The following is a 71,488-nucleotide window of genomic DNA, read 5'->3' on the forward strand; positions in this document are numbered from 1 at the left end:
ATACTATGGGAAAGGAAGGAAAAATTTCCTCCGTTTACTTTTTCTATAAGCTACCCATTCTTCCTTCTGTCTCAGTCCCATTTTTCGAGCTTTGCCATTTCTAGCCATGTCAATGGATAGTCTTCATCTGAAGTCTGCTCAGCGCACCTTAAACCTCACTTAGGGCAATCTTGTCTCGTCCCCACTGCTCTATGAACACAGCTAGTTAGACAAGTGTGCATAATTGCATAAATTAATAACAAAGGAGCTGGGGAGTTTATGTGAGCGGTTGTCCTCCCTTGGGCAAGAGGTGCTCTGGGCACACTAGGAAGTGACAAGGTACATTGTATCAACACGTCTTGTCTGTAAGTGTAGTTATAATTAATTTTGTCTGAGGCTGGTGTAGCCTTCCTGTGAGCCAAACTGTGAGGGGTTTCTGTGTGCTGATAACAGAGCTTTCTAGTTAATACCTTCGAATTCCTCAAGAGTCTTTCTTTCCATACTTAATAACACCTAAGCCATGAAAAAAGAAATCCAAGTGGGTTTTTAGAGTTTTGTCAATACACAACACACTGTCGTCTCAGTTTCAAGGCCATTGCTCAGAAAGCTAGTACAAAGCACTGCCGGTAAATCTAGGGTTGCCAGGTCCCTCTTCGCTACTGGTGGGAGGTTTTTGGAGTTGAGCCTAAGGAGGGCAGGGTTTGGGGAAGGGAGGGACTTCAATGCCATAGAGTCCAATTGCCAAAGTGGCCATTTTCTCCAGGTGAACTGATCTCTATCAGCTGGAGATCAGTTGTAATAGCAGGAGATCTCCAGCTAGTACCTGGAGGTTGGCAACTTTAGGTAAATCTCAGTTTACTTCAGGCCAATCAGGGCAACCCAAATGTCCCTGTCTTGGCCATCACATCCCTTGTGGGGTTTGCCACACTGTATGTGCTGACATAGGGTTGCCAACCTCCAGGTACTAGCTGGAGATCTCCCACTATTGCAACTGATCAGCCGATAGAGATCAGTTCACCTGGAAAAAATGGCTGCTTTGGCAATTGGCCTCTATGGCATTGAAGTCCCTCCCCTCCCCAAACCCTGCCCTCCTCAGGCTCCGCCCCAAAAATCACGTATTTCCCAACCTGGAGATGGCAACCCTATGCTTACTGGAAGACAATTGCAGAATCATCCTAGCTTGGTTTTTGTCAGAAGGTTGGCTCTTTGAAACAGGGCTTGCCGGATGGAGGCCTGGCTTTGTGTCTTCACTGGTTTTGAAGGAATCTTCCTCTGGCCACTTTAGGTTGCAGCTACTCCCACATATTCATAAATGGGAGAGAAAGGCTGGGCAAGTCAATGGAAATAGATAACCCGTGCACACGCACACAGGTGAACACCTTTCTGTTTATTTGGAAGGATGTCCAAAACCAGAGTTGGTGCCCCACCTTAGTGGCTTGCAGTGCAGTCCTAAGCAGACTTACCTCCTGCTTAGAGTCCCATAAATGGATTTAGAAGACGTAAGTCTGCTTAGGTTAACGGTTAAAATGTTGGACTAGTATCTGGGAGACCGTGGTTTGAATTCGGATTGCCATGGAAGCTTGCTGGGTGACCTTGGGACAGTCAGTCTCATTCAGCCTAACCTATCTCACAGGGTTGTTGTTATGATGATAAAACATAATAACCAAGGAAGAATGATGGAAGCCATTTTGGGTTCCCATTAGGGGAGAATAATGGGATTTAAGTATCTAAATAAATGCGCAAATATAAAAATAGTGTTGTTCTGGGAGTTGGAAGAGTCAATAACATTATTTGATCAGTGCATGTAGGGTTGATTGGAGCACATTTTTGCCTCCAGATGGAGTCAACGGTTGTATAATAGCATGTGCTTCTCCTATTGTGTTTTTCTTTGAATATAAGGTACTATCAGTCTTTTTTTTCTGCACTTATTTCATTGACTGAGCACTATGGACTGTTTTGAATCATATTCAGGAAGAAGTCATTTCTGCCTTTGTATTAATGGTGTGTGCTTTTGTTGCTATTGTGGCACCTTTTGATCAAGGACATCCAGAGAAATCTGAAGCCATTTCAGAACATTAACACAGCAAGTATGCATGCGGATGATCCAAATGCTTATAGTTTAGATTTTGAGTTTGACTTCAAGGTGACCCTTCATGACAAACATAGAACCCAGTCCCAAGCCTGTTTATTTAGAAAGCCCATTGATTTCAGTGGGACTTGCTTTGGAGTAAATGTGCTGCAACATGACATGCAGGAGGTTTAAAATATAAAATAATGAAAAATACATGGATGGTTTGTGAAATCCCATGTGAGAAAAGACTGTGTATGTCAATGAGGAGAGATGGAGGATGTCTCCAGCGGTCAGTGTATAATTTCACATAAGAGGGCAAAAATGGTGTCTGACTGGGCCCCAAAACCAGTCTAATGAAACACCATATGTAGAAAAGGGCAAGAGTCCAGTAGCACCTGAAAGACTGACAAAAATATTTTCTGGTAGGGTATGAGCTTTCGTGAGCCACAGCTCACTTCTTCAGATATCTGTGGCTGTGGATCACGAAAGCCTACCCTACCAGAAAATATTTTTGTTAGTCTTTAAGGTGCTACTGGACTCTTGCCCTTTTCTACTACTGCAGACAGACTAACACGGCGACCCACTGTGAAACACCATATGCATATGTAATTGGAAGTAAGTCCTCCTAATTTCAATAGGAGTTACTCCCAAGAAAGAGTGCATAGGATTGCAGCCTAAATTGCATGTTATTTGACTGGTAACATCAAAGTGATAATCTTAACTCTCATTTTGCTCCAGATATGGGCCTAGCCCTGTGAACTGCCTAGAAAACATTGAGAATAGGACTCCAGAAGAAAATAAAAACAAATTAAGGTTGTCCTAAGTTTATAATTTTTAGAATGTTTTCCATTGTAACGACTGAGAGGAACAAACGATTTTAAGCCAGCCGTGAGATTCAGTTAGTGTGCACTTGCAGCTTGATACGGCGTATGGTTACTTGGCAGTAAATCCTTGTTGCGTCCAGTGGGATTTGTGATGAGAAAATGTGCATGGATGCCACATTGCATAGGATCTCCTATGGCACTACATATAGGGCCAGTGTTAAGGAATATGAACCTGTACTGCTCTACCCCATGTCTACTTGTCCAAAATGTGTAAAACATTACTCTTCTAATCTGGAAGTGTTTAATATCTACTTTTCATTTCATCTACAAAAATATCGTAAAAATAATGCATCATCAGCAACAAAAACATCGCACCGTGCATGCGGGATTTATTTAAATGTCTCGAGCAGCGCAACCCCAGCCTATGCACGCTTCCTCGGAAATCAATAGCACTGAGTTCAGCAGCACTTACTCCTGGGTAAGCATGCACAGCATCACATGCTTTTGCAGCCTTTATCCGAACAATGGGAACATCGCTTATGTGTCTGACCCATCTTTCACAAAGCCCTTTCCCTGACCGTTCTGGATCCTTGTATGTGTTTGTTGCGCACTGCTACAACACATGTGGGGCGCTGGAAAGCGTTGGTGTTTACAATACTGTGTTGGCAGACCTTGGAGGGGGGTGAAGGCGGAGGGGGGGAGAGCGGAGGGTCTCCAGCGTGTGTTGATCCGCTTGTTTTTGGCGCGGGTGCGCACGAAGCAACCGAAGGCGAGCGAAAATAACAAAGCGCTGTCCCTTTAAACCCCGGAGGGAGGGCCCAGGGCTTTGTAGGATGACATCAGTGGGTTTGGCCCCTGACACTCAATGGAAACTCAATGAGCGAGAGCCTGGGCTGTACACACACACGCGTGCGCGCGCACTGCGAGGCTGAAGAGGAAGGAGGGAGGCAGTTGAGCAGAGGAGGAGGAGGAGGAAGCGGAGCGCTTGGAGCTGGGGACGGCCGCGGCAGCCCTTTCCCAATCCTCCGTCATCCTTCCCTCGCCGGCTTCTCCCCGCCCTGACAGCCCCCGGAGCAGAAGCGGGAGAGAGGCTCCTTCCAGGCGGGGTCAGTATTGGGGGGATCCGGGCCGGTCTTGGGGGGCAAATCCGGGGGGAAAGGCGGCCCCTCCGCCTCTTTGTTTTTGTGTGTGTGCCGAGAGAGGAGGATGAGGGAGGGGGCGGGGGGGGGGCTCCCTCGGCTCACGCGCAAGGGGGATTAGGCGACTAGGACGGACCCAAAGAGGGGAGGACAAAAGGTTTTTTTGGGGGGGGGTTGTTTTTGAAAGGGAGACAAAGGATCCCGCAGCAGCCCTCCCCGCCTAAATTTCAGAGGGACAGTTTAGGGGAGCCCCCCCCCAAAATACGTTCCTTTGGCGGCTTTGCTGCCTTAAATGTCGAATTGGCTTCAGTGGTCCTTTCCTATGGGGTGGGGGGGATGTTGCCTCTGCAACGTCCCCGTTTTTCCGGGGGTCCGCCGGGCTTCTCTCCCTCCTCCCTTCTTCCGCTTCCCTGACTTAGCATCTGTGTGTAATTTTCAAACAATCAGCTGTAACGGATGCGGCCCCCCCCCGCACCCTTCGTCTCTTCGCCCCCGAACTGTTTAATTGGGGGTGGGGGGGGTGCGCGTAATAGTCATCCTTGGATCTGTATGTGTGAAAGTGTAACCTCTCACAAGCAGGGTGTGCGTAAGGGGAGGGAGGGGATGTTATTGTAAATCTCTTGTCTCCTTTTGTGCACCGGGAAGGTTGGGGTATTGTTGTGTGGGGACTGGGGGGGGGCTGTTTTATTTTTTTTTAATCATTTTATTTTTTATTTTATCATTTGTTCTGAGATGTTGCTTCCTTCTCCGAGGCCGGAGCTCTGTGACCCGAATAGTATGGGAAATAGAAGTTTTGTGCCATTCCTAATGGATTCCCTGCCTAATTCTTTTGCAACATAATATGATTTTTTTCCCAAAGACGTTTCCATCTTTTGGCTGAGGGCGGCTTAATTTTAAGTGAGGCTTGTGGCTGAGTGATAAAAATGACCTTATCAATTTTGATCTCTTTCTCTTCTGAACGTCTGCGTTTGTTGTGTGCCTTCAGCTCCTCTTCTTCTTTTTTTAGGGTAACGGTTCAAAAGGGAAGGGGGGGAGAGGAAACAAATCTGATCTTGCATGCTGCTTTTTAAAAAATTAAAATATTTTAAAGCACCATATCTCCCCCACCAGACAGTGAATTAAATGCCCCTTTCCTCCTCTTTTCTTCTCTCCCCTCCCCCCCTACCTGCAATCCAGCAGCATCCATTATATAGCTGGTCATCTCTCATTCAGTCTGGCCTACAATAGCCCTAAGTACGTTCTTGGTTCCTAGCAGATCAAGCAAGACTAGCAAAGCCCTCTTATTTACTCTGATTGTTTGGTTGGAGGGGTGAGTTGGTTTGTTGCCTGTCCTGTCCACTCTGAAATCTTGGTGTGTGTGAAAGGCTACTGTTTGTATACATGTTTATATAATGGGATTGTACATATTTATATAATGTATAGTAGGTCGGGTGTGTGTAAGCATGCATATGGAGTTGGCTGGGTTATAGCTTTCTAGTGTTGTGTGTAGAGGGAATATTAATATATTATAAGCATCCGCTCATGCAGAGTGTATGCATTAGGTTGATGTGTGGGACCTCTTTTTGGAAAACCGGTGATCTTGGCTGTCATCTTGACTCCCTGGTGTTCTGGCTTGGGGAATACACCTGGAATCTGTTTTCCCCTGCTTTCTGTCTTTGGGAGGTAGAGGCTAAGGCCTGAGGTTGGAGAGTGTGTGTGGATGCAGGGAGGAAGCTAGTTTTCCCTCTGACATGGAAGCAGTTCATGAGGAGACTGGCTGCTTGGCTGTTTTCTCTTTGCCATAAGCTGGTCTTTCTGCTACCTTCTGTGAACCCATCTGTATGCCCAAGGCTTTACTTGGTTATTAATGCTTCATCCTGTCCATGCTTACTAGGCAGTATGTCCCATTGAACAGAATAATTTTTGGGCTCATGCTTTGCTTGTACGTATATGTTTAAAGCAGGAGTGTGTGTATGGATCTCCTATTAACTACTCCTCTGATTTTTCACTGCCCTCTCACTTACTTTATAACCTGAGCAACATCTGCACTTTTCAAAAAGAGTTTTTGGGGCAGTTGGCTGGAGGCGTTTCAAAGCTGTCCGGAGTACCCCAGGACCAATCCACGGGTACGTGTGCAGGAACCAAAAGGTCACTTACTAACTAGAAAAAAAACGCTCTGAACAGCTGGGGCCCCTGGAGGCTGAGCCTGCAGCTCTCGCCTTGGACAGGTTATTAGCTGTTCAGCCCTTCCCTTGCTGTTTGGTCAGGCTGTTGAGCAGCGCTGACAGAGAAACCGAGGAAACTCCTAACCTTTAGGGATCTAGCGTCTGCAGAGTAACTTCTGAAAAATTCTGCCTATAGCCAGTTTTTGTGTAGTTAATTATATAGCATGAAGGAATATATAACTTTGGTTTAGATGTTGGGTTGGGCCAAACACGTGAGCAATTCTGCCCTCTGATTTATGGTTTTGACCTCTTCGGTCAGGTGTACTGTTTTGTTCTAGGTTTGGTTTCTAGGCCGGTACTTCCATTGTATGCTCTGCTGGAGTCTTTTGTTTTTTTAACTGTGGGGGAATGGTTTTGGGGTCTCTTTCAAATTGGTTTGTGAGCTTTAAGTGAACATGACCTCTTTCTCTGGGGTTTGGATGTGTAGAGCTGTGTCAGGCTTGTGATAAGCATTCAGGGAACATCTCAATGTGTGACTGTCATCTGTTTCTCTTGCTGCAGTTTGGTGGTGAGTGGCAAATATGGGTTTGGGGTAAGCCTAGAACATCACTTAGTGGGCTTATTCTAGCATTCTAGCTTCTCCTGCAATGTGCCCTCTTTTAAGTGAAAACATCCTCGTGTCAGTCTTTATCCATTCTTCCAAACAGTCCACCCCCTCGGGAGCAGAGCCTGCATACAGTGCTTTGACAAATGTGCATTATGTACATTAACCATACAGTGGCATCCTCTAAAAGGAACCTCCCTTCCTCCAGATAGACCATCATTATTTGAATCGGGAAGGGAAAGCCCAAGATGATGACCACCCAGGGGATATTGTTGGGAAACCTGCAGAACTCCTGTTGATAAAGGCATATGCAAAAATATTGCTAGTGCTGTGCACCTCAGAGGTGGTAAGGTTCAGATTTGGCTGGATCTCTTGTGGGAATGAGTGCATGTTGTCCATGTATGTGTGGGGATGTGGCAAGCCTACTGCCAAATATAGAAGCCTGCAGGTGAGTGACTTGCAGGGTAGCCTTTAGCAGAATTACACCTGTTGAAGTTGATGGCCTTAGAAGGGTGTAACTCTGTTAAGGTCTGCACTGTAAGAGCCTGAGAAGTAACAATGAACAATGTGAAAATATTATTGGAGATATTCAATATTGTATAAAGTAGTGCAACAAGTGATTAGCAGTGTTAGGAATTGTATGTTTTTGTTCAGATCTATGTTTGTGACTCTTAGTTCTTCCCATGTTTCTCTTTTGGCCTTTTATGAACTGTGGGAATGGAGGAGTCTCTGGCCTGAGCTGACTGAAAAAAGCACACCAGCTTTTTAGATTTCTTGGGCAGCTTCTGGGATGAATTAGCTTCTTCCATCATAAGGTTCTCTGATTCAGTTTTTATGTTTACAACATCCTGTTATTAAGCTTGTTTAGTTGTTAACAATCCCACCGATTTCAGTGAGACTCGCTTCTGGGTAAGTATGCTTTAGTATCTTGTGCTAGATGACTTTGGATTTATGGTTTGTTATGGTAGTGCTAATTTGATCGTTCTGCTTACCTTGGTCACTTCTCCCCATTTTTGTTTCTAACCCCGCGGTTGAAAAAAATATCAGAGTACAGTATGCTAAACCAAAAGAGTTGGTTATCGTGTGGGCTCTAGAAAAGAAGACGGAGCTCATATTTCTTACTGGGGCAGTTAGGGATCCACAGGCAAACACTGTGTCTGGTAAGAAAAACTTCTCATTGGAAGGGGGGAGTCTAGGGATAAATCTTGCCATCCTCACTTGGTAGCTGAGTGCAGTTTCTAACTTTACTCTGTATGTCCTCTGTTTAATCCCCCAGAGCAACTGAACCATGGAGCTCCGAGTAGGGAACAAATATCGGCTGGGACGAAAAATTGGTAGCGGTTCCTTTGGAGATATTTACTTGGGTGAGTTTCTCTTAGCTATAAGCATGTGTCTTCTGACTTCTGTATCATCACAAGCTAGTGGGTTAGGGATGGTGAATTCATTATTTCCGCTTTGTGTTCTCCTGTGACCCATAAGAGGCCGGAGTGTCAAGACAGCCTCACTAGACTTGGTGGAGGCAAAGCACCTCTTTCCAATATTGACAGTCGTCGTCCTAGAATGGTAATGGCCTACAAAGCCTGGCTCCTGAAGCAGCTTTTCTGATCCCTGTTGGGGCCAGCAGTTTTATCTTATAAAAGTGGCATTGTGGGGGTTTGCCCGCTTTATTTTTAAGGAAAAATGCTTTCAAATTGTGAGGCTCTTTACTGCAACGCTGAGGCTTTGAATGATATATACATATCTGGATTCAAGTACCACAAGGACATATATCCCATGACTGAGAAGCTCTTTCTTGCACCATGGAACACTGGAGAGTAGCGTGCTTCTAGAAAACACAAATTGGCCATTTTTGGTATAAAATATGCTGGCTAAATTGTGATGTAGAAGATGGCTTGTGGGGAGCGGGTGCGATGACGGTCGTTTGTCAAAGGAGTAAGCTTGTGGAAATTGCTGGCTGCAAATGGTTTAGGAGCTGTTGCTTACGCATCTGTTCCATGTAGCCAGGATAGGAAAGTCACTGTGAAAACCTGCTTGTCTGTTGAAATAGGAATTAGATATTGGACCTCTAGCTGGGGCTGTTGAAGGTTAGGGGCACTGGAAAAACTCATAGCTATAAAACGTACTAACCTTCTGTATTGTACTGATTGGGAAGGGAGAATGTGTCACGCCTTCAGGGCCCTTCAGAATGTAAATTGTGGACTACCAGTGAAGCACTGCTTCTTGGGAAACATCCTTAGCGCTTTGAGGACTGTCTGAACATATGTAAGTGGCTTGATGTCCATTTTGTCAAAACTCTGGCACTCTTGGTCTTCCTTGTGTAACCTATGACTTTATTCCTCCTAATTCATCTGAATTTCCTCTGTTGTTCTTTGTGTCACTTTTGTGTTGTCTGCTTAAAGGTGTGCCCAGAAGCAAGTAGAATCTTCTAAGTGTGGCCTTCCAGCCCAGTGCTGCATTGAAAAAGGGCTACCCTCTGAGTGTTCTGTAACATGAGGCCTCTGAGTACACGGCCTCCCTCCCATGTAGCTGGCTTTCCCCAACATCCAGGCCTGTATCGCATTGCAAATGCCATCTCCAGTTCGCAGTCTGGCATCACTACAAGATTTGCCAACTTCACTGTTCCCCAGATTCCTCTTCTGGTATACAGAGACTTCATTTCCTTGCTGTCCTGCCGCAGCATTTCAATCTGAATCTTTTCTTTCTGCTTGGGTTGTAATCTCATCTTTTTTGAATCCCGATGGGAGTGTATTAAGTTAATATTTTCCTTACCCAGGGCAGGTAAATCCAGACTTTCTCTCTCTAGCACCATGGATGCAGCATTTGGTGTGGTTGTATCCTTTCATGTTGAGCATAACCCACACATGCCACCTTTTTCTCCCCCTTATGCCACCATTTTTTTCTTTCGCTCTCCTATCTCCAAGTTTCTGGTGTAGACCTCTCAAAGCCTCTCTACAGATTAGATCTTTATGCTGTCTCACCTTTTTGTATCTTCTTCCCTCATCTGTCTGTAGCTCTTAGAATTGTATCTCCCCCTTATTCAAAGATTCAGGGCAGTTTTATGTGAAATTTCCCCATTTTATCCTCAGCTGTGTGGGGTGAGGTAGCCTGAGAGTGATTACCCTAACCCAAGTGAATTTAATGGCTGAACAGGAATTGGGGCCTTCTCAGTGGCTGCCCAAAGAAGCCCACCTGACCTCATTAGAGTTTCCAAAACGTTACTGAGACATGGCTTTTTAGACAGGTTCTTCTGGAGTAAATTTACAAATTTACATCAGATAATGGTTTTGTTTTACACATTTAATTGTAACTTTGTATTGATTGATATCAATTGCTTAAAGGTCAACTTGGGGCTATAAAACTAGATGTAAATGTTAAAGTTAGTGTAAATTTGAATCCAGATGTCTTGGTCCAATGTTCTGTCTGCTGTACAAAACTGGATTTGGTTTTGTCTGTTAGGTCTCTTCATTTCTCAGATTGCCTCAGCACAGTTGGTTCTGTTTCATCTTTACTCCACACGCTGCCTTTCTCCCCAACTACTTTTCTATCCCATCTGTACTAGTCCTCCATCAATTCCTGTCTTTGCCCATATATTTTACTTTGTAAACCCTTGGCGTGTGCTATGTTATCACCTGTTTGTGCTCTGTCCTACAATGCTTAGGATATTGCTGCTAAAGTCTTTGGTTGTATATATTGGCTTGGATCCTAAACAGAGGTGTGCTTGAGGAAGGCAACTCTCCCCCCCAACCTTCTGTGCCCTCTGAAATCGTGTTCCTGTTGGTCAGGAACAGTGGGGGGGGGCACTGTGGGACTCTGCAGCAGGAAGGGGCAATGGGCAAAAATTACCATCCCTTTCTCTGCAAGCGTGGTTCCATGGGAGAAGCTGCTGTTGTGCCAATGAAACAGCCTCTTAGGATCCAGGTCATAGTTAGTAGTGATTTAATGGACTGTGATAATTTGCTGGTATTTTTCAATTACAGCGTTGTTGTGAGCTATATGTATTTTTTCCCTGCTGTTCTCAAGCTGGAGTTATATCTAGGGAACTGGAATAAAAACAGTAAGTGGGCTTTTTTTTTAATTAAAGAAGACAGTTCTTGGAGGTTTTAAGCTCAGATGGTCATCACTGATGTACATGCATATGTACAGAGGCATTGTACATGCATAATGGATGTGTTGTCTCTTCCACAAAGGAGCTGGTAGATGTATAGGCACTGTTTAAATCAGAAATGTAATAAGGGTGCAGTATTTCCTCCAGAAACCAAGGTGGCAGTACTACCCATTCCGTTCCATAGCAACTGGGGAAAGTAACTCTAGGCAAAGGTGGGCAGGTTCAAGACAAGTAGCTCAAATAGCTAGAGTAATCTTTCATCTTGTACTATATGTCATAAAATGGGATTTAAATTTATTTTTTAAAAGCAACCGCTTAATTTTTATTTTACTTCATTTACACCCCTCCTTTCTCCCCCAATGGGGATCCAAAGTGGCTCACAACATTTCTCCCTTCACTTTTTCCTTACAACAACCCTGCAGGGTAGATAATAGAATCATAGAGTTGGAAGGGACCACCAGGGTCATCTAGTCCAACCCTGAACAATGCAGGAAATTCATAACTACCTCCACCCCCAGTGACCCCCACTAAATGCCCAGAAGATGACGAAGATGCGTTCCCTCTCATCTGCTTAAGGTTATAGAATCAGCATTGCTGACAGATGGCCATCTGACCTCTGAGTGTGTGTGACTGGCCCCAGGTCACCCAGCAAGCTCCCATGGCAGAGTGAGGATTTGAACCCAGGTCTCCCTGATACTTATCTGACACTTTAACCACTACACCATGCTTAAAATTTTTATCTTTCAACTGATGTCACCTGGCTCTGCTTTCTCCCAGCACCCCCTCCCCTTCAGTGCCGGAGTGCTCCTGCCTCTCCTTTCTCCTCCCTTCTAGCCAGCCATTTTTCTTCACTTAGCTTCCTCACTCCATACCAACCTCTTCCAAGAGCCTACAAGTTCTCCACCGTGTTCTTTTCTGCTCTTTCATACCTGTTGCTTTTTCCTCCTCTCTTTCTTGCTCCTCTCGTGCTGAATTCTCCTAGGCCCTTAGAACCCTCCGCTGCTCTGTGGAGCCATGTCTTTCCAGGCTTGGTCTCTCTCAGGCCTCCTCTGGTCAGGTTCACCCTAGGTGTGTGGCAGATGGCTCATCTCCCAGCATGGGAGCACCCAGGGGCCACACCCATGGCCCAGCCAGCCAGAAGGCCGCTAGGCCTGGGCATGCTGACAGTTCTCTGTCAGCACTCCTTGGCTGTTGAAAGGGTAGTCTGTGTGGCTTTCTCCCTTGAGTCAGGGCCTGGGAGCTGCGGCTGGGACGTTGGCCTGGGCAGGCAGCTCCACCTGCATTACCAGAGGGTGATGTCGGTTCCAGAGTGCTGGTATTGCAGCTGCAATTTTAATTGGGCTGCTGCAGTACCAGCGAAGAGGGACGCCGTGGAGCTGACATTGCACTCTGGCAACGCAAGTTATCACAGTGTTTGGTGACTGCGTTTCTAGGATAGGAAGCACACACAGCCTTGAAGATTGTGTGCAAGAGAGCAATGCCCGCTTGCGAAATAATTTTGCGAGGCTTGTTCAAACTTTTACTGCCAATATGTAAACAACTCTTTATAAGACTTTGTTTTGGTTTTGGTTTTCCTTAAAAAAAAATGTTTTGTTAATTAACAGATATAAATACAGTTCACAAGCACAGGAACACATAAATACTTAAAACAAACAAAACAACAACAAAACAGCCAAAACTATTATTACAGCACTAATGGTTGAGGGCTTAGCATCTGTTACAAATTCTTGTAAATTTATATGTACATACACGCACACCTATATATATATATATATATATATATATATATATATATATATATATATGGGTCATTATAACTTTAATTTATTTCCCATAATCTTTGAAATGGTTTAGATGCATGTTGAATTTCTTTCTGGTTTGTATATGAGATGAAATCATGCCATATTTCATAAAAATCCAATATATTATCCTTGCCTTTAATAACTCTTAAGTTGATGTGTCAATGTTTCTGCCATAGCTATTTGCCACAGTTCAGAATACCAGGAGTGTAATGTTAAGTTAATTCTGCCGTTTTCCAATATCTTGCTGTAACCCTCTGAGTGGCCATTCATATAAACACTATTAATCCTTTAGATGTTGCTTTTTGGATAGTCTCCTCTCATATTGATAGTGGAGCCAATGCAGGTGTGGCACAAATGTTTTGATGCATGATATTTGAAATTTCTGCAAAGACACCCCCCCCCCAAACAGGTTTTCCTGTTTTGAGTTTGGGGCCACCGAAACTCAACTTATTGGGTACCTTAATTTAGCAATCTTTAAAAAATCAGCGTTGGATGAACTGAAGTGTTCCTGGACCTTCTGAAGATCAAGGTTCTCAACTCACCCAGTTGTCATCTCCCATTCACCCAGGTCTCAACATGGGGTGTTTGAAAGTGATTCATGTGACTTAGTTCTTCCTGTCTGCCTGCGTCCTTCCTCTGTCCTTTGTAGGTGTGCTCGGTTTCATTTCCTTGGGCTGGTAAATACCATGTAAAATGCATTTTTGAACTGCATGTTTCCTTTAAAGATGTGGAAGGTGGGAGCAAATACTTACCTTTACTGCTCCTCCGCTAAACTACTGCAAGTAGGCTGCTGGGCGAAGCAGTTAGCCGGCTGGCTGGCTTAGTCCATGCCCTCTACTGCCTGTGTTTATTGAACCGATTTTCTCAGAATGGCAATTGGATTGTGTGTATTGGACTGGAGAGACTTAATCTCTGAGAGTGGCCACTGTTGCTTGGCAAGATCTGAGATTGGAAATTAGTGCTGGAGATCAGGCCTGGATTGGGGTGGTGAAAGACTGAGACTAGACTGGACTCCCCCCCCCCTTTTTTTTGTTGCTTTCTTTGGTTCTGCAATTCAGTAGGTCTTGCAAACACATATCTGGAATGTGGAGGCTTTTCTGTGTGAAGGTTGTTTAGTTTAGGAGGCTCAGCTGAGCAACAGTAGCTGAACTGGAATGGGGGGGTGATAGGAGAGGGGGGTGCTTTGAGGCTCAGACGCTGGAGCCGCTGCAAATTAAGAGATGTGGTAGCAGACCAAAGACTTTAGCAGCGGGAGCTGCTGCTGCAGGCTGGGATTGAGATGTCTTGGATTGTTGGGGTGGGGGGAATGGCTGCAGTGAATATGGATCGCAAGCCAAAGGTTGTTTGTCTTGCAGAGCATGTTGGGAAACTGGTGATATCTGCTTGGACAGTTCCTGGTTGCATGCCCCTCCCTCAGAGGGAGGGAGATGCATTCTCTTTGTTTCCCAGTCTGTTAACTCTCTCTCTTCCTGCCTGACTTCACCCATCTGTTCAATTCCATTTTTTGTTTCTCTTTGCCCACTTAATAACAAAAATGAAAAGCAGGGAGAAGGAAGAAAGGGATGGTGTTGCTGTGCTGTTGAATGTGAACAGATACCGGGGGGCGGTGTTAACAGGTCTGTAACTTAAAATTTCTAAGACTCCCTTGTGAAAAGTGCCGTTTTCACTAAGGCTGAAAAACGTTAATCAGTTTGTAAGACTCTTCCCCCCCCCTCATATGAGCAGTTTGAAACAAATGGATTCTGAAACTTGCAGCCCACACAATTGAGTGAGACAAGGGTGGGGGAATGCTGCGTAGGATTGTTGATTTCCAGATCTCTCAGATCACTGAAGCATAAGGTCTCTGTAGCTTTTACATCATTATGAAATGTCACAAAGAATGAGATTGCTTCTTGGGACTCTTCAGAGTCTGCATTACTGCATAATCTTATTTGCAGTGAAGGCTACTTTCCTTTAATTCTATGTGAGGCGACGAAATGTGGATTCTTAAGAGTTTAAGTCTGTGATGAGGTGGTGTATCCCTAATATGTTCTGCCCAGGAGTATTCTGTTCTTTCTCTCTCAAATATCAATCAGACATCCACCGGGGTGGATTTGGATTTGGTGGTGATTTGGGAAGGGGCTGGCAGAGGAACTGTGTTGAGGAAAATGGAAGGAAGCTTTATGAACTTTTACCTGTCCTGCATAAATCCTTATTGCAAAAAATTCCAAGGTGGGTTGTATACAATCAGTAGTAAAATCATAATTAAAACCGCCAGTAAAAAATCAATAGCAAGCAACAAGCTGCGGCAAATTGTAACATCATCAGTTAGTAAAAGCCAATGACCAGCGGAAAAATTAGTCAATTATAAATAGGAGGGCTACATGCGTATGTGAAGCAAGACTTCCAACTTGACATAATCAACCCAAAAACCTGATTGAGCAACCAAGCTTCCAGTGCCAAAAAACTAGCAGAGCTGTGTGCCAGGTGAGTATTGGTGGGGAGGAAGTTTCAAAGGCCAGGTGTCCCTGCAACTAGGGCTCCATCTCTTATATCTCCCTGACTTTCACCTGAAGCTGAGTAGCACACAGGGAAGGGCCGCTGCAGAAGCTCTTAACTGTGGGGCAGGCTTCTTTGAGAGCCAGAGGTTCTTTAAGCATCCTGGTCCCAGCCCAGCACTATGAATTGTGCCCAGAGGCAAATAGGCAGCCATTGCAGGTCTTTCAAGATTGGCAAGAGGTTCCCAATAGTTTGGTGCCACTTCATTTTTGCACTACTTGACTTCTGAACCGTCTTCAAATATTGCTGCGTAGAGACCATGATGAGAGAGTGCCCTGTTGATGTGATCAGGTCCTAGATGATCCAGTAACGCCTGTCAAGGAAAGGTTGCTGCCAGCAGGCGAACTTAATTTGGGCAAATGCACTGTATGCTTCAGAGGGGATCTGAGCCTCCGTTGTGGATGGGGAGCTAGTAGTATCCCTCACCTCTGAATAGTGATGAAGTCTTCGCAGTTAGAGAAAGCAACACAGAAGTAGTCCTGGAGGCGGAAATGGGTAGGGACAAAGGTTTAGAGTTGTATGTTTGTGGAGATGCTGTTGGCATTTGATGGTTGAAATTTCTATGGTCTTTGCTCCAGCGTTGTCACCTGCAATCTTGTTTTAATACTGCATGCACAGTCAGCCTGCGGCACAGTTGCCACAAATACCTCCTGTAGCAGGGACATGTGGCAAGATTTGAAAGGCACATGAGGGGTTGCAGTTTTGTGTGGTCTCGTTATGGAAAGGTAGGGGTGTGACCTGCTTATTTCTCCCACGCTGTGCTGCTGCCTGTTCGTTGGCCCAGGAGACTGGAGGGAAAAACACCCCAAGGCATGTAGGTTTTTTAGATACTGCACTGCTAGGTTGACACATCTCCCATGGCAGATTGGACAGTGATGTACCTGCCCCCAAAAGCTTGGCCACTATCTTCCTACTCATACATCCCTACTATCTGCCTCTTGCTCACATCTGTCCTGTTAACCTAACTGGCTGTCTCTGAAAAATCTCATAGGTGACCAAAGTCCTCAAATAAAGGTATTCAGAAGAGTGTACTGATTTAAGTATGCAGTATAAGCAGGTTTGCATAATTGGAGGCTAAGGTCTCCTTGGAACCGAATTAGGGATTTTGTATGCTATTTTTATGAACAGTAACCTCTTTGTAGCCATTAGGCCTTCATTTTGAAGGACAGATGGTTTCCCCTGTTCAATCGTTGTATCACTTGTAGGATTGTAGACCTTCTGCTCACCAAAATACCTTGTACGGGGCCACTGATGTTATAAATGGATTCCGTTTTTCCTGAGTCTGCAGACGACAAACCTGAACCAGTGACTCAGATGCCAGCTCCTGTGTGCTCTCGGTCTCCCTAACTCCCGACTAATCTCGTTGGGATTGCCGCTCTAAAGCTGAGTGACAACACTCCTTAAATGTCAGCATTAACTTTGGTTTGCTGATCTTTTTAGCAGATTGAATGAGAATCAGCCCCTTGGGAGAGGTGGGGAAGAGGACAAGGAGTTCCTAACAGAGAAAGAAACGCACTGGAGAGAAAGAAGGGACTGTGAAGATAGAGGGAAACCAGAAGGAGCCTGAGGGATGTGTAGATTGTGTAATACCAGTCCTAAGGGGGAGGTCTCTCTCCCAATGCGTAATGCAGGACGGTGATAAGATAATGGCTGGGTATTTAATAATCGAAACGTGCATTATGTAAGGTCCATGCTCCGTCTGTCTTGCCCAAGCAGAGGTGTTCTTTTGTGTACTGAGTTGGAGTATCATTGCCTTGAATGTACACCTAGCCTCAAGGGCTACTACAACTAGAATGGAATACCGCAGCTTTGCCTTAACAAAATTCACAGGCAGAGTGGTGATGCCTGTGTGTGTGTGTGTTCTCCTCTGAGGCAAGGGCATCTTGATCAGTGGGTTGTTTTCCCTCTACATCCGGGTAGGCAGGACCAATTTTTTAAATTTCCTGTCTCCCTTTGGCGGGAAAACAGCCTGCAGGAAGCCAGTTTCCGTCCTGCCTCTTCGGGTAGAGCAGGCATCTTCGCACAGCTCTGTTTCTTAGGAATAGATTAGGAGAATCCTGTCAGTGTTCGTTGCTGTCTTGTGAGTCCTATCCTTTGTGAGTCCTGTTCTTTGTGGTTTCCTTACCTCCCACCCCTCCTTCCCCCTCCTCTTGTGTCTTCTTACCAAGGCACAAAGCTAAGCTCTTAAAATGGCGGACGCCATTTCAGTTAGGGAGGATGACCTCCTCTCTGAGAAGGACTACCACAGAGGGCTGGTCAATCCGCCCGTATAGAAGCCGGCTCTCCCAACGGCCGCGATTGTGGACCCTTAGGGAGCTCTATTCAGCCCGCGGAGCTTCTAGCCCCTGAGGAAACATCCCTAGTGCAGCTGAAAGTTAAAAAGGCGCGAAAAGCTGCGCCGGCACACTAGGCAAACAAGAAAAAGAAAGGCTCCCTGCGAACCCACTCGCGTGGCGGCAAGAGCTTCGCAGCCCTGAAAGCCGCCCCGAAAGCTGGGCGAAGGACGCCCGACTATTCCCCAGACGCCCCGATATTGGCCCCCAGCGCTCAGGTGGCTTCGGCGAAGGCTGCGGCATTCCTCCCAGCGGGAACCGGTAATTTGGCGGCGGCTCTGTTTCCCCCGGCGGGAATTGGTAACCCCCCTCCCTCCTTCTCGGCGGCAGTGGGCGGCCATTTTCCGGCGGCGGCTCTGTTTCCCCCGATGGGAGTTGGTAACCCCCCTCCCTCCTTACTGGCAGCAGCGGGCGGCCATTTTAAATCATGGGAACAGGCAGATGATTTAGTTAACTCGGCCCTTCGAAGGCAGTGGCAGGCATTTCAAGCATTCCAAATGCGCCTACCCCTCTCTGCTTGGCCGGCTCCTTACGGGCCACCCTCCACTTCCTCAAATCAGTCAGCTACTGCCAGGGAGGAGGATTCAAGCCCGGGCACCTCGGGGATCCCTATGCCTTCCCAATGGCCCACAAAAGCGGCCTTAAAAAATAGAGTGGTTGAACCGGGGGAAATTCATCCCAATCAGGCCAAGTCCCCAGCCTCCTCCCTAGAATCTGGGGAAGAGGAGCGCGAGGAAGGGGAGTTCGATTCAGAGGAAGAGCCCTCTCAATCCACTGATCAGCACACCAGATTATTCTCTGGAGAGGACTATCAGGGTCTGCTGGCCAAGGCCATTTTAGCCCTGGATCTGAATGAGGACATGGAATCCTCTGAGGAGCCCAAGTCCAAATGGAAACAAGGAGTCAAAGAATGTTTTCCTAGACAGCAGGTTCACACCAACCTGGTTCCCTTTCCGGAATTTTTTATTAGGAGGAGGAGGAGTGGGACAATAACCGTCAAATTCCCCCTAATATCCGGAAACTGTACAATCTCGCACCACACACCATGAATATGCTGAAGGTGCCCTTAGTGGATGCCCCGGTACTGGACTTACAGACCCCAGGGCTTGTCCCAAAGACGGAGTGGGGTCTCTCAGGGATCAATTGGGCAGAAAGTTTGATTCCCTAGCGAGAAAGGCTCAAGAGGCCTCGGTCTTAGCCATCCAATCTAGTGCCACTACTTCCATATTCGCCAGGGCCTCATATCTGTGGGTAAAGAAAATAATTCAGCTTGTCCCTGATGACAGTCGCAGGGTGGTAGGAGGCCTGGAGAGGGTCCTAAATGCCATCACCCTTATGGCGGATGCCTCCCTTGACACCATGTCATTTGTGGATCGGTCTATGGCATCGGTTACCTCTCTGAGAAGGGCCCTTTGGTTGCGAGCTTGGCCAGCTGATTTCAAGGCTAAGACCACCCTGATGTCCTATCCTATAAAGGAGGGTAGGTTATTCGGTGACAAGCTCAACGGTATCCTAGTCGAGACCAAACATAATAAACAAGTGCTTCCAAAACAAATCAAAAAGGATCAACATCCTTCTTCGTACCTCTCCTTTCGTTCCTCAAAAGTGCCTCCAAGGTACAGGTCCGATTACCGGCAAGCATCCTGGACTAACACCAGATCCTTTCGCAGGGGGGAAAGATTTCAAAGGCCCCAGGGTCAACATTCCAGAATGGACAAAGGGGACAAATTCCCCAAAAATAACTCACAGTGATTCCAGTCCCCTTCAAGTAGGCGGGAGGCTTCAGGAGTTCACTACACAATGGGCCCTATCCAATCCAGACAAACGGGTCTCCAAAATACTCGCCCAGGGTTATCTCCTGGAGTTCATTTCACAGCATCCCAATCGCTTCTTACGTTCCCCTGTCTCCTTCAGGAGAGGCAAGCACACCAGGACCCTCACAGCTATCCAGCACCTGCTTCACATCAGAGCTATCGAACAGGTCCCCAGCCACGAAAGGTGCCAGGGAGTTTACTCCATTTTCTTTACGGTCCCCAAAAAGTACGGGGACTGGAGTGCCATCCTCGATTTAAAATATGTCAACAGGAGGATGGCATACAGCCCTTTCCGGATGGAAACCTTAAAGTCTATTGTGGAGTCCCTACAACTGGGCACCTTCATGACGGCTGTGGACCTTACCGAAGCCTACCTACATGTACCCATACACCCCCTGCACAGGCGGTACCTGCGCTTCGCGTATGGTCACCACCACTTTCAATTCAGGGCCCTCCCCTTTGGTTGGCCTCCGCTCCAAGGGTCTTTACAAAGATCCTGATCACGGATCTCAGACAGGAAGGGGTCCAGGTGCATCCGTACCTGGACAATATCCTGATCTGTGCTAAAACCAAGGAACAATCCCAGACGCATTCAGCCCGAGTTCTTTGGGTCCTCCAGGACCACGGGTCTCTGATAAACTTCAACAAAAGCTCCTTAAAACCCTCTCGAAACATGATCCACCTAGGAGTTCGGATCAATTCAAAGAACAACTCTCTATCTCTTCCCAAAGAAAGGGTGGACAAAATAGTGGCCCTAGCATCCGCCACAGCCAAATTAACATCTACCAGACTCATGTCCCTGGCGAGGCTCATGGGATTAATGGTAGCCTGCATAGCGTTGGTTCCATGGGCCCGGTTCCATTCAAGACCACTGCCGTGGTTGTTAACGCCCACACCAGAGGGACATAGCTCAGAAAAAGGTCAAGGTCATTCACATCTCCTTCAAGGTCAGGCAAAGCCTTCGCTGGTGGTCTCTTCCAGCGAACCTCCGAAAAGCGACTCAGTACATACACGAAGAGCCACTTCAACTATTCACAGATGCCAGCCTAGGCCAGTGGTCGGCAAACTCATTAGTCAACAGAGCCAAATATCAACAGTACAACGATTGAGATTTCTTTTGAGAGCCAAAACGCCTTTTAACAACCATTCATGCACGGGAGGTTTTGCCTTGAATTTGCTGCTCTCTAGATGCACATTTTCCCCATCTGCATTCTCAAAACTCTGCAGGGGGGCTTATTGTTGAGTTTTGAAAATCTGGATGGGGAAAATGTGCATCTGAGTGGCAAATCCAAGGCAAAACCCCATTCATAAATGGCCAATTACCCCCCATGCAGAGTTTTGAGAATCTGGATGGGGAAAATGTGCATCTGAGTGGCAAACCCAAGGCAAAACCTCCCGTGCATCAACGGCCATGCACAAACGAGAAGGAGAAAAGCTATCGTCACCTGCACACGCCACCCCCCCACACACACACACGGTGCCACACGAAGCTGCCTAATACTGAATCAGACCCTCGGTCCATCAAAGTCAGTATTGCCTGCTCAGGCAGGCAGAACGATGTTCTAAAGCCGCTGGGAGTCCCAACTTGGGAGGGGGAATCCAAGCAGGATGTAAATTTAAAAAAGGGAGGGAGACCTGCATTTGCAAAAGCCCCCCCCCCCAAAATGTGTAAAGCTGTCAATAAAACCCAGGGCGTCCAACCTCTGGGATCTGTCATTTCTCCCACACTTTCGCTCAGGGCGAAGGTCTTCCCCGTGTCCCCCCCCCCAACGCGCCCTTAACGCATTCAAACAAAACTTTCCCAAACCCCCGAAACTTGGCAGCCAACTGCACCCGACGCCAAACTCCCGCTGGGAGACCCCCCCCCCAGGCCAGGGGTTGGGGGTCTGGCTGCCCTCCCTCCTCTCCTGCCACCCCCCTTGATCCTGACCCCAGACCGGGAGGGGAGGGGGGGAGAGGGTCCGGCAGCAACCTCCTGCAGCCCCCCCACCCCAGATCTCCCCCCGCCCCCACTGACCGCGCCTCCTTCCAGCTGGATCCAGCTATTGTGTACCACCCCGTCAGATCGTGCCCCCCAGCTAAGACAGGAGCCCCCCAACCCCCGGAGAAAGTTGGAGGGGGGTGCGGGGCGGCTCACGAGCCATGGTTTGCCGACCACTGGCCTAGGCGGTTGGGGAGCTACCCTGGAAGGACAGTTAGCCCAGGGCTGCTGGTCACCCCAGGAGTCAAGCCTCCACATAAACCTATTGGAACTGAGAGCGGTAAAGCTGGCTCTGCTGGAGTTCACTCTGATGCTCAAAACATGTCATGTCCTAGTAAGGACGGTCAATACCATGACAAAAGCCCACATAAACAAACAGGGCGGTTCAAGATCCTCCTCCCTACACCAGGAGGCATCAGCGATCTTCAGATGGGCTCAGTCCAACATTGCATCAATTCGCGCAGAACATATCAAGGGAGCCCTCAAGTTCAAGCCGATTGGCTAAGCTGCCAGTTCATAGACGAGGGAGAGTGGGCCTTAGACCAGGACGTATTTCATCACGTAACAAACAGATTTGGCATCCCTTCAGTAGATTTATTCGCCTCAGACTTAAACCACAAGGTACCAAGATTCTACTCAAGGTACTTTTATCCAAGGGCAGAAGGGACAGATGCGCTCCTGAGCCCATGGCTCCGGGGTCTACTCTGCTCCTTTCCCCCACTTCCCATCCTTCCCAAGGTCCTCCGCAAAATTCAACAACAGAAAGCCAACGTAATACTGATAGCTCCTTTCTGGCCTCGCAGACCTTGGTTTGTGACACTGAGACGGATGTCGTGTCAGGAGCCCTGGAGGATCCCATCGATGTGGGGCACCCTGCGTCAGGGACCTCTGATCCACCCAGACCCCAATGGTTCTGTTTGACCGCTTGGCACTTGAATGGCGATCTCTCTTAAATTGTGGTTACTCGGAGGACGTTGTCAATACTATCCTTGAGGCTCGAAGACACTCCACTCAATGCATATATAACGCGTCTTGGAAGGCCTTCGTGCGTTGGGCAAGAAGGAAGAAGGTCAGTCCACTCCAGCCAGGTCTTCCCAGAATTTTAGAGTTCTTACTAGAGGGAGTATGACTTAAGCTGTCAGCCTCCACCTTAAGATGACAGGTGGCAGCTTTGTCTACTTCACTTCTCCGAAGGTTTTCCAACATCCCAGCATAGACATATTGCCGCATTCCTAAAGGGAGTTTCCCAGACTCAACCCCCAGTGATTCACAGATTCCCATCCTGGAATCTCAATCTCGTTCTCAAGGCCCTCACCGCCCCTCCCTTTGAGCCTCTCAGGTCCGTGTCACTGAAGTACCTTCGCATGAAGGTGCTCTTCCTCACAGCTATCACCTCAGCTAGACGCGTATCAGAACTCAGAGCTCTCTCCATTCGGAAAGGTCTCTGCGTGTTACATAAAGACAAGGTGGTTTTGACTCCTGATCCCACCTTTCAACCAAAAGTCAACTCCCGCTTTCATAAGGCTCAGAAGATTAGTCTACCATCCTTCTGCCCCAAACCATCGGGGCCGAAGGAGACTTCATGGCATTCCCTGGACTTGCGGAGAGCCCGCCGTATTTTCATTAATCAAACAGTGGAAATGAGACAATCCGACTACATGTTCATAGGGATAGCTAATCCCAATAAGGGAAAGAGAATGTCGGCTGCAGCGGTTAGCTACACTCTCAAGCTGTGTATCGCAGAGGCGTACAGATCAAGTAACACTCCTGTTCCCGGTGGCATCACGGCACATTTTCTTTGCAGTGCGGCCACTATGACCACATTCGACAAACAAGCCCCAGTGGAGGAGATTTGCCGGGCGGCCACTTGGTCTTCCGTTTCAACCTTTGTGAAACATGACAGGATCAACACTTGGTCTTCATCTCAGGCTGCTTTCGGCCGCAGAGTTCTGCAACATGTGGAATAGAATTCTTGGCCCACCCAGTGGAGAGCTCTGTAAAGTCCCACTGATCAAGATGCCCTTGCCTCAGAGAACGGTAAGGGCTCCTTCTCTTCTGAGGCGAAGGGCATCTTGCCCACCCGGTATTTTATTTCAAGCAAGGGCAATTTGCATTTTGCATTTCTAGCCCGTCCCTAGGGACGGTGCTTTGCATGTTCATGTTATAGTTCAGACGTTCCGATGGTTCATCTGTTATACTGTTGTTGTTCACAAACATTTTACGTGTGAGTTCGTTCTTTATTCCTGTCAATTTAGCTAGTCAAGCCGGTAACTGGCTTCCTGCAGGCTGTTTTCCCGCCAAAGGGAGACAGGAAATTTAAAAAATTGGTCCTGCCTACCCAGATGTACAGGGAAAACAACCCACTGATCAAGATGCCCTTTGCCTCAGAAGAGAAGGAGCCCTTACGGTAAGTAGCCAAGGCTCCGTTTCCTGTCCTCGGAAGATCTGTCCAAATGATTGCTTCATCTACATCTTTTCCTTTGGAGCACTTTCTTTTAAGCTTCCTTTTCCTTTCCTTGGTACACCCGCTCATTTTATATTTCCAATTTGTTGTGGTGGTCTTGTTCTTTCTTCCCCACTGAGCCAAAATATTGCTAATGATGCTAACGCAGGAATTTGGGATTTTTGTCGTCTTCTTTGTTCATCTTGCGGTTCCTCTTTACAGCCCTTTGTTGCTTAACGCGTATAAGAGGAAACGGATGTTCATTTTCATCAGCCAATCCAGCTGTGTAGATAAGTACCAGAGTCTTACTAGCTTGCTTGCCCATGATTAATTTCTGAAGACAGGTGCTGGGATTCAATCCTGCCTGAAAGCCTTTCTTCCTAATCCCAGATGTGGAGGGGCAGGCTATCATTTCTCACTGGATCCAGATAAGTAGATGTCAAATAAAGAGAAGCACATCTATACATTTTCCATGGTAGACTTCCAGAAATGAATGTGGGTTTAAGGAGGGGACCCAGTCTGAACTATGCTGCCTTCCTTGCCTGTACATGTCTTTTTCACAGGATACTTTTGATCTAGGGTGAGTGGCTAACTCCAGACTGCATTGAGCTACTGAAGATCCTGATTGTTTTTGTTTTTTGTTTTGCTCTTGGAAGTTCACATCATCTTGTGACTGTAGTTCTGCCCATAGATTCTTAATCTGATCGGAAAGTTCGAGAAGCAACAGAACTATACAGTATCTCTATACTCCATTCCTCTTGATCTTTCAATTTGGGAAAGCAATAAAATATTTCCATGTTCTGTTTGCTTTTTCCCCTCTTCCTGTGGCTTTCCTTTTTTTGTGAACTGTTGAGTTGATGTTGTTTTCTGGGTATTGTTTTCCCATCAACCGACATCTGAAACCAAGCTGTACTTCCAGTTATCAAGTGTTAAAAATATTTTTCCCTGCTGGCCACAAGGTAGTGTATAAAACAACCATTTAAAATGGCATTGGCATAGGCATAAAACAATGACTCCACCTCCAGAGTTACTAAAAACAAACCTCAGCAGATGATTACCGTAACACAAAAACAACAAAATCCAGTGAAATGCTGCTAAACCTGAGGAGAAGCAAACCCATTTTCGTGGCACCTGAAAGATAAGACCAAAGTGTTTGAGGAGGTAGAAGATCTTAACTGTATTCTATCTTTTGCTTTATGTTAAGGGTTGGGAATGGTGACGTTGGCTGCAAAGGTTGCTAAAAGATAGGTTTAGTTCAGGTCCCTAGGTTATGTATTTTCCATGATGGCTTTGCACAAATATGGCTTATAGTACTAGGCACAAAACATCACTGCTGTAATCTTTTCCCCCCCCAGCATACCTGTAGCTCTGTAATTATGTAGACCTTTGGTGGAAGATGCAATGTCTAGTGAAATCTGTACACAAAAATCTCCTGAGGATTTTCATTGGCCAGGGGTAAAGCTGTGACATTTTTTGTAGCCCCTTACCTTCTCCCATGCCCAGTAGAAGCAGAGCAAATTATTTAATTGCACAGTTTACAAAATTCCACTTTGGACTTTTTTTTTAAAAAAATCACAGCATATGTACCCCGACACATTTTTGGCAAGACTAAAACAGAGTCTTTAACCAAGAAAGCCAAAAGCTGTAAGTCCATTACAAGCAACATATACATATGTTTTCTGATCAGACACATCTGATCAGCTCTGCTTGGCATTTTATAGACGAAATAATTGCGTATCTGGCATCCTGGCACCTTGTAGTGACTTGCAAAATAGTATAACCAGAAGGGAGAGGAATGAATCTTTTGAGGTACTTGTTAGCAATAGGTTGAGAAGCTGGGGAAGGCGGTGGAGAAGGAAAATGTCCTTCGTGGTCATTGAAAGCTTTTGTCTTTTTCCTAGCTTTCTGCAACTACAGGGCTAGATCCCAAGGCTATATTTGCTCAATTACAACAGTGCAACAAATAAAGCCCTAAAGGTAAAGGTCCTCTGTGCAAGCACTGGGTCATTACTGACCCATGGGGTGACATCACATCACGATGTTTACTAGGTAGACTGTGTTTATGGGGTGGTAATTGCCATTACCTTCCCCAGTTGTCTCCACTTCACCCCCAGCAAGCTGGGTACTCACTCATTTTATCGACCTCGGAAAGATGGAAGGCTAAGTCAATCTTGAGCCGGCTGCTTGATAACCGACTTCCATCAGGATCGAACTCAGGTTGTGAGCAGAGCTTTTGGCTGCAGTACTGCAGCTTACCACTGTGCATCATGGTGCTCCTCAATAAAGCCCTACAAAGAGCTCAATGGCATATATTACATATTGTCCAGGGGAATGAAAATACTGTGTTAGAGTCTTTAGGAAAAGTTCAAACTGGGAGATGTGCTTATAGCCAGAAGAAGGGTGGCCCCATACTATGCTTTAAAAATGTTATTGGGCTGTTTGAATAGTTTCGGTAGAGGTCAGTGGTCCACATTTTCCACCCCCTTATAAGCAAACTACTTTAGGCAATGTTATTGGTGGTGAGAATGAAGGGGGAGGGGAGAAAGTAATTACTTGTGGAGGAAAGTGGGAGGACTACGCTTCTCTCTTGCCAAGGCATAAGGTGGTACTTCCTGTCTTGCCACACAGTAATAAGACCACCAGAGGTATGTGGAGTAAGATGGGGGGTCAATCCCGGTTGCCAAAGAAACTGGGCCAAAGCTCTGTGAGCATGGTTTCCTTGGCAACAAGGTACCTTCTTGCACCAGTGTAGATTAGAGGCAAAGCATTGTGGGGTTTTTGTTTTTTTTTTGCATTGACTGGTGTCATTACATAGTCAAACCTGGTTATGTGGCGCTGTGATACCATCATGTCCCCTACATGATCCCTGGGAAGAAGAGAGCCTGGATTAAAAAACAAAACAAAACCAAGGCACCAAAGTAGCGGCGGCAGAGCAGGGAAGGAGAGCTGCTATCTGCTGCAAATGGCAGCGAATAAAGTTGCTGCTAAAATTTCAGGAAATATTTTGTTTCCCCTGGGAGCTCTTACTTAGTCTCCATGTAGAGAGTGAAAACTCAGTGCTGCCCTAATTTCCAGCTTTGTTAAAAATTTGAAAGTATTCGCTATATTGGCTGCAACTAAGATCTTTACCAAGAAAGCTGCATTTTGCCACAGAACAAATGACGCATACTTTGCATCGCCCTGGAGATGTACAGAGCTACTGAGGCTCACCACTGTAGTCACTACAAATGCTACTTCTGAGAGTTTTACCATGCATTGCCCACATTTTCAGGCCTCTCTTCAGCCATTTGCTAGCCCTCATGACTGATTCAGAAAGCTGAGGTTCTCAAGATGCATTCTGTGTGCCATGCTGAAATCTGCACTTCATTCTAAAACTTAACTCCACTAATAAGGTAGAAACAACTTTTGCTGCACAGAAGGCATGGTGTTCTGATCATAGCGGATTTTGTGGCAGTATCGAGTTGAAGTGCTGATTCATAAGTAAGGGCTTGGTCAAACCCAGATTCTTTATCCAGATTGAGTTAAGTTTCTCTTCATGTCACGAAACCATTTCAAACAGCTGATGAACTAAAATTCATCTTGGAAAGTATTTAAAACCTCTTTTCTTTAAAAAAAAAACCCTTCATGGCCTCAAATGCCTTCTGAAACGAGTCTTGAGTTCCATTGGGAAGTTGCTACCACTGTGAAGACTCCATTCCTTACAAATGACAACTCCGCTGCTGATAGAAGCAGAATCCAGAGCCTCTCCAAAAGATCAAAGGCAGTGGGGAGGTTACGCGTGTCCTTTTATTGAAGAGGAGGAAGAAGGAAGAGTTGGTTTTTATACCCTACTTTTCTCTACCATAAGGAGTCTGAAAGCGGTTTACAGTCCCCTTTCCTCCCCAACAACCGACACCTTGTGAGGTAGATGGGGCTAAGAAAGGGCGGAGAGAACTGTGACTGGCCCAAGGTCACCCAGTAGGTTTCATGTGGAGGAATGGGGAATCAAACCCGGTTCTCCAGATTAGAGTCCACTGCTCTTAACCACTACATCACATTGGCAGCCTAGTCTGTTCTTAATCTGATCAAAGAAGGAACAGTGTGACAAGGTAATGGTGGTGTGCCCCCTGAGGTAGATATGTTAGAGCATGGCTACTGTGGACTGGTCATGTGCCCTAGGAGGGAGTGTGAAAAAGCTGAGGGCTCAGAACTGAGTGGTGTTCATGCTTCTGTTTGGATTTAAAACAACTGGCCCTGGAGCATCTTTTGAACAGAGAAGACCTCCAGTCACTTCAGCTGCTGTAGAATGCAGCTGTCTGCCATTTTATCTGAGGCAAGATGCCATGATCATACTCATCAACTGCTCTGGCTACCGATGGACTTCTAAATTCAATTCAGGATGCTGGTATTAACCTTGGGTTATATTTATTAACTTTTCTATTGATCACTTTGAGTGCAAGGAGGTGGGATATAAATCCCAAATGTGTGTGTGTGTGTATGGCAAAGCACTACTTTCCAAATGACATGGATCTCTTGGCTGTTCTTGTAGCACTTCATAATGTGTTATGTCCTGTTTTTCTTGTGACCCCTAGGTAAGTTATAACACATTTTAGCAGTACTGTCCTGTCAAGAGGTATCTGTTCAGTGCCCCTCAAACCTGTATGTGTTAGCTTTTTTCTTTTGAAACGACAATATCCTGAAATAAAGGCTACCCCTTAAAATGACATATTCGGCAACTTCTAGGTTGAGAGAGTATGTGTGGCAGAAGCATTGCAGCCTGCTAGGCCGTGTCTGCTTCCATTTTAGGCTAGTGGAAGCTTACAGGACTGTGTCGTTGTGAGGAAAAGACGGCCCACTTTTCCATTCTCCTTTCTCTCATAGAAAAAAGCGCTCTATTTTTTAAAAATAGGACTGTGTACTGCACTAAAACAATTTCTGGTTTGGGTGGCAGCTAAATTTGGCTGCTGCCATCCCAACATTTAATTAAATGAGAAATATAATAGTATCCTGTGTATGTGTGTGTAGAAGTCCCTGTGAGGTTTAACGTTAGTGAATTTTTTTCCTTCAATGTTCTTGAATTGATACCCAAGCTTTGTGTTTGTGTGTATACGTACGATTATATTTTAGTAACTGTTAGGAAGCTAAAGAGTGATTACTAAATAGATGGGGCGGATGAGATAGTATGACTTTCAAAAAGGGGAAAAAAGCAGTTCTTGGTCTGTGAATTATTCCACTGCATAACAATATCCCCCGTTGTTTGGAAGTAGCGTTACTGTGTTATCTCGGGGTGTGAGTGAGGTGCAAAGAACAGGAGCTACTCAGCCAGAAGAATGCCCCCCACTGGTAGAATTCTGATTCATAGCATTGACTAAGCAGATGTGCTTTTGCTGTATGGTCATGGAAATGTGGGGGAGGGCAAAATGAGTGTTCCTTACCCTTCTAGGATGGTGATCAGGATCTGCTACCTAGTCTCCAGTTGTGTTGCTTTTCACTGAATTATTGTGCTGCTTAATGTCTGGCGGTTTTTCTGCAATATTTATTGCGGGATTTAAATTGGAATGCTGCTGCTTTTATTTCCTTTTTATTGACCTTTGTTAATTATTCAGTTGATGTTTTATGGATTTCTAAAGAAATGCTTCTGGTTCTTAGTTTTAGCCTAACTATTTATTGAGACCTTGGATTACGTGTATTAAATATTTTTCTTCTCAAGAGAAGATTTTTGTCCCATTGCAAACTTGAACCCCTGAAATGGAATGTACTTGCATGTTTAAGTTGGTTTCTTATTCCAGTGGGCCATTTTGCACATTGTACAGCTAAAAAATGAAATGTGTGAAATACAGGTAGTGAACTGCTTCCTTAATCTATGAGAGCTCACTTCTCAGTTTCACAGATAACAAATTGAGGTTGAATAGTTCTGAGTTGCCCAGTAGCAGCTGGCAAATCCATTATTATGTTGGGAATTTATCCCAGTTGTTTCTGGTTCGAGTGCATGCATTATCTATTAGACCCTTAGTTACTAGTATCCCATTTTTCTTGTGAGTATTGCTGGTAGACTGATGACCTGGACCCATATGGTTCGAGGTCCACTTATGGCTTCTAATGCATCCTTAGGAATGGCTTCTTTACATGGACTATCACTTAAATGTCTCCTGTTGCTATCTCATAATTACTTACAAATGATCCTTGACTTATAATGAACAGGCTAAAACATTTGCTGCCCCAAATAATTTACATTATGTGAGTGCTATCAGTGGCATGGGACTATGTATGAGAGCAAAGTAGTAGTTGGCTTTTATTGGGCAAATGTGTATTGGTAAGTGTGTTTTATGCTGATCTGTGGCTTTGCATACAATACCCCTGAACAATTCCATTAGCTATAGGTTCCTGTTTCTTCCCTGCTTGAATTCACAAAGTGGTTTTCTTCCCCAAATTTATAGATACCAGCACTTTCAGATTTCTACGAGACCAGAATTTAAAATTCATAAATACTTGGCAAAGCAAAAATATTGGGAGCAAAGTTTTCCATGCTGGTAATAATTGGGACCTATGTTCTTGTGAGATTTGTTTACGTGTCTGCCTTGACCCAAGAATGTGTGGTGATACCTTGTTGTTCTCTGTTCTTACACAGGTGCCAATATAGCCACAGGAGAAGAAGTAGCCATTAAGTTGGAATGTGTCAAAACCAAGCACCCGCAACTCCACATTGAAAGCAAATTTTACAAGATGATGCAGGGAGGAGGTAGGTTCATAGAAGAATGAAGTTGCATTCTGTAATGGTAACATCAAAAGCTGTTCTTGAATGTTGTTGCGTATAGGGGGAGCAGGATGGTTTGGGGCCTGGTGTCTAATGCCTGCCTCTCTCCTGAGTCCTAAGGGGCGTGTGTGTTTTTTTTCCTCCCACCCCTGCCATCTGGTCATTTTTAGTGGGCATCCCTTCCATTAAGTGGTGTGGTGCAGAAGGAGACTATAATGTGATGGTGATGGAACTTCTGGGACCCAGCCTGGAGGACCTCTTCAACTTCTGCTCCCGGAAATTCAGTCTCAAGACCGTTCTGCTCCTGGCAGATCAGATGGTGAGTTCTCCTGAAAAGCTTTGGCTCTTGTCCTTCATTCCTTATGCTCCTCCCCCGTTTTGCTACTGTGCCACCCCTTCACAGCAGTGGTTAAGAGTATTCTAGTGCACTTTGGCTCTGTTTGAGTGAAGCTGAAGAGAGTGTCTGAAAGATCTGGAGAAGCACATGATCATGTAGAAGAAAAAGCAAGTGGATTGCCACGGCAAAGAAAGAGTCTTATTTCCAATTTCTGAAGATAATTGGGGAAGGGAGAGTGGGATGCCCCGGCTGAGGGCTTGTATAACTTGGGCCTAGTGGCCTCAAAGAACTTGGAATACCACTTAACACATCCATGTTGGTAACCATGGGAAAATCCTGCTTCTGCTGGTTCCCATCCTCTGGCTGTTGACAAGCTCTTCCTTCAGCTCCTGGGATCCCACTGGTCTTGTGAATGAGCCTTGCTTTTAGCTTTCAAAGTGCAGGAAGCTGGACTGAAAGAATTGCTCTAGCCCCCTGACCTTTCATTATTACAGAGCTCTCCTATCTCTGTGTCTTCTTGCTGTGTCATTTGTTGTGTGGGCGATAGATAGACTTTATCAGTTGTGTTAATTTCTCCGCTCTTCCCAACCCACTTCCAGATCAGCCGCATCGAGTACATTCATTCCAAGAATTTCATTCACCGAGATGTGAAGCCAGACAACTTCCTTATGGGGCTCGGCAAGAAAGGCAACCTAGTGTACATCATTGATTTTGGCCTGGCCAAGAAGTACAGAGATGCCCGCACCCACCAACACATCCCCTACCGGGAAAACAAAAACCTGACTGGCACAGCGCGCTATGCCTCTATAAACACCCATCTTGGCATTGGTGAGTATGTGTCTAGAAGTGAGATTCTGGAGGACATGGTGATGGAGAGATTCGTGAAGGCATACTTTGCGTTGTAACTTTGGCCCTAATGCCTGAAGCAGAGTTCAGAAGTGTGTCATGACTTTGGTGTAATATTGTGCGCGTCAGCAGTGTGGCAGAAATAAGATTTTTTGAGTGTAGGTTTTGTGTGGCATTCCTAATTACCTGTGTGTGTTTAAGTCCTAATGTTTGGTTTGGTGCCAAGGGACATGAGGCACAGAAGAGAGAGCTCATCTTTGGCTCGGTGCTGTCCAAACAATGGGCGCTTCTCCTTTGGCTATGGGTAGAAAGAATCCTTTGTGATGCTGTGGGTTGTTTTTGTACTAGTTACCCAATAACCAGGAATGCTAGCAAGAAAACAGATAGATGACATGGGATGGGGGGCGCACAGTATATAAAGCCATTTTTGCTTTTCTGAGCTGCTAGCTGGGAACTCCTTTCGCTTTAATTCCAGTCAATGTTTGCAGGATTATATTGCAAGCTCTACTGCTTGTAGGATATTGAGCTAGTTGAGCAGCATCTCTCCACATAATAGTGAAGGGCTATTGCATTTTTTTTAAGGGCCCCTTCAAGCCAGCTGCATGTTTAGCAGGGAATGAGGTGCTTTATTGGAAGTGTAAGTGAGGATGAACTTGCTCTAGTCATCTTAAATGGGAGACATTCCTTTGGAAAATATGACTAGAATAATGTCATAAAACGACACGTGCCTGGATTCTCTACCTAGATTAAGAAAGCTCCCAAATAAACTTAACCATAAGCCCAAATGTTTAGTTTAGTTTTTACATTCTCCATGACTTTGGATCTTCCCCCATTGCAAAGGCTGAGCTTCTCCAAGACAGTCTCTAGCTGGTCTCTTAATTCAAGTCATTTCAGAAGCTTTTTTAAGTTTCTAGGAATCAATCTGTTCTTATGCAGGTTTCAAAATATGCAGAATATTGAAGCAAAATTAGCTTTCCTTGCACAGCGATGTGAAGGCCTGGAAAATGGGGGGTGGGAAAGGTTATTTCCCCTAAGAAATCATTCAGTTTGTCCAGTGGAAATCTTGAGGAAATGCTTAAAAAATCTTTTCTATGAAATATTTTCTCATTTGGAATGAATGAAATGCTTTTGAAGTTTTAACTTGCTCAAACAGAGCAGTCCTAAAGGGGGGGCCGAGCTGCTCAGGAGCCAGTGTGACCACATCGCCGGCCTAAGGGTCACTTGTGCCATCTAAAGTGATACGAACACCAGCACAGGGCCACTTATGTCAACCCCTGGGAGCTGTGTGGCAGGGCAAGGCTCTGGTGCTGGTGCTGCCTCTCCAGCAGTGTTTTTCCGGAGGAGGGCCTCGCGCCAATGGCCTTGCGCCAATGGCATTCCCAGGGGCGGAGCTGACATTAGCTCCCAAAACTCTTTTGGCTTGGGAATGCCCCTTTTTGCAGGCACTGAATTATGTTGTTTTTGAGAACATGATGAGCCATGCGCTGGGAGTGCTGTCAAGGTTGGCCCCAGACCATTTAGGTCTTGCTCGTTTTAACTGATGCTACTGAAAGTCATGGGGATCCATTGCAGAATCTGAGGCAATGGCCTAACATGCTTTTAGGGTCCTTCACCAGCTTAAGCTTTTGGATGATTAATTAGTATCCTGGGCAGCAAATTATTTGATGATCTCATTCAACAATGAATGAATACTTAACTAGGCTGTCAGTAGGGACTACTGGCATGACTCTGTAAAATGGCCATTCTGTCTTTCCTAGCTGTACCATTGCAAAAGCATGAGGTTGCCCCCCCCCCATTCCTCAAAGTACAGATGTGGTCTGTTATAGCCCCCTGTGACTTTCATACATGCAAGTAATTCCTGCCTTGACAGGAAGTTATTGGATAAGATTTTTATTTCCTGTGTTGTAACTGATGAAACAGTGGTATTGCTGCCGAAAAGATTGACTAGCCAAGTGCTGTAAACATGGTCTGCATTGCACCTAAGTCAACAGAAAGGAGATGTTATCAAATGTTCTGCGTTTTAAAGGTTGCTAAATACTTGTCCCTCTTTCTTAAGGAGACTCTTTTTTTTTAAGGTTTATTAGGGGATAAGCCTCACTCTCTTGCCCTTGAATAATTAGATTCTTGCTGTTTTTGTTGACAAAATTACCAGCAGAGCAAAAGTGACCTGTTCCTGAACAGATTCACAACTGTGTGAAGGGTTTTTGATAGTGATGGCAGAAGTAATTAGTCTCTTACCTTTGTTCCTCGATGAATCAGCAAGGTGTGGAAGCACTGGAACAGACCTTCTCTATGATGGCAAGCGTTTAGGAAGATGTTCTTGAACCATGCAAGCTGACTACTGCTACAATCTGGTGGTTTTTATCATACACTGTTCAACTCAACACAGCTGGCTGTGTTCAACCACTGTGTAACCTGTGGTTGTTTCCCACCAGCAACTTTTGCTGATTCTCTCCCCCCCCACCCCCGTCACTGCAAATCCCAACACTGTGCTCCAGTGTTGTTCAGAGAACCTACGGGTGGTTGCTGGCAGCGCTGAGCTTATAGCCAGAAGGAAGACAGGAAAGTCCTTTCCATGGGCCGTTCTTGTTTAATACAACCAGGCAACTCTGGGATACTTTCTCTTTTTTATAGTTTATTACCTAGCTTCATAAACTGTCGCCTAATATCTTTCTTAAATATCGTTTAACCCACCCCTGCCCTTGTCCATCCCCCCCCCCATGTGGCTTCAGTTGGTGATTTTCAAGCCTCATGTCTTTCTGCCATCTGTCTCCAGAGGAACCCATACATAAAATTAATGGTTGCAGAACCTGTTGCATAGGGCACCAGTCAAGCCTGTTGGAAGAGTACTTCCAGTGCTCCCCTGTAGGGAAGACTGTTAATAGTAACAAGCCGAGAAATCACAGAACTAGTGGATAGCTCAATCCAGGTGCCAGCCAGCATACCACAGCAGTGAAAAGGGCAACATTTATGCTGAGTATTATTAGGAAAAGGTAAAAAAAGGTAAAGATCCCCTGTGCAAGCACCGGGTCATTCCTGACCCATGGGGTGATGTCACATCCCAACATTTACTAGGCAGACTGTGTACGGGGTGGTTTGCCAGTGCCTTCCCCAGTCATCTTCCCTTTACCCCCAGCAAGCTGGGTACTCATTTTACCGACCTCGGAAGGATGGAAGGCTGAGTCGATCTCGAGCCGGTTACCTGAAACCGACTTCTGTCGGGATCGAACTCAGGTCGTGAGCAGAGCTTTTGACTGCAGTAATGCAGCTTACCACTCTGCGCCACGGGGCTCGTGTTATTAGGAAAGGGACTGAAAGTAAAACAATCTTATAACGCCCTTGTATAGATCTATGGTGTGGCCTCCCTTGGAACACCATGTGCAGTTGTTGTATCTTAAACAGGACATTGCAAACCTAGAAAAAGTACAGAAAAGAGCAGCCAAGATGATTAGGGGGTTAGCACACCTTTCCTATGAAGTAGACTTTTCAGTTTAGAAAAGAGACATCTAATGGGGGATGTGATAGAAGTTTTATAAAAACTACGCATGGGGTAGAGAGAGTGAACAGAGAACCTCTCCCAAAATTACTTAAACTTGAAGGCATCCAATGAAGCTGATGGGCAGTAGATTCATGACAGACAAACGGAAATACTTATTTACACAGCAAGTAATTAAAATGTGAAAGTTGTCCTGTGGTTGACTGTCCAGAGTAATTGGCCACTGCGTGAGAAAGGATGCTGGATGAGATGGACTACTGGTCTGATCCGGCAAGGTGGTTCTTATGTTCTATGTCCAATCCATAGTTACAGCCTGTGGAGGTTTCCATCTAGAGAGAGGAGTGCTGAGCATACAGAAAATACTAGCAGCTGTAAACCCCAGCTTGCCTGCATATGTGGAAGTTCCAAACCATGGTTTGAATTCTGAACTGTGGTTAGCATAAACCGTGGTCTGGTTGATCACTGAACTTAGAGAATGCATATGAATTACCACATGACAGTTTCTTCCTGGAGTGCTTTTCCTTCACAGCTGAAGCGGCCCTTAGTTGTAGTTCCTTCAGTCACACCAGTTGGGCATGTACTGTCTGTGCACAAAGCAATTTCAGCTGCTGTTTGTGGCTGGATCTTTTGAGCTTGGCAAATAAGCAGCTCAAGTGTTGGTTTGCATGTTGATTGACAGATGTTAAGTCTCAGCAGTAAGGCTTATCTGTTGTAATTGGTGTTTAGACATTGCTTGCTCTTCCCAGAACAGTCTCAAATTCTATAAACCTGGTGAGGTTGCCTAGATATTTAAAGATTTACCTGGTGGAAGACCTGATTCTTTTTATTGTTTACATATAATATGCTTCCGTGATGAGGAAAGCCGGATTATGCCGGCTCATTCTCTAAACTGAATAAATTATGCAAACTATACTAAATTTGGAAGTGTACCTTGCATTGTTTTCACTGTGGTATGAACTGCCTTATGGGCTCATTATGCTTAAAGGGGGGCTATAGATAAAACAGCACCTTCCACCATTAGCCACTTCTTTCTGCATTCAGATTTTTAAAGAATACTAACACACCATTGTAGTTCTCTTTTTAAGGGAAGAATCTTGACTTCATGATCAGAATTTGACATATTACATGAGAATACCCTTTACACAACTTTACTGTGCTGTGCATTTCCTTGCATACTGTGTGATCTATTTAGGATTGCTTAAACTCCGGTTGTTCGCCCTAGCTTTGGATGCTGTTGCAAAGCAGGTATTTTTCCTTCTTCTCCACAGCATCATGGTGCTTTCGTGCACCTCCTGTTTCTTCCCTGCCTTTTTTGTGATCTTTCCCAAACCTGCTTTGCTGTGATATTTTAGGGAAGATGACAGCAACTCCAGAGTGGCCCCCATGTGGATGGGAAAGTCTGGATATGCACCATTTTCCCCTGGTCCCTGGCAGTGGCCATTTTCTCCTGCCACTATAGGATTTTTTAATAATGAGTTATGAGTTTTCTTTCCTCCCCCAAGGACTCAGTTGTCACCATCCACTTATAGCGCAGTGTGTGTGTGGGGGTGTCTTTTCCAGAGACTGCTTGCGAGGGAGGGGCTGTGATTCAGTGGAAGAGCCTCTGTTTGGCATGCAGAAGGTCCCAGGTTCAATCCTCAGCATCTCCAGTTAAAGAGTCTGGCAGTAGGTGATGTGAAAGACCTCAGCTTGAGACCCTGGAGAGCCACTGTTAGTCTGAGAAGGCAACACTGACTTTGGTGGACCAAGGGTCTGATTCAGTATAAGGCAGCTTCATGTGTTCAAATGGAGTAGCATTGTTATAAAAATCTGTATTTCAGATTCTCTGAATTCCCACCTATACTGTTTTTTAAAATGAGCTGGGAATTCAGAGAATCCGATAACGCAGATTGGTATAAAAATATTCAATTGTTGATTTAAAAAACACATGGAAGTGCATCAGTGATGTGTGTATGGGGGGGGGGGTCACTGTGAGGGGACTGGGGCAGGGAAAATGAGTGGAAGCCCTGTTGCCGCTGCACTGTATCGGCAGCTTCAACAGGGAAACCACACAAGTCTGTTCCTGAGTGGGAGACTCCTTGGGCAGGCTTACCAGCCTTTCGGCCCTGGCCAGATACAACATGTCAGTCATATACTGCTGTCTTGGATAACCCTATGAGTTGCCACCATCGACCCTATACCGCTAGAACCTTTTAAAGAGAAATCGTTTGAGCGGCTTGGTGTAGGCAAGGCCTGAGGAGTCGAGGCAAGAGCTGTAATTAGAACCTGGGAAGCTATGAGGGCTGGCAATTGGCTGGCTGACAAAAGTTTGCAATTATTCAGAGTCTGGAGTTCTGTGCTTAAAATACCGCATTCTGCAATCAGGAAACCCCCAGGTCTCCTGGCTGGCTGGCTTCGTTTTGGGCTGTCCAGTTTTAACTCTGCCTTTAATGCATCCCCTGTTAAGTCAGTCTGGGCTGCATTATTTAGTCCTTGCATTTAATTTGAGAAAAGAGGAGGAGAACTCTTACATTATTTGGACTCATTTGACTCTGGTATCCTCAACGATAACAGAGCCTTCATTTAAATGTATAGTAGAAGGATTAATGTCCAGAGGAAACACAGGATGTATGCTCAGTCAAACCCTGTGCTAAAGAAGGTGGGGAAGTCTGGGAGGGGCCCCTCAGCTGGACCTGGCAGAATTGGTTCCTGGGAGGAGAAGCAAGCCTTTTGATTCATGCATTCCGTTCAGTTTTCACATGCTCTGAAGATGACTTCCAGCGTATCCTCCACCCTTGAGAGATCTGAAATAGACACCCTGAGGGGGTCCAAGTGTAGGCCTGTAACAGATTCTGTCTGAATGCTGGAGGAGGGCATAAATATATACTGGCAGTTTCTCCTCACATGCTCGCGAGGGATTCCCCCTCCCCCAAACTGTCTGGAAGTGCACAGCAGGGTCCCAAAGCCCTCTCGTTTTCTAGTACAGATAGTAGATAATGCCAAAATAAAAGGCATCGATCACTCTAGGAATGAGAGAAATGCCTCATAATAGCTGAACACAAGGGGTGTGGGAGAGAGAAATGTAAAATGCAGCACTGCTCAGTTTCACTAGTTGTGAGTGGCACTGCTCATCTTCGTTATGGGTGTGCGCAAAGTGCCGTCAAGCTGCCGCTGACTTATGGTGACCCCGTAGGGTTTTGAAGGCAAATGATGAAGCAGAGGTGGTTTTCCAGTGCCTTCCTTGGCAAGGTCTTCCTTGGTGGTCTCCCATCCAAGTGCCATCCTTGCTTAGCGTGGTGTAGTGGTTAAGAGCGGTAGACTCTAATCTGGGGAACCAGGTTTGGTTCCCCACTCCTCCACATGAGCGGCAGACTCTAATCTGGTGAACCGGGTTGGTTTCCCCACTCTTGCACATGAAGCCAGCTGGGTGACCTTGGTCTAGTCACAGTTCTCCTTGAGCTCTCTCAGCCCCACCTACCTCACAAGGTGTCTGTTGTGGGGAGAGGAAGGGAAGGAGAGTGTAAGCCAGTTTGATTCTCCTTTAAAAGCAGAGAAAATTGACATATAAAAACCAACTCTTCTTCTAAGATTTGACGAGATCAGGCTATACTATACTATTCCACATCCCAATCTCTATAATCGCGAAGGGGTTTTCAAGAGTTGGGTTTTTGCCTATCATCTGCCAGTGTGGTATAGTAGTTAAGAATGTTGGACTAGATTCGAATCTCCACCCTGCCAGGGAAGCTCCTTGGTGATCTTGTTCCAGTGACACACTCTCAGCCTAGCCTGCTTCACAAGGTTGTTGTAATGATAAAATGGAGAATGAGAGAACAATGTAAGCTGCTTTGGGTCCTCACTGGGGAGAAAGGCAGTGTATAAATGAAGTAAAGGTAATTTTTTAAAATAACCAGTGCTTTATCTCTGTGTCCAAATGTGTGAGCCTCAAGTATGCTGCATGCTGAGTTTGCCTTACCCACTGAAATAGTAGGAAGACGTTGGGCACTCTTATGCAAAGGAATATGGGTGTGCCAGCATTTGATGGCCAGCAGCCTGTCTCTGAAAATAAGGTCACTGGCAAACAGTAGTTGAAGTGATGATGGTGGGGAAGACCATAGCCAGCGCAGAATCAGGGCCATGAGGAGAAGGGGAAAAGAGAAGTTCTGAACGCTCTCCGTCTGCTGAGTCTCTCCCCCCTCCCCTTTCCTCTTAGCACAATACAGAGACTAAAACTGGGATGGTGAGGGAACAGCCACTGGTTGTTGTTCAGGGAGAGGTTCTACACCCCTACCCTCTACTGCTCCCCCCCCCTCAAATAGCAGTTCCTGCTGTTTGGCAGCAAGTCACATGTGATTATGATATTGTGAGGCTTCCAATATTTCATGAGGCCTTGGCCCAGCCAGCAACTCAGAGGCTTTGTGGGGAGGCGAGAGAGTCTGGTGTGGGTGGAGCTTGCAGCTAGAACCCAGGAATTCTATACTTCAAGGCCCATTTCCAAGGGAGGGAAGGTGGCATGGTATAGAAGCGAAGCCGGGTCTCTGCTTGAATGGGAGACTTCCAAGGAAGGCAACGGCTAACCACTTTTGCTTCTCACTTGCCTAAAGCCCCTTGTTGGGTTTGCCATAAGTCACTTGCAACTTAACTGCACATACACAGTCCCATTTCCAAGTGGAGTGTGAGTTGTGTATCTGCTTCTTACAGCATCCTGGGCTTGTCTGTGCATGTGTAGGTCGACCCACAGATTCACTTTTATGTCCAAGTTTCATGTGAATGCATTCAAGCCATTCAGGAGTTAGGTCAATATTTCCCTTTAAAGAGGAATCTGTACTGTAGCTTCTTTCTATACTGTTAATCCATCATGGGCGAACGATGATAAATTTGGTTAAATGCGTTCAAGTGAATGTATAAATTGTGCCAGAATACATCTTCAAGTGCCTCAGAACAAGCCAACAGAGAATCAGGTTATGTGTGAAGGTGGCAGGCCCATCTTCTAAATAAAAGTCTGTTCTATCACAGTGAAATTTTGATAATTCAAGGAGCATACAAGAGAAAGGCCCCGAGCCTTTCTCATGATTTTTCTTCACCTGCTGTCCAAGGTTGCTCTTCCCCCGCCTAGGCTTACTTCTGGTATCCAATCCCAGCTGCGAGAGAAGTGCTTGGGGTTCAGTGACTCCTTTTTGTTTTAAATGCCATCGCTTTCTAATCCCCCACTGTAAACAAATTTTTTGGTCAAGTTGGTGCAGGAAGCCAAATACTGGGGCCACACACCTGTAGTGTTAAGCATGCCCCCATTGCAGATGGGCCTCTTTCAATGCAGGTTGGTTTGGGGGCTGAGGTGGCAGGGGAAGGGGAGGGTGTAGAATGGTGGTCACATTTTTGAATGCTCCCCTACATTTTAAAAAAATCTGTTTGTGGTCACTATCTGCGCTGATACAGTACAGTGGATTAGAGTTTAGATGTGGGAAATAGTTGAATTTGTTGATTAGTCACAGAAGCAGTGGGGAAAAGGCCATGGCTCAGGGTCAGTTTCACATGTACAAGCCTGCTTGGGCCATTGCAGCTGCCTGGCGAAACCTGTCACACAGGCGTTGATAATAAAGTTCCATCCAGACCCCTTGTAACTTGCATTTGAGCCTCAGTATGCTGCATAGCTGCTTGGGGATGACCAGAAAAAATTGTATACAGGCATACTGTGTGTGAAAATGAGTATGCGTCTGTCCTTTTTCAAATTGGCAGTGTCCCAGGCATCCTGCCTCCCCCAGGCTGGAGGCCCTCCTTCCATGTGAGGAAGCCCAAGGCCTGGCCTAAAGTTTTGAGAGCTCTCTGACCTTTTCCTGTACTTTTCCTGACAGTGTGATCCCAGCAATATAATGGCATAGACATTAAAGCACAGGATTCACCCACACAAGGGTGCGTGTGTGATTTCCTCTGTTTCCCGCCCCCCTTTTCTTGGGGGTCCCCTGTGCCACAGGAACAGCATTCCATGGGTGCAGTCAGAGGGGAGTTGGCAGAGAAGTTGCACTTCCGTAGACAGCTATCCTTCGTTCCGTCTGTGGAAATTGTCAGTATCCAAAGCAACAGATGGAAAGTCAAGCACTGTAAACAAATTTTTTGGTCAAGTTGGTGCGGGAAGCCAAATACTGGGGCCACACACCTGTAGTGTTAAGTGTGCTGAAGCCTGATGGAATTGAATTTAAGAGTACTTGGGGGTATTGTATTTACTTGTTATTTTTTCAGGCTCACACTTTAATGTTAAAGACTTCTTGTTCTAACATCAGGTGTCTTCTAAAACTGAATTCTGCTGTTCGGTCATAGATTAGGGAAAATAGACCAGGTTAGTTGCAAAAGAGAACCTGCAGTAATAAACAGATAGGGCTGGGAGGAGCCACTGTGCTAAATGAATGTGTTCCATCCGTCTCCCTTCTGATCCAATAGCAGAAGTAGCATATATTTCACCCTGGGAAGTGTCTTTTCCTCCCTCTCCCTCTGTTAAATCTAAATCTTGTATTGAAGCTGAAATCTACAATTTGTATCTAGATTTGATTTGCATGTTTGTTTTCTTTGCATAAGTTATTTGGCTTCTGTTGGTCCTGGGGTGAGGCAAGGATCTAGCCAAGCCCTGAACCCTTTCCTTGACAACAGGAAATCCTGTTTAATTCTCCTCTGGCTACATTGGTTCCAGCAGATGTTGCCCACACATTCATGTAGGCCACATCTGCTGTGAAACCACTGTAGCTGGAGGAGAACCGAACAGGATTTTCCTGCTGTCCTTCCTCTGCAGTCATTAAAACTCTGTGTGTTGTAACACACTTGTGGATACATGGATTCTTGGCATTTGACCGGCTCTGCCAAGTATTGTGTTGGGCTCAGCCTCACTGAGGCCATGCAGAACCCCCTGGTATCTAGTTTCACCTTCTTGTTTTTCCTGCCATTTATATAAGCCGTTGCTGGAACAACTCTGCTCATGCCCATGTTTGCAACTCTTTCCAGAGCAAAGTCGCCGTGATGACTTGGAGAGCCTGGGCTACGTGCTGATGTACTTCAACCTCGGCTCGCTGCCTTGGCAAGGCCTGAAGGCTGCCACGAAGCGCCAGAAATACGAACGCATCAGTGAGAAAAAGATGTCGACGCCTATTGAGGTGCTCTGCAAAGGATACCCTTGTAAGTTTGTAGCATTTTGTTTTTGTGTGTATGTGTGTATATAAACATGCTCAGTTTGCATAGACATAATCTCCAATATCTTGGTGATACTCAGCTACTGGGTGCAACTCAGAAGACCGTCCCTTCTGCGAATGCAAACTATTCGGTGAGCAAAATATTCGATGAGCAATCAGGAATTCAGCATGAGGCATTTGGCACAGTTGTCCCAGTTGGTGAACTGGGCCCTTATGTGCATACAATAGAGGCTGTACTGTATGCTGTATAGATAAAATGGGAAGTCTGAGTTTGAATCCAGTGAGCCACAAGCAGTACAAAGCTTGTGAAATGGGACTTCTCCTGCTTCCCAACCTGCTAAGCCCCACTGAAATTCTGCTTCTGGTAAATAGGGGAGGCCCTTGGCGGGGTCAGCATGTACGGGGCTGTAGTGGGAAGGGGCAGCTTCAAATTGTCTGCTGATGGAAAGGCACGTCTATCAGCAGAAAATGACCCGAAGTATGCATGTACCCAAGTATTATTAAGCCCTGCTGCTTAACTAAGCAACTTCCTCCACTGGTGATGGGTAGATGCTTTACAGGATAAATATATTTTGCCCCTCAGAATCAGTGCTGGAGAAGCACACTGGCCACTATACAGACTCTAAGCTGAATGTGAGAAAGGAAGACCTAGCTGCTTTGGGTCCCCACCCAGGGAAAATAAAATAAGCTGTGCTAGAGCTGAGACTGTTGTTCTTAGTTAAAAAAAGGGGGAGATGGGGAATTGCTGCTGGAAGGGCAACATACATTCCTGCAATACTTTTGTCTTGACTTTAGGAGGATGGTTGGATGCGGGAGGGTTGTGAGCCCTACCTTTCAGGGTTTTGTGGTGTTGGAGGAGAAGCAGGGATGGGGACAGTTGTGTCCCAGCTATCATTGCACAGAAGGCCTCTGAGTAGAGTGAGCCTCCAGATGTTCCTGAAGCGGTGGGATTTGGGTGTTTGTATTTGCATTGCCTGTGGTGTCATGCCCAGGTTGGGGTGGGTTGCTGGTGTTGGGGTTCGGTTAATGTACCCTTCTGTTCCAAAGCTCTCCTGTATGGGTTTTTGAAATACTGCTTTCCTCCCCTCTAAGCCCTAAGTGGCAGGTCATGGAAAGGAGGGCAGAAAGAGGAACGCCCCCTCTACACTCAAGGCAGTAGGCATTCCTCTTTCTGCCCTCCTTTCCATGACCTGCCACTTCTTGTTTGGGAAAATCTGAGATGAAGAGAGATTTACCTAGGTAGCTTGAATGTTGTTGTGCACACATACCTCTACTTGCTGCAGTGGTCCTCTGAAATCTAGTGACATTGTTGTGATCTTCTAGTTATAATGTGAAGCCTTGGGCGAAATGGGGGATAGGAGCCCCTCAAGCACAGTCCCAACTTGATGAGAAGCAATGACCATCCCTCCTTCCTTCCCCAGCTGAGTTTTCTACATACCTCAACTTCTGCCGTTCACTGCGGTTCGACGACAAACCAGACTACTCTTACCTGAGGCAACTGTTTCGCAACCTCTTCCACCGTCAGGGCTTCTCCTATGACTATGTGTTCGACTGGAACATGCTCAAATTTGTGAGTAATTCTGGTGTTGAGAGTCTGCATGCCAGTGAGCTGCAAGCAGTTTGGGAGGGGGCAGTCATGATTGCTGCAGTCTGCATAGTCCTGGACCCAGGGACGGTGTGCGTTCTCACGTCTGCAGTCGCATTGTGCAAATATGAAATTTTTAACATGCCATTGGGGGCTAGGACTTGGCTTTTAGGGTTTTCTAAGCAAGCGTCTAGTCATTTAGCTGTGGAAATAAGCCTGAGAACCAGGAGGATGCCTGGTAACGTCTGGGAAGGCAGTGTGGGGATGAACAGGGCCTCCGTGTTCTGTGTAGCTCGTCAGTTCATAGCCAGCAATATTGTGGTGAAAGGGACCACAGGGTGCACTGAACACTGAAAGACTTGATCTAACCGTGGCTGCTGGCAAGGCAGAAGTGCTCTCTGGGCCTTTGCGCTCACGTAGTGTCTCGTTTAGATTGGGCTGATGCTACCTGTGCAAAGGGTCAGTGTGCCGCAAAGCTCAAGTTTGCTCAAGTTGCAGCCCCTTTTGTACTTACAAGTTTGCTCTTGTTCAAAGTCCTGCAGGGAAAGGTGTGTGTTTTGCCCCCTCCAACAGCATGTTTAAATCAAGCCTCAGTCAATGCAAAAGAGCAAGAAAAAGTGTATTGAATGCAGCATGCTCCTGTTTTTGTTAAAATAAAATATGAAATGCTTGTCAGTCACCTCAGTGCCATGGTGTTAATCAACCAAAACCTTAGAAGGCCAGCAGAGGGAGGGAGGGGGAGAGAGACCCCTTACTAGGCAATTGTTCCTCTTTCTGCCTGCTCACTTTTCCTCTTAGCACAGTTAAGAAAGTGTAGAGACTAAACTTTTTAAAAATGAAAGCTGTTCATTTAGGAAGAGCCCTGGACTATCCTTACATCTGCATTGAACCTGTTGTTTCTAGTACAGGAAAAGGTCAGGAACATAGTACACTCTGCATAGTGAACTACTGTATAGTAATTGTTGCATCTCCTGGATGAATCATGCAGAACTTTGTTCTTTCACCTCTGACTATACCAAGCTTGTTGCACTTAATGCCATGGAAAGTGTGAGGAAAGTGAGGATGCCTTTTGCCTGCTTCTGAAGTCTTGCTTATTTTAATTAATTTACTGGCCACCTTTCTGCTTCAAAAAGAATACTCTAGGCAGCTAATCGAAAGTTGTTTTAAAAGAATGGTGTTAACTTCTCTCCCTCAGACAATGTAATTGACTAATGTAGGTGCAGTGGCTAAAAAGGTCCTGCCGTGGGCCAACTTGAATCTCAGCCTGCGAGGAGGCCTCGCTTGTTGACCTCCAAAACCCAGACAGGTTCATCTGGGTAGTGATGGCCCTTCTGATACTATAATCTGAGCGCATTGTGTGGATGTTCGGTGTTTCAGGGGGCGGCCCGGAATCCTGAGGACATGGATCGGGAGAGGCGAGAACATGAGCGAGAGGAGAGGATGGGGCAGCTCAGAGGTTCTGCTACGCGGGCACTGCCTCCTGGCCCTCCCGCTGGGGCCACAGCGAACCGCCTCCGCAATGTCGCTGAGCCAATGGCCTCCACGCCCACCTCCCGAATCCAGCAGTCTGGTGAGTAGCCATTAATCGAAGAAGCAGCGGATGCAGGGTCAGGCATAGGAATCTCACACCTCCCAGCCTCATTCTCAACCAAAATGCAGCCCAAATATGTGTGACCTTTCTCTTTTTCCTTTCCTTCACTCCCTGTGTTGCCCTTGCCTCTTCATTCCTTCACTTTCAGCTGTCCAAGAGTTGAAATTTAGGTTGTGAAACTTGATGGGGGTGGGCCTAGTTTTTGCTTTGTTAATATTGCCTTGTAAACCATCCCTTATTAATCCCTTCTCTTACTCCCTCTTCCCCAATCAGGAAATACGTCCCCCAGAGCAATTTCACGGGTGGACCGGGAGCGGAAAGTTAGCATGAGGTTACACCGAGGAGCCCCTGCCAATATCTCCTCATCCGACCTCACAGGGCGGCAAGAGGTGTCACGGATTTCAGCGTCACAGGTGAGTTTCTTCTGGTGAATGGGAGCCCAGACTGGCTGTGTTTGGCACTGGGTTATCCATTAGGTTCAGTGAACTATAGAAGAAGAAGAGTTGGTTTTTATATGCAGATTTTCTCTTCCTTTTAAGGAGAATCAAACCGGCTTACAATCACCTTCCCTTCCTCTCCTCACAACAGAGAGAGCTCGAAGAGAACTGTTTCTAGCCCAAGGTCAACCAGCTGGCTTCATGTGTAGGAGTGGGGAAACCAACCCGGGGAGTAATCACACCCAGTCTGGGAAACGTTTTGGAAATACCTTAAAAGTGATAGTTTTGCATGCCCTCGCACCCTTTTATTTCACTCTGTTTCTTACATCTCTGAAACGTTTGTTTTTGTCAGGAGCACCTCCAAAGATAGTACGGAGAAGAGAGAAAGGGGCGTGGTGGGAGCACCACGCAATCGTGACGTTGCTGGTGCTCCCCCGCCTCCTCCTTTTTTTTGTTTAAACACGCGTGCTATCGTTCTTGCGTTTGGATCAGGGAAAAAATCCTCCCGCTTTAACTTGTAAGCGTGTAAATGGCCACCATGTGGATCGCAGGGCTACCTCCCCCCACTTCGAGGTTACAGCCACTTGCTTTTGGATCGGGAAAAAACCCTCCCAGAGCACTTGCCCAAGTACAAAAGGTAATGGCCACCCAGGACCTCTATAGACCCCCACACACACCCCACACACACACATAAGCAAACTCTCTTGGAACCACGTCCAAGGCACCACGTTGGAATCCCAGAGTGGGGGTGGGTGGGAACAGGCACTCGATCTGCAGCCTGGCCATTTAAAAACCAGAGCTCGTGGGAAATGCTGCTGGGGTGAGATCGCGTGCCACCCCAGCAGCATGTCTCATAAGTGTGTAAATAACCATAATGGATCGTGGGGCTACCCCCCCCCCTTCGAGCTTCCAGCCACTGGCTGTTGGATCGGAGAAAAAAGGGTCAAAAAAGCCTCTCGCTTGAACTTGCAAGCATGTAAATGGCCACCATGTGGATCGCAAGGCTACCTCCCCCCCCCCTTTGAGGTTACAGCCACTGGCTTTTGGATTGGAAAAAAAGGACCTCCATAGAACCACGTGCGGATGTTCCTTCCCCCTCCCCCCCTGCACACACACATATGCAAACCCTTCGTGGCTCAGCACTCTGCCCCGCTTTTAAAAACCATGGGGTGGGGGGTTACTGCCCATTCACTCACGGCAGGAGAGAAAAGGAGGAATGACCAGTGACCTGAGGTGGGGTAGGTAGGTGTGGCCAGATGGGGAGGGGTCAGGGGGCAGCTGGGAAAGTTGGGTGTGCATGAGAAGAGTCCCCGATTGCACCCAGGGGGAAGCACGTCATGGGAACTGAGTAAGTGTTTAGATCGTAATATTACTGTTTCAGGATATAACGGGCAATATATGTTCCCAAAACGATCTCACAACCATACCGGGAAAATGAGGTGCGTGGGGGAAAGAATGTAACGTTTCTAAAGGGTTTGAGAGACGTTTGCCAGTATGGGTGCGATAAGGCTCCCGGTTCTCCAGATTAGAGTCCACCGCTCCTAACCACTATACCAGCACTTTGTGTTTTGCTTGAGTACTGCAACATTGGTTGATGGTACCTAGAAAGCTCCTCCCGTAGTCTTGGGTGAACAGGAGGACTGTGGGTGGAAGTCATCACAAAGATAGGCAGTGCTCATGCCATTGAAAACTTTGTAGATTAATAACCAGCACCTTGTTTTTCACATGGGAGCTTAATAGGTAACCAATGCCTTTGTTGCGTTATGTTTTGTGTATTCCTGTTGGCCTACTGCAGCAGAAGGCAGGCTGTTGAATGTTACATCAACAGAAATTTCCAGGTAACTTTCAAAGGAGCTCCATGAACTGCCGTAAATCATTCTTGATGTTGCAAAAACATGAACGATTGTTACCAGAAAAGGACAGTGACTGAAATATAGGTGTAATGGTAGGAAGTGTTCCTGGCCATGGCTAATGGCTGTCGCTTGAGCTTCCAGGGTGGTGGTGGGGGGGGGGAAGGAAACACATTGAAAGAATGAGAATCCCCCCTCCCACAAGCGTAAGCGACTAGAAAGCCCCCAATCCCTGTGACTGCCATCACTTCTGCATCTGGTTTTAGCCCATTAGCCTGTTCACAACAGAAATAACTGGTCTCAAATTTACTGAGAATTTGAGTGTAATGTTAAAGTGTTTTACTTCCTGTTTGATATGGAATGAATGAACGTATTCCTATTGTGGCATAGAAGAGGTTCTGCTATAATGTGAACTACTTATTTCCCTCTGAAAATCTTCATTGACAAGTTACGGGTGAAAATCCTTCTAGCTGTGTTGGTGGGGGAGTAATGCAGAGGTGAGCCAATGAAGCATGCTCTTGAGAAAGAAGAGCCAAGCCAACCAGTTGAGAGAATGGTGTGAAGAAGCGCTTGACTGGTGTCTCTTCTGCACCTACTCACCATCTCTCCTCCTTTCCCTCATCCCGGCACCTCTTAACCTCTCTGGCTTTTCTTATTTCTAGACAAGTGTGCCATTTGATCACCTGGGGAAGTGAAGAGAGGATGCCACCGGACCAGTGTTTGCTTAGGTGAGTGTCTTTTCCCCCTTGTGCTCTCTGACCTTTCCAGGATTGCTGTGATGCTTTCACAAGTGGATCTTCATGGATCTGCACCCTTTCCCTTCTGCGTTCAATCCCAGCACAATGCTTTGCGGCTATAGTTAGTAACCAGGAACTGATCTAAACTTGCCCCATACTACATCACAGCTTTTCCTATATGAATGTGTGCTTTTTGTGTCTGGGGTAATGCATCAAAACAACCAATGGTGCAACTTATAGTCATGCAAAATGTGCAGCCTTAGGCATATTAAGATGATCTTGCCGAGGGATCCATTCACATGAGAGCTACTGCTGGGCATATGCTGGCTATTGTCAGTCTTTGCTCTTGACCACCGGTAGTTTACCATCATTTCACCAGATATTCTTGAATGAAGCCATGTGGATGATTCTCTGGTAGACTATGTTTGTCCTCTGGAGTGCAGGCAGTTGAACCGAGTCCTCCCTCCAAAAGCAGCATCCTCCATTCTCCCTTATTTAATATATGAAGGTAGCTACTACTTGTCTGTGTGTGTGTGTGTGGGGGGCAGAGCAGCAGGGAAGAACGGTGGCTTAGTTCCCACTGTAAAACAGTGTGCAAGTAAAACGCTCTACTCCAGATGTTAATTCAGGAGTGAACTGCTGTTTTTTAAAATATACTAATTCTGTAGTTGTTGGATTACTGGCTTTGGGCTCTAGCTCAGATAGTATGGATGGCCTACTTGATTTTATGCAATGCAATATTTTTCTCAGCCATAAATCTGCCTCTGTTGTTGCACTTTTTAAAAAAATCCTGTTGGCAGAAAACACTATTTTTATTTTATGTTATAAAAATAAAAAATATATTAAAAAAAGCATAGAAGGGCAAGTCTTTAATATCAGAATTGGATACGATAGTAAGACATGCATCTCTCTATGTTCCTTTAAGTGGAATCCTAAACAGAGTTCCACCCTTCTAAGCTCATTGGCTTCAGTGGATTTAGCAAGGTGTAAACTCTGCTTAGGCTTGTACTATATGACAACTACAACTTGCATGCTTTTCATTGGTAGGACTCTGCAGATTCTCTGACTTCACTACACAACTTCAGTGGCTGGGTGCAGAAGTCAGCATCCTGGGACTCTTTCATTTGTGGACTTGCGTGTTTTTACACCAGTTTAGTCTCATGCTTAAAATTCCAAATGTGCATGATAACTTGTAGAAAATGGCTGGTGAAATTACAGCCCCTTGGTGTGTGTATGTGTGTGTGTGGGGAGGAATTGTCAAAGACATTTGTTGCCCCTCCCTGAATTTGCAAAATAAATTATGCAAACAGAGCAAATCTGATTAATTCTGTGTATCAAGAAAAGCTGACCTATGGTGTGTGTTTGGGGGGCAGGGAGGATGTCACATAACCCTGATCTACCTTTCCAGTGTTCTATAAGTAATTCCATATTTTGGCCACTTTCCGACACATTAAATTGAAATAGTAATTGCTTATTTTGCAGCATCGAAGAAGGATCAGGAAGCGCATTCTGTGCACCATTCTAAATTTTAATAACGGCACAGTCCACTGATCACATCCCCTGTTCGCTTTCACTTTAAAACAAGTAGAAAGGGCACCAGAGTTTTGGAGACAGACATTGAAAGCTGTTGAGAGGGAGAAGATAACCATTCTTTCTTTCTTTCTCTTTTTATAGTGTCTTCACTGTATTTTTCTTTTAAAAAACAAAATAACTAAAATTAAAAAAAGAAAAAAAAAAGAAAAAACCCAACCTTTTTTTGGCCAGCAACGAGGAGAGGAACCGCCCTGTGCTGGCGCTCATGTCCTTTCTTTCTGAGATCGCCGCCTGCGTTCCCAAGCCCAATTTGCCTTTGACAAGTCGCCGATGCAGGAGCCTTGCAGAAGCACCTCTGCTGCTACCGTACAGCTTTATCTCCCCAGGCCTCGCCCCCCCCCATCTCATGCCAGCAGGCCGTGCCCAGCCGTTCCGGGCTTTCCACTCCCTTCTCAATCTGTTTGTATCTTTAAAAAGAAAATTTTCCTGGACTACTTAAAAAAAATGGCTTGGCTTGTGTAAATCGAGATGGTTTCCAACGTGAATGTTAAAATTCCTTTGGGATTTTTTTTTTAATGGAAGGGGAGGGGGAAGGACGCTTGCAGGAGATCTAAAATTCCAGCCCTGGGCGATTATCGGTAGCTGGCTTAAATGTTAGTTTCAAAATGGACCGCAGTGGCAAGCTGGCGCTGCATTTTTAGGGGACAGAAATGGCGGGAGAAGCCTGTCGTTTGCATTCAGGCTTTCTTTCCCTGGGGGACGCCGGTGCCGTCCCTCTGTGTATCGATGGGCACCTTGGGAGATGCAACAGGCATATATGCCAGGTTGGCAGACAGCACTGGCATGGCAGCACTTGTGTGTTGAAGGATGTGCACATGGCTGGAAATGGTAAGGCATGAGCAAATGTGAAGGATGTAGAAATGTGACCCACTTCTTATGCAGGCAGTGGGGGGTCTTTTTTTTTAATCTGTTTGAGTGTGTTTAGTTATTTCTTTTTAATTGTTTTTATTTGCCCAGAAGACAGGGAGGGTGTTGAAGAAAAGGGAGGGGTACGTGAAAATGAGGTGGCAAGGGGGGAGTAAAAGCTGGCTTCATTGCAGAGGCTGCTTGCTCTGCCACAGACTAAAAGGACAACCCAGCTTAGACGCACTACCTCCCCCCCCAGTCGAAGGCCTCTCCCACCTTCCTTTTTTGCCCTGTTCTCTATAAATTTTAGACTTGACTCAAGAGAACCGATTACCCCCCTTGGGCTTGAATTGCAGCTGCCACTGCGGTGCCCTTCGGGCCTCTAAACCTTGGCCCACTTCTGACCTGGGACAGTATGGAGCCATTGGAAGGGCAGGCGGGAAACTTGGCAGTTCGGTTCTTAATCCTTTTTTTTTTATTATTTAACATGCGGCTCTTCTTTATTTCCCCCCTAATTTATTTACCCGCTTACTGTGTCTCTCACTCTCCTTTTTTTTAATTAAAGTAAAAAACTTTTTATTACTTTGTAATTTTAAAAAACAGAAAAAAAACCTTGAACTTTGGGGAGGGGGGGATTTTGTACTTTTTTCCTGTGTAAATATTGGACTTTTTTGAGCTTTATCGTGGTTGTTAATTTGAAGTAATAAAGTAGAAAATGATAAAGTGATGGAAGCATCTGTTGTCTTTTTTTCCCCCCATCCCCTCTTGGTGCGAACCTGGCTGTAGTGATGTCACGTAGGCCGGAAGTATCATCTGGCACACAGACGTACTGCCTTACTCAGTTTCAAGTTCCAGGAAAAAGATTGACTGGGTAAAGAATGTACACCACTTGAACGCCTAAAAATAAAGCTGATCTGGCCTTCAGATTCTTAATTGATATTTGTGTGATAGTGCATGGGAAAGGCAACACCCTTCAAAACATGCAGCCTGTACTTTGGATCCAGAAAAGAATGGGCGGGGGGGTGGGTAATATGGGTTTCCAAATTTTGTAAATATCTCAACTGTCCAACTCCAAACCTAGTAAGTGACATTCAGGCCAATGGACAATAAGAACAGATTGTACTGGACTCTCATTTACTTTATGGTGTTCAGTAATGTAACAGATGTTTCAGTTGTGCATATATGATTAATTTCTATTATTCCATTAAAGCCTAAATAGAGAAATTGACACACACACCCAAACCCACAAGAGGGAATTGCCAAGGTTTAGGGTGTATGCTCCTTCAAACCTGGGACTAACCCTGGGTAGTCTCCAGGTTTACAGAAAAATATGAACACTGGCCAAGAAGGTTGTCTGGCCCTGCAGACAAAAAAATAGCATGAAAATGTCATGAAAGAAGGGACAGGAGAAGGGAGGAAATCTGGCAATTAGGTATGTTGGAGTGAGGGAAACATCTCGAAGATCCGTTCTGCTGCACTTTCTACTATCATCTGTCTTCAATTTTGGGCACCTTAGTGACGTAAGTCTGAAACTACAAAACGATTTCTGCCAGCAGGTCTGTTGTACCGTTCCTACCTGGGTACATCAGTCCCTTCTGTGATGATCCATTCTCACTTGCCAAAGATCATTTTTTGAGTGATGAGAGTGGCGTAGTGTGCCTTGTTGGATAGTAGGTTGGGTATCTAATTCACAAAGCTTGAATCTTTCTGGATAGCTTTGAGAAAGCCACCAGACGTTGATGTGAAAAGTATAGCGAGAGGAGACTTCTGTAAGCCTTTGTGTGCTGAGAAGTGCTGTAGAAATTATGGACCCAGCAGGGATCTTGTTCAGCATCAGGAGCCATGCTCAAAATACATTGCAAATACTGCTCTGCCGGGGGTTCAGAGTCTTGCAGTGCCTGGATGGAGCGCCCTCTCTGTGGCTAGCAGAATTCCGATTTTTGGATTCTGCATCTAAAGATGTCACCTTGCTTACCAAAGGGGCATCATGAGCTGCTGAAGTGTACTGGTGAGAACGCTGTTCTGCTGTTGCTATCTTGTAATTGCTCTGATTAATCTACTTTAGGAAAGATGCTAGTTGCCAGGTTCAGTATGGGAGAGAACTCCTGTAACTAGTCATTGTACAGGAGAGGGAATTTCAGCAGGGGATATTTTTCCAATACTGCAGTGCTATGATTGAAGCCAAACTTGCTGAAAGTTGTCTCTTCTGTGTGGCTGCCTTCTTTCTTACCTGAATCTTGGCCAGCCTTGGACACACTGTCTCCAGATAAGGCAGGATTAAACTGTATTCTGCTCGGCTAGCACAGCACAAACCAACGTGCTTTCCCAAACCCTGCCTTGTTCTGTTCCCTGTGCCTTGTATTACTAGGCTATAAGCCATTTTAGGGTATGTCCCTTGAATTAATTTACAGCAAGCACCTAGACAGCGGTCCCCAACCTTTTTGAGCCTGCAGGCACCTTTGGAATCGTGACATGGTATGGTGGGCACAGCGTCCACAAAATAGCTGCCGCAGGAGGCAGGGCCAGCCACAACATGATTGCCCCAGCTTTACTTTCAGTCACACAGTGAAGATTCTTGTGCTATCCCAAACCATTTTTTTTAAATCTGCATGGCCAATCAAATCTCCAATTTTGCTGGGCAAAAGCCCTACCTGGCCCCACCCACTTCCTAAAAACACTTGGCGGGTGCCAAAAAAGGCGTTGGTGGGTGCCATGGCCTAGGACAACTCCAGGCACTTAATAAATAAAACTCTTTTAATCTCTCCCATTCACGTTATTACTTACTTGGCAAACTAGAAAATGAGAATGGAATAATCACACTCTCAGGTTTTACTGCCCACAACCTTATCAGACCTGAATATTAAAAGTTTTTCAATAAGTGCCAGCAAAATCTTCAGAGGGTTTTAATGAAAAAAAGAAATTCGAGGTTGTGTGTGTGTCCCTTCATAGCCTATTCAAAATAGCTTATAGAACTCTGTCACAGCATGACTTTGAGGCCGAGCTGCTAAATTTGCATACCAATTAATATGCACTTAAGAAAAACTACGCATCGCTTTTTAGAACATTTGCTTGTTCCTTCTCTTTTATTCATGTTGGAGGTTTGCTTTCTTTGTGCTGGGAAAGCCACCTTAGAAGTTCACTGCTTGTCTTTGGGACCTGAGGCAACAGTAAGGAGATGGCAAGTTTGTGGCTCTAATGGTGGCAGAGGTGAATGGGGGCCCATTTGGAAGGCTGCGCAAAGCAGATGAGGAGCAGAGAGGGAGGGGGCTATGTTGGTCTTCTGCTCATTGCTTTCTTGGCTTGTTTTTCAGGGTTTTTCTCCACAAATGCCCTCTGTGGAAAGAATAAAACTAGCAATATATTTTGCTTATTAGTTGTGGAAACCATTCAGGATCCATGGACAAAACCTAATACCTCGGGAGGTGTTGCTTCTAGGTGGCTATATAAACAAAGTTTGCCATAGTAATACCACTTATGGGTAGCAGAATGTTTATGTAATCATTTGTTTGTTTTCCTTGGTGAATGGCTCCATAGATCATTTCACTTTTCTAAGACCAAAGCAAGGAAAACTGCCAGAGTTCATAAAAGTTTTGACAGTTGTCTTAGGATAACTAGCCATGAAGTAATGAATGACATCTCTCAAACCACCTTGTTTCCTTGCTTCTGTCTGCCCCATTACATGTCCTTCATAACTTCTTAATTTGTCTCACATGTTTTTTTTTCAGTGGGGGCTACCCTTACATCCTAGAGCTGCAGTACTGCAAGTGGGTAAATTTTAGACTCTGGAATTAGAATCATAGTATCAGAGTTGGAAGGGTGACCACCAGGGTCATCTAGTCCAACCCCCTGCACAATACAGGAAATTCACAACTACCTCCCCCCCACACACCCAGTGCCCAGAAGATGGCCAAGATGCCCACCCTCTCATGAACTGCCTAAGTTCATAGAATCAGCATTGCTGACAGATGGCCATCTAGCCTCTGCTTAAAAACCTCCAGGGAAGGAGAGCTTATCACCTCCTGAGGAAGCCTGTTCCACTGAGGAACCGGTCTGACTGCTAGAAAATTCCTCCTAATGTCTAGGTGGAAACTCTTCTGATTTAATTTTAACCCGTTGGTTCTGGTCCGACCTTCTGGGGCAACAGAAAACAACTCAGCACCTTCCTCTACATGACAGCCCTTCAAGTACTTGAAGATGGTTATCATATCCCCTCTCAGTCTTCTCCTTTTCAGGCTAAACATACCCAGCTCCTTCAACCTTTCCTCATAGGACTTGGTCTCCAGACCCCTCACCGCCTTTGTTGCCCTCCTCTGGACATGTTCCAGCTTGTCTACATCTTTCTTAAATTGCTGTGCCCAAAACTGAACACAATACTCTAGGTCTGATCAGAGCAGAGTAAAGTGATACCATCACTTTACATGGTTGAAGTGGATGGGGAACCATTAACAAGCACTTATGCCCCCCTGCCCTTTATAGAAGGTAATGTAAGTGACGGCTCCTGGGGACGGGCTGTTGAGCCCATGGGCCAGGCCCCTGGACTTCTGCCCCAAAGCCTGGCCTGGCAGCACCACTTTTGAGCTGTGTTCATCAGGAGTTCAGTATCTCAGAGGCAGAATCTATAGAGATTTTTTGTGCCAAAGTGCTGGGTGGAGGTCTGAGGGAGATGATTTCATGCTTCATTCCTTCACTTGCTGCTGAAGGGGAATTTCTTGCCAAGGTACAATGGATGGGGAGGGATCAAGATTTCAAGCAGAACCGTGAGCTTTCACTTTATGTTTTATATCAGGAAAGTATACCCAAGTGCTACCCATGTCAGGTGTGAAAGAGATATGTATAATTTAGTACATGTGTATTTCCTTTAAATAGCCTGGCTGCAGACAGAGAAAGGGATCAGGCTGCTGCTTTCAAGTACTATAAAGGAAGACACTTGCTTCATTTTGAAGAGACTTGTGGTGATTTGCGTTGTTTTGTTTTGCACAAGTTAGGAAGAAAGTGCAGCACTTAGCACTCCTGAAGTCCCTGGGCCAGCCTGTATCATCTCCAATACAAGATCTTAGAGAACAGGTGTTGGGAAAAACCTTTCTTTGCCTAAGATGTTAGAGTGTTACTGGCAGCCAGAGTAGACAGTACTGAGCAAAACAAGTCAATTGTCTGATTTGGCAGAAGGCTTTTCATGTGAAAAAGTAAATGAATTGACATGCTTCTTGCACAGAAAAGATGGATGACCAAAAATGTTGACAGTTTTCTCAAAATACAGTGAAGAGATTAAGGTTTAGTGTTCATATTAAATAATGTTTTCTCATATTTTCCAGTTATATGCGTTTAGTGTATAATTTGAATAAGCATTTAAAAAATTAAAAACCTAGCCCTATAAATGGGTTATGATAACTAACTTATCTTGCGGACTGAAAATAACTATTCTTAATGGGGGGCATATGGACATAGAGGAGGTTAACTGTTGTGGGGCATTAAGGATTTTAGGCAGCCCCTTCTCTCTACTTGTAGTGGTTTCTTACAGTGGAGAACCATTTTCTATGACCTATCCTGTCCTGAGAATAAATTCAGATCCTAGATATCTCCAAAAAGCCCTTTAAAAATTACACACAGCCAACAGGTATAAGGCCATCAGGTATAAGGGTCTCATTGGATGCATGCCTGAGATCTGTGTGCTTGTATGCATATATAAAAAATATACCTAAATGAAATTGCCTTGTCTGGATTACTGTTTCTATGTACTCATTTTTCTACTTATGACATGCTGGACATTCGATGATGATGCAGCAGTGGATTAAAGTTTAAGAGCCCCTGGAGTGGGGCTTACCCATGTACATTGGTGGCACTATATAGTAAAAATAATTTGAGTTGAGCTGCAACTTCCTTCCCACTTTTACTAGGCTAAATGATCGTGAAGTTATGTCTACCTTAGAGAAATTATTGCCCACTTTTAGCTATCTAGATGAAGCTCAGCAATCAACCTGGCTGCCTACGGAGACTGTAGGATATTTTGTTGGCTGTTACCAATTAAAAATAAACACTGACATTTACCCAGGCTACTTTAAGTAGAGGGTATCATCCTACACTAGGGCAGAGTAGTCCATTAAGGGCAATTCCCTACCAACCCTGATCCTGACACTGATTATCTTCTTCAGTACTTACTGAATACTTACTTACAATACTTCAGGTCTCACCTGGAGTATTGTGTACAGTTATGGAGGCCTCACTTCAACAAGGATGTGGACAGAATCCAGCGTGTGCAGAGGAGAGTGACAAGGATGATCAGGGGCCTGGAGACCAAGCCCTGTGAGTAAAGGCTAAGGGAGTTGGGAATGTTTAGTCTGGTGAAGAGGAGGTTGAGGGGGGACATGATTGCTCTCTTTAAGTATTTGAAGGGCTGTCACTTAGAGGAGGGCAGGGAGCTGTTCCTGTTGGCTGCAGAGGATAGGACTCGCAATAGTGGGTTTAAATTGCGGGTGAAAAGGTACCGGCTGGATATTAGGAAAAAAATTTTTTTACTGTAAGAGTTGTTCAACAGTGGAATCAGCTACCTAGGGAGGTGGTGAGCTCCCCCTCATTGGCAGTCTTTAAGCAAAGGCTGGACAAATACTTGTCAGGGATGCTCTAGGCCCGTGTTGGCGAACCTATGGCACACGTGCCCGACTTGGCACGCGGAGCCCTCTCTGTGGGCACGCGGCCGCCCAGCTGGGCGGCCGGGGCTTTGAACCGCAACGGTTCAAAGCCCCCCCCTTTCCTGGGCGGCCGGGGCTTTGAACCGCTGCAGGCAGCACGGACCGGTTCAAAGCCCCCCCCCTTTCCTGGACTCCCCGCCGCCCAGCTGGGCAGCGGGGGCTTTGAACCACTCCGTTCACGTGTCCCGGGTTCTCCCGGCCCTGCCCCCTTCCTGGGCGGCTGGGAGGCGGAAGCGCCAGCCTGCTGAGGGTGGCCCGTCGCCAGGCCGGGAGAGCCTGGCGCGCAAGGGCCGCAGCCTGGGCAGCTGGCGGAGATGAACCCACCATGGCTGCCCTCAAGACGTCGGGGCAGCGAGCGGCTGAGGAGGGTGGCGGCGGCGTTGGGGCCCTGGACCGCTCCCTCCAGCACATGCTGCGGGCCATCGTGGAGGAGCGGCACCGCCTCGCCCTGGGGCTCCCTTTCCCTGCGGCAGGCTGGCTGGCTGCGGCGGGGTACTCCAGGCGGCTGGACCAGGGAGCACAGCCACCACACTTGACGGGTGGGGAGGGGGCTTAGAAGATGGGAAGGGGCCGGCGGAAAGGCCGGCGGAGGGGAGGGGCTGTGGCTCAGGGGCATGCAGAAGGTCTCAGGTTCGATCCCCAGCATCTCCAGTTAAAGGGACTAGGCGAGGAGGTGAGGTGAAAGACCCCTGCCTGAGACCCTGGAGAGCCGCTGCCGGTCTGAGTAGACGATACTGACATCTGGTTCAGTATAAAGCAGCTTCATGTGTCCGTGCTGCCCGCAGGCAGCACCGACCGGTTCAAAGCCCCCCTTTCCTGGACTCTGGGGGTCCCCCTGCCTCCTGCTTCCCGCGGGCCTGGCCGCTCACGCCGCTGCCTGCAGGCTCCGGCCGCCTGGCTGCCTTGCGAGCCTCGGCCCCCTCCTGCAGTGCCAATGCAAGGCAAGAGCCAAGCAAGCCTGCCTGGGACTCTTGGAAGGGTGCAGCCAAGGGTCAAACAGCTGCCGAGCGCGTTGCTGCAGCACTGCCCAGGCTAGGTGTGCAAACCGGGCCAGCGAAGAGCAGGGCCTGTGGGGCGCCCCCCACCCCGTGCTTCTGCATTTTGCATGCGGGGGCGCAGCGGGGGTTTTGCACGGGCTCCGCCTAAGGAGGCAGTGACGTGCGGTGGGGAAAAGCTGGGCGGCGGGGGCTGGACCGGTTCAAATCCCCCCCTTTCCTGGGCGGCTGGGGCTTTGGTTCAAAGCCCCCCCTTTTCCTGGACTCTGGGCTGCGGGGGCTTGGTGTTGGCAGTTTGGGATAAATAAGTGGGTTTTGGGTTGCAGTTTGGGCACTCGGTATCTAAAAGGTTCGCCATCACTGCTCTAGGCTGATCCTGCATTAAGCAGGGGGCTAGACTAGATGGCCTGTATGGCCCCTTCCAGCTCTATGTATTATGTATTAAACATACACAGCTGATGGCTGGGATGATACCCTACACTTCCCATTAAGCCTGTAGTGTAGAACTTCCTATTACAAGGTGATGCTGAAACCATCGAGTCAGCAAGGTTTCCCATTCCAGCAAACATTAGCTGTCTATGTGACTAAGCGTAGCATCAGTTGTGAGATCCGCCAGGACTGCATTTATCAAGACAACTGATTCACCTGCTTCCTTGGTGCACCCTGTTGATCAGAGTACATCAGGATGTTCTTTCCCAATCTTCATCCCACCTTTTCAGTGCTGCTTGGGAACCTTTAAAGCAGTTTCAGCAAAAGTGTTCCTTTTCTATCCCACCTCTTCGCAAGAGATTGGGATGACTAATACCACTTAAATACACGCTGTAATAAAAATGAGGTGCCCTCTTTAAAAAAATAAAACAAACAACCTCTTAATAAACTAATCCTAGAGTTCCTTATATGTTGGGTTCTTAAAGGTTGGTTGCATCAGGAAACCAAACAATGCTTCCCAGAGGTATTTAGCTTCTGACTTCAGCCCTCTTCAGATGTTCTCCCACTGGTGTGAGAGCTGTTTACTTAGGATATTTTTGTGTTGCATCTCAACTGAAAAGTCTTTGAGGCATCTCAACTGTGAACAAATGCCACAGGGCTAGGTGCTGCTTCTAAATGTCCCAACTATGTGGGTGGGGCCAATCATTTGGGTCTTCCCTGTGGAATTATTTCCCATGGAATAGTTTCCCCTCCCAGTGGTGTAAGACCAATGTGCTGGGTTCTGCCCACTTAGCTGAGTCATTTAGACCTTGTGCACATATGTAGGAGAATATGAGGTGATGGTAAGGAAGCAGAGCTCTCTGGTGTTGAATTAGAGCATCACTTAGACTGCAGGTGTGGGTTCCAACTCTAAATGGTCCACATTTACATCTGTCCGTGTGTATTTATGCTGGGTGTGGCAAACACGGTTCTCTTCCCCTCCCCATACACATTTTTTCACCTTAGCAACCATGTGAGGTAGGTTAGGCTGAGGGAGAGAGAATGAATGACTGTCCCAAAGTTGTCTCATGCGATCTTTATGGTTGAATGTGGACTTGAACCCAAGTCCTAGACAGACAGTTTAGCGACCTCACCACACTGGCTCTTTCATGGATAAACAGCTCCCGCATAGTTGACAGAATGTTTGGAAACACTTTTTGACAGATCTCTAGGCCTCCTTTCTCGCACACTCACAAGGAAGTTATGTTTTGTGTCATGCTCTCTGTCACTTGGATGTGTTATTTCCACATCTCAGCCATGTGGGATAGCACTATGGGGAAGTGGCTCCTGTGTAGTTTGGTGTGTGAGTTTTAAGTTAATCGGGTCTAAGGACAGGGAGTTTCACTACTGTGGAGCCGTGGCTGAGAGTACTTCTCTATGTGCCTTTGCTGGTACACAGAGGATGCACTCAGTTGATCTTAGCAATGTGATAGAACAGAGTACAAAAGGTTGTCTTGGAGAGCTTCAGGGGTTTAAATAGGCCAAAACTAGCACCTAGAGTTTTATGCAACATTTGCTGGTCTTCATAAAACAAAATTTAAAACAATTCTTGGCTCTCTCTCTCTCTGGCCTAGTTCTGATTACCTCTTGCATTTTTGCTATTGATCATTGTTATTGTCCTATTCGTGCAAACCAGCAATACAGCTTCAGCTTAATTTCAGCTAGGGTTGAAGGTTTAGATCCTGGAGGTGTTTTTGAAGGCTGTTTTCAAAGACGAAGTCCAAGAACACAAGAAAAAGTTCTTGTGAGCATCTACTGAGTGTCTTTCATCAACAAGTGAGCAAACCACATCTGGGAATAGCGGTCTTGGCTTTCAGGAAGAAGAACAGATTCAGGACACTGGAGTCTTGCTGACACTACTTATGAAACAATCCTATGCATGGGGGGGGGGGGAAGTATTGGCTGGGGATGCCCAGGTTCAATTTGTTTTTAACCACACTGGGTAATCCTGGGCTGCCTCTCGTCTCTCTCACCCAAGCCCTAACACACAGGGTTGTAGTGAGGCTGTGATGCAGGAGAGAAGCTAAAAGTGTACATTGCCCTGAGCTCCTTAAAGGAAGGACAGGATACAAAAAGAGGTGGCTAGAACTGCTGGCCGCATTTATTGGGAACCATTTATGCTATTTATTTAAAAGGAAAGCAACCCTGAAAGTAAGATGCTTCCCCTAACAAAGGCTTTTAAATGACTCTACTTTTATTTATTTAGGGTACATTTATGATGCCTCTTCAGACTCCTGCTCAAGGCAGCCTACAATTTAAACCACATCAAAATATGTAAAACATCATTAAAAACAAGTTACATCCCCGTAACTTGTTGCAAATTTAAGATTGCCTTTCTTTTTCTTCTCTTTCTTTTTTGATGGCACATGTGTGTTTGTGTGGGAGAACTTGTCTGTCTTTTAGGTAAACAGGGTATTAGAAGAGCCCAAAAGGTTTCTGACACTTAATCACAGGGGATTGCTGCCATGCTGTTTCTGCAGGGTTAAATGCACAATCCAGGTAAGTCAATATTTCTTATTGGCCAACTTCTGTTGATGCAAGAGCGTGAAACCTTCGGAGTCTTGATCTGTCAATGTGGCCTTTGCCCTTCGTGAGTATTAGCTGCTCTATTCATTCTTCCTATAGAAATCCCCAGGTGAATGCACGGTTTGATTGCTCATTTTATTATTATTTTCTGTCCAACCAGGGAAGCTGTTTCACCATAACACCTTATCTATGAGACCTGCTCTACTTTGATTATCCTATTCTAAGGGGAGGAATGCATCACCTCGTCCCAGAAATAGTTTCCTGAAGACCTTGCAATGTAGTCTGATCTAGCAGGCCTCTTCTTATGTTTTTATGATATATATAATTGAATTCTGCTACTGGTAAGGAAACTACTGGTTGTCTCTTTTTCCTCACTTGTTCCTCTACATGCCTCTAGAGCAGGGGTGGGGAACATCAGGCCCGGGGGCTATTTAAGGCCTGCAAAATCATTTGGTCTGGCCCTTCATGGGTCCTGGCAGATCTCTAGCTCAGAAGGATCTAAGACTGGCGATCCGCCCCCTCCCGCAGACAGGAATAGCCTCTATTCAAGGCGGATATGAGTTTGTTTTGCTGAGAAAAGGAAACTCCCCCCCCCTTGCAGAAGAGTCATTAGCTATAGAGTTGCTAGGACCACCCAAGAAATTGTGTTAACCCTTTCCCACCCAGGCCGTGGAGAAACGTATTCCCTCTGTACTACAGGAGGGCTGGGGGCGGAAGTGGCGACAATGGAGGATTAAAGGGGGCAGGGCCAGAATGCACGGGGGTGGGGCAAGTTCTTAGCCAGTGTGTCCTCATTTCACCCCTGCAGTCGGAGGTAGCAGGAGCCGGCTGTAGAATCCAGCCCCGACCATGCGGAGCAGGAGCAACTCCGGTATGCGGCTGGACAGCTACGCCCAGCTGGTGCAACAGACCATCCTGTGCCACCAGGTGGGTGAGTGCGCCACCAGTTGGATGCCTGCCAGCTTGCCCGTGCAAGGAGGGTCATCTGGGGCAGCTGCCTGCTTGGGGCTTGGTTGGCTAATTTCTAAGCTGATAATTTTGTATGGCCCGCGAATGATGTTATAAATATACAAATGGCCCTTGGCGGAAAAAAGGTTGCCCACCCCTGCTCTAGAGGAACAAATCAGAAGTGACAATGTCAAATTATTTTTTTCTCTAAACAAAATACAATAAATATTGCTAATTACTTCCATGCTCATTTGGATTTCACTGTTTGGTTTGCAAAGTGGCTTGATCAGCTTTTTTCTGTTTGTCCCCTCAGAATTCCACATAAAGGGAAATAGGTATTGGGTTGCAAATTCAGTAACGGGTGAGTTATTTTCATTTCAAAAAGTAAGTTTCTAGTCCTGGCTGGAGAAATTGATGGAATAGGATTTTATTGGCTGGGGGCTTCAATCCACAGCTCTTTGCTCTTCCCTGTGACAAGCAGAAGCAAAATAAATATATGCCAACGTTCATGATTTTCATAATATATGCAGGTGGGAGCATCCAGATTCTATTTGGTGCAGTATGTTTAGTTTTTGCTAATGGTAATCATTATGACCACCAAGTATTTAGATTGACATGAGTCCAGTGACACCTTAAAGACATACAAAACTTAGTCCAGCATAAGTTTACCTGTCAGAGCTCGCTTAATCAGATGCAATTTTTGTTAATGTTTTGCTAACACCTTCAAAGAGCCACTCCAGTCTTATTTTGCTGCTAAGACCAACATAGCTACCCATCTGGCATCATGAACTGATTTTAGAAATCGATGTATAAACCCTTGTGTCCCACATAGCAGAAAATGTGTCTAGCCTTTAGGTGTCATGAACCAAAGCAATCCCATATAAATGGGTTAGTGTGAACAAGCACTGGATCTGCCTGAGAAGCTTTTATAATGCAGATGAAGAGTGAATATTGGCCCTCACTAAATAACAAATCACTGATTTACGGTAAAGAGCACTTCAAAGGAATTGAGGGTTTATCAAAATCAACTGGATTTGATCAAACCTCTAGATCAGGGGTGGGGAACCTTTTTTCCACCAAGGGCCATTTGGATATTTATAATATCATTCGCGGGCCATACAAAATTATCAACTTAAAAATTAGCAGACCAAGCCCCAAGGAGGCAGCTGCCCCAGATGACCCCCCCCCGGTACGGGCAAGCACGTAGGTATCCAACCAGTGGCACATTCGCCCACCTGGTGGCACAGGAGGGTCTGTTGCACCAGCCAGGCATAGCCATCCAGCCGCACGCCAGAGTTGCTCCTGCTCCCTATGGTCGGGGCCGGATTCTACAGTCGGCTCCTGCTACCTCCGCCTGCAGGGAAGAAATTAGGACACACTGGCTAAGAACTTGCCCCCCCCCCTGCATTCTGACCCTGCCCCCTTTAACCCCTCCATTATCGCCACTTAGATCCTTCTGAGCGGCTCGCCAGTCTTAGATCCCTCTGAGCTAGAGATCTGCCAGGACCCATGAAGGGCCAGACCAAATGATTTCGCGGGCCTTAAACGGCCCCCGGGCCTGACATTCCCCATCCCTGCTCTAGATGTTGAAGAGACTCAAAGGGGTTGAGCTTTTGTAAAAAGCTAAAACGGTCGTACTTAACCTCTCTTTGGTAGGACTGGCAGCAAGGCAAGGGGCAATGTAAAGGACTGGAGCTAGCCAAAGGTCAGTTAGTTTTTGATGCATTAAGAAACTTGGGGTTAAGTACTACTTTTTAGTATTAGAGAAGAAATGAACCCAGTCATTTGTAATTGTAAAATGTGCATCTCCTAAACTGTGGAAGATAATAAATCTTGTGTCACCTAAAATGCAAATAAGAGGGAGCCTCTAGGAACACACAAGATCGGAGTGAAACAGGGTACTTGGCTCAGTTTCTCTGCCTTACTGTCTGAACAGATCCAAGTTTCAGAAGCATTGCAACTGAGGTAATGGGAAAGCTTTGTCTGTTCCATTAGATCTATGATGGCCCATTCACATGATGTGTGTGTCCTCTTGGTGCTGCTTGCATTCATGTGAATCAGCCCATCATTCAGGGCCAGTTCCCATAGCCCTCAATCAGGTTTGACAGCAAACAGGCTTACATACATTCTCAGCGCAGTTCACTTTGTCCTGCGAACTGTCTCACAGTCTAATTCGTAAAATCTTTGGAGTATCTTTTCTAATTTGTTTGCTTGGTTTGGCCATCTGAAGAGTTTGCCAGGTACACAGTCTATGTGGCCTGAGAATGTGTGTGAGAGATGGTCTGTAAAGTGCCACCATTTATGGTATTGCTATCTGACTGTCAGTTTTTAAAGTTTTTTTATGGGTATGAGTAGTTGTGGGGAATTAGGGTTTCCAGCCTCCAGGTGGGACCTGGAGATCCCCCAGAATTACAGCATCTCCAGACTGCAGACATCAGAAAGTGGAAACTTTGGAGGGTGGACTCTATGGTATTGTACCCCCCTGTCCTACCCAGGCTCCACCCCCAAATCTCCAGGAGTTTCCCAACCTGAAGGTGGCAACCTACCCCCCACCCCTGGCCAGTGGCCAGGAGAGACTTGGCAGCCCTATGTTGGGTATGTGTGCCCCCCCTTCCAGTATTATACTAAGTCAGTATTACAATCTTTTGCTGTCCTTGGTTATGTTTTGCTTTACTACCTTTGAACTATTAGTTTGCTTTATGTTGCTGGCTGTTTTTTAATCATGGTTGGTCTGGGCTGTTTATAATTTTTATTGCTGTTAGTGCTTTGAATTCTTATTTCTGATTTTATGGTGTGATGTGCCTGAGGCAGCCATGTTCTGAAAATGCAGCAAATAAATACACTAAAAAATAAAGCATTGGACTTTGTGTTTTGTGTTTCGGTCTTTTTTTTTTTACTGCACAAGCAATTTCAATTTAATGGAGGGTGAGAGATTCAAAACAGATAAAAGGAAGCATTTCTTCACACAACGCATTGTTAAATTGTGGAACTCCCTGCCCCAAAATCTGGTGATGGCTGCCAACTTGGAAGGCTTTAATGTTCATGGAGGAAAGGGGTATTCATGGCTACTAGTTAAAATGGATACTAGTATGATGCATACCTATTATTTCCAGGCTCAGAGGAGCATGCGTATTATCTTAGGTGCTGTGGAACACAGGCAGGATAATGCTGCTGCAGTCGTCTTGTTTGGGGGCTTCCTAGAGGCACCTGGTTGACCACTGTGTGAACAGACTGCTGGACCTGATGAGCCTTGGTCTGATCCAGCAGGGCTTTTCTTATGTTCTTATATATCTCGATGTTGATTGAGACATCCCCATAATTTAAAACCCCCGACAGAAAAAGTCGTTCAAAAAGAAGGGATAAAGGGTTGGAGGGTATTGAAATGTTGGGAGTAAGGGGAGGTGCAGGGAAATAACAATGAGTTTTTTAATTTACTTGATAATGTAAAGAATATATAGTTCTATCCTTGTTTTTGGAGTAATTATGTATCCTAATAGTATCTTTAATATATTCAATTAGCATTAAAAATATTTAAAGATTGGGTTACTAAGTTATGGAGTATATATGGACACTAGAAAGAAATAGACAATTATAAATAAATATATACTAGTTTAGAAGGAATAGACAAATAGTAGTATAAAGGAGTGACTTGATTAAGAATGGGTTAGAGGAAGTTGTGGGGGGGAAGTTCAAATTATTATATGTATTTGACTATGAAGGTATGCATTAAGCTATGCATTATTATTTATAAATATATGGAAAGATAAGCTATATGGAATACCGAATTAAAAATGTATAATTTTTATGGAAAAAGCAATAAAAAGTATTTTTTTTAAAAAAGAGACATCCCCATAATTTGTTGTCATGAGATCTCTGTGAAGCATTAATGGTTTCATGTTTTCTTTTCTGAAATGAAGGTGAGTGGGTGAAGAAATGCTTAATCCTTTTGAATGCATTCAGATACTTTCACCCCAAAGGACATTTTCCTGATCAAAATCTCTCCCACTCTTCTCCCTTCAGGAGAGGTTCCTTTCTGCCCGGTGGAGAAAAGACCCTGAATCTTTTCCCCTTCAGGTGGGAAAACAAAAGAGGAGAGGTACTTTTGATTACTCCATATTTAGCGCCACAATATCAATTTACTAGATGAGCCCCTATAATCTATGTGACAGGATTGCACCGAAAAGGCACAAGTATGTCATCTTTTTAGAGAAAGGGTTACAAGTGTGTCATGAAATAAATGCTGTCTGGTTCTAGAGAGAAGCATCTAGTTAACCTGAAGGAGCCTTTGCATGCAGATGTCACCTCCTGCAGGGTTTCAGACAGTCTGGTGGGAGGACAGATGTTTACCTTCAAAGTGGCTGCTGTGGAAACCTGGGCTCAAAAGGTGTGTGTGGGTTGACTCCTGCTCTGTTGGAGAAGAGAGCATGCTAATTTAAAAATGCATGTTAATAGGAATGATGTGTAAAAGAGACCTGAAAAGATTATTATGGATAGTCTACATAATGTGTACACAGCAAGATGCATTCATGTTTACTCGGAAGTAGGCTTAGTAAAGTTAAATGAGGCTTATTCCCCAACTGCCTTGAGCCACAAGGAAAGGTGGGGCATGGATATTTTAATAAATAAATAAATATAAGTGTGTTTAGGATTGAAGTGGTACAGCTGGAACTTAGCATGCTTATTCAAGCAGAAATCCCATTAATTACTTCCCGCCTTAAAATGCAAAGTTTGGCTGGCAAGGCCCAAACAATTATTTGTTCTTGAAGTTAATTGTGACAAGTTTGAGAACATTAGTTTAACAATGTGTGCTAGATCATGTACAGTGTAAACAGGTGCAGAAGGTCTTTGTAAAGCTTAAAAGGTAAAGGCAGTCCCCTGTGCAAGCACCGGGTCATTCCTGACCCATGGGGTGACGTCACATCCCAATGTTTACTAGGCAGACTATGCTTACGGGTGGTTTGCCATTGCCTTCCCCAGTCATCTACGCTTTACCCCCAGCAAGCTGGGTACTTGTTTTACCGACCTCGGAAGGATGGAAAGCTGAGTCAACCTTGAGCCTGAAACCGACTTCCGTCGGGATTGAACTCAGGTCGTGAGCAGAGCTTTTGACTGCAGTACTGCAGTTTACCACTCTGCTCCACGGGGCTCCTTTGAAAAGCATACATGCTCAGAATTCAAGCTGCATATTCCATCAGAACACCACCTTGTATCTAGCAGCCATTTGCAGTGAACAGAAGGGCAGGTTTTTTTTTAATGTGATAAGAAAAAAAAGAGCCTGCTTTAGAAGTTTCTCAGCTATTCCTGAGTACCCTCTCTGGGCACAACTGGGTACTTAACTATCCATTTTTTCATTTTCATGGCCACCTTTTCCCATTCTGGCCAGTTGTCAGGTAAGGCTTTTTTTCCCATATAAAAAAGCAAATACACAAGCAAAGAGAGATTGTTACATGTTTGAACCTGTGAGGACAAATGAATTTGTTGTGATGTGCCTATAAGACCTCTGCCGCACTAGGCTTGCAGCCAATTTAAACTTTCATTTTCAGCCCAGGATGTTCAGTGCCTAAAAAGCAGCTCTTTTGGGCTGCCTTTCCTGCTCCCCTTTCCCTTCCTCAGGTGTGGACTTGCACAAGGACTTTCAATTAATGATGAACTGTGAGTTCATCATTGATGAACTGTGAGTTCAGTGATGAACTGTGAGTTCATCATTGCGTCTTCAGTGCAGTTGCGCATGGGACTGCACAGGCCAATGCGTGCCTGCAAAGAAGACACTCGATGAACACCAGTTACAGGTAAGTGCAACTCTATTTTCCCCAGCCTGTGAGGACCTGATTCTGAGCAGGACAACAAGCACGTGTGGAGAGGGTGCTTATGCCTCTGCCCCCCCAGGCATCTTTTCTCTTACAGGACCCGAAATGGCCCAGCAGTTGCCATTTGCCCTGTTGGGTGTTCCATAATTTGGGTGCTTCTGGTTTACTTTGGAATATGTAGTTAAGCCCTAATGAAAAGAATGCAGAAAAAGCAGCCCAAAACAGCTGAGTAACAGGATGTTCATCATCATCATCATCATCATCATCATCATCATCATCATCATCAAGTCTTTACTGCATTAGCAAAAAATAATAATAGAAAAGCCATAGCAACAATACAATAAGGTGGAAATTATGCCAAAATAAAATCAATAACATTAAAATTAGTAACATAATTTATCATAATAACAGGATGTTTAGGTATGATTCTTTCAAGGCCAGAGCCAGACTTTGTCAAAAAGGAGACGCTGCCTCGTTTTCAGGTGGGGCTGCAAAGAAATGAATGGAAAATAAAAACCAACACACTCTTCAAGAATCCTCTCTCCAAGCCCAAATGTGCCTCCATATTTTAGTGTCTATGAATACTAGTGTCAGATAACTGTAAACTGAATATCACCAGTTAAGTTCAGAAGTCCCTCCCCCCCCCCCCGCCGCTTATTTCCTTGAGTTGCCCTTCGTCCCATTCAAACACCTTTCCGTGCTCACAGGCAGAGCTGTTAGGGATTTATTTCACTAGGATGATCGTGGGGGGCGGGTGATCATGGGGGGACTGCAGGGGGGGTATCTTGGGAGGGCAGAACTCAGTTGATCAGGGTTGATTTTGGAGTGCAACCACTTCTGGAAGGAGAATCAGCTGGTGGTGGTAGTGTTTTGTTAACCAGACTTTCCTATCAGCAGCTGGTGGGTGGTGTTTTGTTAACTAGGCTGTAATTCTTTCAGGGAGACCTTCTTCTGTCACAAATCATATAGAATTTTTTTCAAAATAATTGTAGGTGAGGCAAATCAATGCTCCAGGTGTGGCGGTATCCCACTGGCCCCAACTCTGGCTGGCCCTGCTTTGCGTATGATGGAGAAATCCCATGAGCCTCCACAGCAGTAGACATACTCTGAGAGTAATATTTTCCCGTCTTTTCGTAGTTGACTTCAGGGTAACAATAGTGCCCTCTAGTGTTGAGTCGAGAAAGACGTCACAAAAAATTTCCTTTTTTAGAATTCTCAGCTCTATTAAGTCAGCCGCATATTAAACCATTTATTAAATATTTTCCTCGCTCCAGAGCTCCCAAGAGATATTAGCGCTAAAATATAGTTTCAAAAAGTATTGCCCATAGAGTTTAATAAAAGAACTAGGATCTGGGCGACCCAGGTTCAAATCCCCACTGTGCCAAGGGAAACTCACTGGGTGATCATGGGTAGTAAAACACGATCCCAGCCTAACATACCTCACAGTCTTGTTGTGAGGATGGGTCTGCACTGGGGGAAAGGTAGAGTATAAATTAAATAAATAAATCAACGAAATTAGACTGTAATATTTTCTGTACGGGGCTTGCTTTAACAATTCTGATGCTGCTGTTTTGGATGCTAGAGGGGCTTTATTCTTATGTTGTGTGTTGCGGTAGAAAGACAGGCCACAGCTATGATAAATAAATAAAACCGTCCTTCTGGAAGAGTGTTGGCACTTGACCAGGATAAACTGTGTTTAAATTCCTCCTTCAGTCAAGAAGTTCCCAGTGCCCCAGAGCCAGCCATTCTCTCTCCCTCTGCCCCAACCTACCTCACAGACTTGCTGACAGTATAAAATGGGGGATATTATGTAATTCTGCCAGTTCTTCCTGCACTAACAGAGTATTAATAGGCTATATTCATTTATAAATAATGGTATCTATTCACAATCAGGGCTGGATCCAGCTTTTTGGGGGGTAGCCCCAGGCAAAAAATCCCCAGGTCCCTTCTCTGCTCACCATGGTGTGTCCCACACACACACACCTCCCTTTCTGCACAGCCCCTTCTGTGTGTCCTTCCCCTTGCATGGCTCCTGAACCCACACTCACTGCCACCTCCACAACATGGGATGGTGCAAATGGCTAGAAATGCCGATACCAGGAGCACCGTACTGTGCCCTGCGTGTGCCTCCTTCCCCAGAGCTGCTGGGCAGTATGTGCAGCCAGGAATGTGGGTGGTGGAGCATGCACAAACAAATGGGTGGGGGAAGGCTGCGCTGTTGGGGGGTTGGTAGCAGCAAACCCTGAACACCTGGCAGCCCCTCCCCCGCCACCGGTATGCTGATGCCAGCCCTGTGTACAATGGTGCAGTTTTGGAGACTTCAAGACACTTAACATTTTCAGAAGAGAGAACAGAAACGGCTTCTACTGCAGACATCTACTGTATCAGGGTGAGCAAACTGGGAAGCGTAAATGACCCTAGCTGGAACAAATCTTCAGGAATTTCCCAACCCAGATCTGGCAACCCTACCTTGAAGCAGCCCCTTGTGCTGCTACAGACCAGCACTCTAGGGCTCAACCATTGCCTCCCGCTACCAACTTCCAGCTGTACAGAAGGCCATTGATCAGCTTATCTCCTTGCTGCTGAAAGGTCTGAGCTAACTGGTCCCTAATGGGCTGGCGGAGTTGAGGACCTTGCTTACTCCTCAGTGCTGGAGACCCTCAGGGCACCAAGCCTCTGGGAAACTTCCCTTTAAGTCTAAGGTGCTACTGGAGTTGAATATACCTGTAACTAGCACTGCCAGACTCCAGGTGGTGCCTGGAGATCTCCCAGAATTACAACTGATCTTCCAATTATGAAAATGGCCGTTTTCAAGGGTGGGGACAGTATGGCATTATACCCCGCTGAGGTCCCCTCCTTCTGTAAATCCCACCCTCCAGGATCCACCCCAAATCTCCAGGGATTTCGTAACCTGGAGTCGGGAACCCTAACCCCCCACCGTGCCGCTGCCCCCCATCCTCATGCTGTCCCTTAGGGTTTGCTGATTACCTCCCCCACAAAAAAAAAAAAACCCAGTGGGCTTCAAAACAACTGGTAAAATACTGCTCCATGGATACTATTTAATGCCAGAACAACAAAA

At 45.8% G+C, this 71,488-nt stretch overlaps 1 protein-coding gene across 1 annotated transcript; it reads left to right on the forward strand.

Annotated features, from left to right (window-relative positions):
- The first annotated feature begins 3,859 nt into the window (after positions 1–3,859).
- On the forward strand, positions 3,860–50,543 carry CSNK1E (casein kinase 1 epsilon). The gene is made up of 11 exons (XM_056846300.1): positions 3,860–3,980; positions 8,038–8,125; positions 30,385–30,495; positions 30,681–30,829; positions 31,447–31,675; positions 42,156–42,326; positions 43,762–43,910; positions 45,303–45,495; positions 45,790–45,929; positions 48,466–48,531; positions 50,215–50,543. The coding sequence occupies exons 2-10, from the start codon at positions 8,050–8,052 to the stop codon at positions 48,496–48,498; spliced, it is 1,251 nt and encodes a 416-aa protein (XP_056702278.1). The 5' UTR covers positions 3,860–3,980; positions 8,038–8,049; the 3' UTR covers positions 48,499–48,531; positions 50,215–50,543.
- The last annotated feature ends 20,945 nt before the right edge of the window (positions 50,544–71,488 follow it).

Source organism: Euleptes europaea, chromosome 3 (genome assembly GCF_029931775.1).
Source record: "Euleptes europaea isolate rEulEur1 chromosome 3, rEulEur1.hap1, whole genome shotgun sequence".
NCBI lineage: Eukaryota > Metazoa > Chordata > Lepidosauria > Squamata > Sphaerodactylidae > Euleptes > Euleptes europaea.

Coding starts and splice junctions, on each gene's coding strand:
- CSNK1E (XM_056846300.1), top strand. CDS start 8,050: ATGGAGCTCCGAGTAGGGAACAAATATCGGCTGGGACGAAAAATTGGT. Junction 8,126..30,384: donor CTTTGGAGATATTTACTTGG/GTGAGTTTCTCT, acceptor GTTCTTACACAG/GTGCCAATATAGCCACAGGA. Junction 43,911..45,302: donor ACTGGAACATGCTCAAATTT/GTGAGTAATTCT, acceptor TCGGTGTTTCAG/GGGGCGGCCCGGAATCCTGA.